At 41.6% G+C, this 72,089-nt stretch overlaps 1 protein-coding gene across 1 annotated transcript; it reads right to left on the bottom strand.

The window, feature by feature from the left end:
- Window positions 1-17,103: 17,103 nt before the first annotated feature.
- Ssk (Snakeskin) lies at window positions 17,104-70,980 on the bottom strand. The gene is made up of 3 exons (XM_067151225.2): window positions 70,827-70,980; window positions 22,238-22,444; window positions 17,104-17,708 (listed from the first exon to the last, which is right to left on the bottom strand). The coding sequence occupies exons 1-3, from the start codon at window positions 70,878-70,880 to the stop codon at window positions 17,493-17,495; spliced, it is 477 nt and encodes a 158-aa protein (XP_067007326.1). The 5' UTR covers window positions 70,881-70,980; the 3' UTR covers window positions 17,104-17,492.
- Between the last annotated feature and the right edge of the window lie 1,109 nt (window positions 70,981-72,089).

Genomic DNA, 72,089 nt, shown 5'->3' with positions numbered 1-72,089 from the left:
GTGCATGTTCTAGGATTTAATCAGTATCGATGATTTAAAGTTTTATTCATATATTGAACTGAAAAGTGAATCTTTTAACTTGCATTTCAGTGCATTCTTTAATTCCTCTCATCTGTATATGACTTCGTGAATGAATTGGCCTCTTATCAGACCGAAATCTATGTCAAAATAAATAGCACCGAAAATATGCACAAAGGAAATATTTCTTTTTTAAAAAAAAAAATAATAATTTCTGAACTAAATATATAATTTCCTTTGGCTATTGGTAACTTAGTGCAGCCCTTGTAAGGCAGATCCTGCCGTGTTTAGGGACCTGCGTGTGTGTTAATATTGTGGAGGATACTGTTGTGGGTGGTGTATGAGCTGTAGATTTGTTGGGGATTATTCAAATACCCAGTCCTCGAGCGAAGGGAATGAACCGTTTACGATTAAAATTCCTCCAACCGGCTGGGAATCGAATGCGGGGCCTCAAGGACCGAACGTCAAGACGCTGACCATCCAGCCACAAGGCCAGACGTAAGAACTAATTCAGTTCCTATGAGCAAGGCCTAATTGATCGCTTCTCATTTGTTTAAAAAAATGCAATTATTTTTCAAAGTAAATGGAAAGAAAGCAACAGAAAACAAAGACGGGCAGATAGGTGGATAAAACTATAGATGGAACAATTAGTACTAGGTATTGTATAGACAATTTTCATTTTTATGATACTGAAGTGCAGTGAAACGGAAGGTGTAATTAAAAAGTATTCGTGAAAAAAAATCCAACATGTGTCTTCAATGCAATATTTATGTTTGGGACTCTTCTTTTCCTAGCGCAATTTACACAAGAAGCCTAATTTTCTGCTTTTCTTCAGTGCAATTTACTACTGCGCCCAAATTTCTGCAACATTCAGACAATATTCACTACGGATAACCTTTAGCCGTGAAATGATTAAGAGGAACCACGGCTTCCAAAACCGGATTCACATTGTATGTGAATGCCAAGAACGAGAAAATGTGCGGCACAAATACAATGAACGTATCATGAACATGAAAGGTGGAAACAATATTTAATTCGTGATGCTAATTGCCTCTTATGGTCATCCTCTTGTCGATAGATTTACCGGCCTGTAAAGGAATTCCTGTGGGTTAAATCTTGAGCACTATGGTGTCTCCGAAAACAACAGAAGTAATATTAGGCTATTAAGACGTAAAGCCATTAGAGTGTAACCTCAATAAACCAAACCTTTATTACTCGAATTTTGGACTACTCGAAGTAAATTTTACTTTCCGAATGAACTTGCTGTATTTAATAATAACTCGAAATTTTCAGTGTATTGGAGATTAAACTATGTCGCCAGTTATTGAATTTATTCTATAACTCGTTTGTTTAATTTTAAACAAAGCAATGTAATTTACGGGTTAATAATCCCATTCATTTCAGTCCCGCTAGCACAGGGGTTCTCAGTCTGGATGCGTGGATGGTCTTCGGAAGGAGGGAAGGGGGAGGAATGCGGGTTCGTGAAAGTTGTACTTCCTCTTAAAACAATAATCACTACCACCATCACCACCACGACCACCGTGAAAATCAATTAAAATTTAAACATTTATAGTCACTACAGTGTTAACGTAAACAGAAGAATGGTATCTGACACATTTTATTTTTTGCAATGCATAGTAATAATTATAAAACATCACAGTTAAACTACATTTTCCACTACATATCTTCGTGACGGACGCGGGAGTTCAACTGTTGTTTCTAAACAAGAAGTTGAAATCGATTGGATGTCAAAGATGACATGTTGTTATCCTGTCAAATACAGTTCCACAATTACGTCTACTTACTCATGCCAAACAATAAAAACACACTCATTGAAAGCGACTTTAAAATTGAATTATAGATATGTTTTGTTTCGTTCACTTTTCACTTGTGTAGGCTATATTTCGTTTTAGTATGGAGTGATCATTAATTTCTGTAAGAAAAGACTGAAAAAAACATAATTTTTGCTTAAGTTTCATTGTGATCATACATTGTTTGCCAGATATGAGGTTATTAGTTTTCAGTAAAGAAATCATTACCTGCAAAGTATTTATATGCTTATGTTCATTGTTATAGATGGGGTCCATACGTTACAAATTTTCAAAGGGGTCCTTGAAAAAAGTGTTCGGTTACCCTTGCACTAGCACAGTCACCACAGTGCCATCGGTAACATTACTCTGACTGAAATTGCAGAATGTTTGCTAGAAGTTGAAGCCCAATGTAAAGAAATTGGTGTAGGAAGGAAACTCTAATTATTCGTGCCGGTATTGTTGCGTTGTTCAGTCAATAGTTCCTATTCTTTGTTACGCCGTAAAGCAAATTGAAATAAAAGATAAATAAATGAAAATTAAAATTCGACATTTTAAATGTGAATTAAATGAATTCCTGGATATTAGTTGACTAATTCACCGACAAAAACAACCAGGTCATATATATTCTCATTTTTTGTTTCTTTTATGATGTAACAACCAGTAAACTCGTTTCTATGCTTCTAAGCAAGCACTTGCTTTTATTATTATCTTTCTTGTTGGTTTCAATGTCTAAGAATGAGTATCATTACATATTGTAAAATTATCTACAAGTGGTGTCAGTTTTCTAGCAAACGTTTAATTGAATTTGTGGCCAGTAGCGGGTGACTGCTGCCATTCGCCCATTCAATCTTTCGACCAGAATCTGGATGACCCTCTGGTAGATGCTGTCCCATTCTTCACTTACATCATTTCGGAGCTTAGAGGAGGTAGACTACGTCCAGTTGTTGTTTTTTTTTTTCTTTCCGCTACTAGTGCTGGTTATTACATCCTAATCAGTCAAACGTCTTGAAGGCATTCATGAGCCTTGCAGCATGAGGACAGGCATTGCCATGCATTAACAGGAAATCTTCACCAATGAATGAGACATATGGTACTATATGCTCAATTAGAATCTCGTCGATATATTGTATTGGAGCAGTCAAAGAACTTCCGTCGATAAAAAAAACTAGTTTCTGTACGAACTTCGTACAGAAACTCCATCCCACACCATTGCTAATTTAACTCCGCAAAAATAAGAGAACTGAAAGTTAACTGAGAAAAACTTTCTTCTTTTCCTCTCCACTCTCTTTCACGTTCATTTGGGGACCGTAGAGCAAATACCTCCGATGAGCATAGGCATCCGTTTTCACCTTGGGTCCACGGAGTAGATCTAATCGTATACAAAATGGTGAAAAGAAAACAAAACAAACTTTTATGGACCTGTGGACAGCATTCGTCGCGATTCTTCCAGCTTCGAGTTATCGAGGTTGTTAGTAAAACGTAATCGTTAAACACGATGATGTTGTTGAAGCAATTCTGGACATTTAGCTGCTCTTCTGGATTTCTGTCCAGATTCTTCCAGACAGCTCTCTCACTCACGTTAACTTGTTTAATTTCCTGTAGAGAAGTAGCGCCGACTTTGGGGGCAGAGTGCCATTTTGCCCCTCAAAAATTCTCCCCCTAGTGTTAAGTCCCTTTAAAACGCGGAGTTCGGTAGTACCGTGATTTAAAAAGAAATTCCCAAGTCTAGTTCTCTCAGATCTGCTGCGGGATGGGTTGAGCTGCGCTGATGAGGTTATACCCACAGAGTCCGGTATAATAATAATTTCGTGTGGCTATTTCTAGTCGAGTGCAGCCCTTGTAAGGCAGACCCTCCGGTGAGGGTAGGCGGCATCTGCCATGTGTAGGTAACTGCGTGTTATTGTGGTGGAGGACAGTGTTATGTGTGGTGTGTGAGTTGCAGGGATGTTGGGGACAGCACAACCACCCAGCCCCCGGGCCATTGGAATTAACCAATGAAGGTTAAAATCCCCGACCCGGCCGGGAATCGAACCCGGGACCCTCTGAACCGAAGGCCAGTACGCTAACCATTCAGCCAACGAGTCGGACGCCGAGTCCGGTGAGCTATTGCTAATGTATTTGGGGCGGGAGAGGGATTACTTCCCTTGAAACGTTGGTTGAGACATGAGTTGACGGGTGAATCGAGTTGACTGACAGCTTGTGATCGTACATATATCACATCCTCGCACTGTATTCAGAAGCAAGAGATATTATTATTGTTGGAATTCGATTTTTATTATTATCATCATAATTTCAGTTGTATATTTTGTTCTTAATATTTTAAGCTACAAAGTCTCCATATGTGACATGAGTATTTTTTTTTTTTACAAAAGGATAGGAAAACAGTGCTATTTCCAACTCGGGAACTTTGTATGGGTCATGTGAATAGCCCAGAGTCTGATGACGTGGCGTGGTTGTTATTGTCATGGGATCTTCTACTCGTGATTGGATGGCTAGGATAAATCTAGACGTATCATGTGAGAGGAAGGGGGAAGCTGAGGTCTATATAGGCAGTTGATCAAACGGCGATAAGAGAGGGAGTTAAAACTTTGGTGGAGAGGACTTGACTTAAAACTTCGACAGAAGATGTAACTTGGGTGGAACGTGGTCTCATTATGTTTGTGAAGTGTGGTAATAACCTACAACTGTGGAGTGCTTAGGCACTTGGTATTGTATCACTTGTGGCGTCTTGGTATTCTATGTTGGTGAAAGCTATGGGGTATTGTATATCATACTTTCCAGAATTTTTGTTTTAGAACGACAAACGTGTGTTGCTCATGTGAACGTATCTTTAAACCAAGTGAACTTTCATCGGCTGGCTGCAAATGGTAGCTTAGTTCTCGCTTTTAGTTTCCCACTGTTTTTGCTGTTGTTGTAAATATAGAGTCTTCCAGGGGTATTTTGTGAGTGTATTTTATGTATTTGGTATATTGAGGTGCTCATGCATGAATATTGTTCAGAATATAGTTAATTATTTTAGAATCAGTGGAGTTATTGATGAACCTAGGTGCAGTTCCTACCTATTTAGTCGTTTTCAGAAGGTTAGGTAAGGCCTGAAGCAAATGTACCAGTACGCAGCTATATGTACACGCCCTGGGAAAGAAAGAATTATCATGCTCTATCAAAATTCGAGGGATCCATTCTGGTGAACTCTGATGCTCACACTACGGACATTTCGAATAATTATGAATTTATTTTATTTTAATTACCGGTATGTTAGTAATTTATTCAGTTATTTATGTATATATTTTGAATTAGATTACAATTTACGCACAAGCGTGAGACGATTAAGTATTTTCTTTTATTCATATTTGTATTTGATTATTTTAATCATATTGCAATGGTTGTGAATTTTTTTTGATTCGTTGTGCCCAACTGTGGAGCGCGTTTGAACTTATTTTGCACAATGTTTCTTCTTCTTTATTATTGTTATTATTATTATTATTATTATTATTATTATTATTATTATTATTATTATTATTATTATTATTATTATTGATATTATTTACAAATATTACAAGTTACGACAGCTGCCCGGACTCCCTGGACTCCCTGAAGTTCCCGTAGAAGTAATCAGTGCAATTAACATGTTATTCATGTACAGTCAAAAGAGGTGCAGAGTTGAGAGTGGTAGGAAAACAAGTTTCGTAAGTATGAGTTAACAAAATGCGTTCAGAAGTGGAGGTGTCCGAGCAAGACATGTTCAATGGTAGTACCTTTTTGTATTGTCGGTCTCACATCACAAACCCTGCCGCACGATCAATCGAGAAGTAATTTCGAACAGTGCAAAAAGAAAAGTGCGCGACGAGATATGTGAACAGCCATTGAAATTGCAGAAGTCCATTCACTCACTCTGCCTAGAAGGAGAAAAATTCTCAAACGGTATGACGATTCTGAAGATAATTCAGCAGAGCAGTTTGATTCAGTTGAACAAAGGTACAGGTGTCCATTCTTTGCGATCCTAGGCAATTATTAATTGTTTGGCTCGCCGTTTTGACACATCATCTTGCAAATTCTTACTTGAATTCGAGCAGTTTCTACTTAGGTGTAATGCAAACAAAGACAAAATTTACAACTCCATGAAGATGATACTCTGATTGTCTTTTGCTTCACAGAGGAGCCAAGCTGAGTGGCTCAGACGGTTGAGTCGCTGGCCTTCTGATCCCAGCTTGATAGGTTGGATCCTGGCTCAGTCCGGTGGTATCTGATGGTGCTCAAATACGTCAGCCTCGTGTCGGTAGGTTTACTGGCACGTAAAAGAACCCCTGCGGGACTAAATTCTAGCACCTCGGCGTCTCCGAAAACCGTAAAAGTAGCTAGTGGACATAACAGCATTGCTTATTACTTTACAGAGGAATGTTTCATGAGTCGTTGCTGAATGAAAAAGAATTGATAACTTAGAGGACATTACCATTCACTTCAAGAAAGACATTTTAAGGATGTCCACCCCAATGGCTAAATGGTTAGCGTTCTGGCCTTTGGTTCGGAGAGTCTCGGGTTCGATTCTCAACCTTAATTTGGTTAATTCATCTGGCTCAGGGACTGGGTGTTCGTGCCGTCTTCATCATAGAGCTTACCACAGACATGCAAGTCGCCTATAGGCCGTCCTCTAGAAAGATCTGCACCAGGCCTCTATGGAGGCCATACACCATTATTTTTATCTAAATTATTTGTTTTCAGAACTGTTGAAATTTTAAAAAAAATAGTGGTGACAATTCCCGGTACAACTTCAACAGCTGGGATTGCGGGAAACGAACTTGCGGATGGAGCTGCAAAGGAAGCGGTACTTTTACCTCCAAGACCTGTCAATGTACCTGCTAAGGGTATTTTTTCTCAGCTACGTCGAACCATCTTGGCGTCCTGGGAATCGGAGTGGCTAGCTGTCCGAACTCCCAACAAGCTGAGATTAATTAAGAAGACAACTACCGTGTGGCGTTGGCATCAGATTGCTCCCGATTATTTTCTTGCGTACGTTCCTCGTTGGCATATTCACATTTGACCCATTTATAAAGAGCATTGACCGGGGGAGTTGGCCGTGCGGTTAGAAGCGCATGTCTGTGAGCTTGTATCCGGGAGATAGTGGGTTCGAATCCCACTGTCGGTAGCCCTGAAGGTGGTTTTCCGTGGTTTCCCATTTTCACACCTGGCATAGGCTGAGGCTGTACCTTAATTAAAGCTACGGCCGCTTCCTTCCAACTGCTGGGCCTTTCCTATCCCATCGTCGCCATAAGACCTATCTGTGCCGGTGCGACGTAAAGCCACTAGCAAAAAAAAAGCATTGATCTGGTTGTCCGCCTCTGTGGTGTAGTAGATAGTGTGATTAGCTGCCACCACCCAGAGGTTCGGGTTCGATTTCCGGCTCTGCCAACCCCCTGTGGGTGGGGGCGGTAGAATAACATCCACGGTATCCCCTGCCTGTCGTAAGAAGCGACTGAAAGTGGCCCCAGGGGCTCTGAACTTGGGAGCGTGGGTTGGCGACCACGTGGTCCTTAGCTGAGTCCTGGCATTGCTTCCACTTACTTGTGCCAGGCTCCTCACTTTCTTCTATCATATCCGACCTTCCTTGGTCAACTCTGGTTCTTTTCCGACTCCGACGGCTAGGGAGTCTTTCATTTTCACGCTCATCGTGGCCCTTGTCTTTCATTGGCCGATGCCTTCATTTTTCGAAGAGTCGGATCCCTTCCATTTTTCTCTCTGATTAGTGTTGTGTAGAGGATGGTTGCCTAGTTGTACTTCCTCTTAAAACAGTAATCACCACCACCACTCCGGCTCTGCCACAAAATTTGAAAAGTGGTACGAGGGCTGGAACGAGGTCCGCTCAGTCTCGGGAGGTCAACTGAGTTTAGGGGGTTCCATTTCCACCTCAGCCATCCTCGAAGTGGTTTTTTCCATGGTTTCCCACTTCGCCTCCAGGCAAATGCCGGGATAGGACCTATCTTAAGGCCACGGCCGCTTCCCTCCTTCCTCCTTGTCTATCCCTTCCAATATTCCCAGCCCGTTGTGTCCTCCCGATTCAAAGTCTCACGCTCCTGGACACTGCCCTGTAGGTGGTAGAGGTGGGATCCCTCGCTGAGTCCTAGGGAAAAGCCAACCCTGGAGGGTAAACGGATTAAGAAAGAAAGAAAGAAAGAAAGAGAGAAAGAAAGAGAATTGATCTGGTTACTTATTGGGAGTACTGTATTTAAAACTATATTCAATAAAAGTAGATAAAATGTTTGACCCGTTTGCTGTTCTCATTAAAATTATGGTGAATATACATCCACGGACCTCATGAAACCCAACTGCGGTCCGCCAAGGAGTGCTTGGACCCCTGGTTAACAACCCCTCTTGCCTAGTTGTATATTCCCTTAAAGCAATAATCACCATATCCCCTTTTTTCGCATGTTCGGACTACTTCTTCGTTCCGCTATGATTATCTCATTGTACTTTTCCTCCTCCTCCTCATCATCATCATCATCATTACTGTTTATCCCGTTCAACCTACTGCGGAAAGTAATGCAAACATTGCTGAAACTATTAATGCATAGGCATATTTGCGATCTCATTCTTTCTTATTATGCATAGTCCTATATGGACGATTCAAGAGTGTTTTTAAATATGTTCCATATCTTACGTGTTGGGTTACAACAGGCATTATTATACAAAAACGCAAAGTGTACATATTATAGTGTTCTAGAGTTGAGGTTATACAGGACAATGCTTAATGTTAATAAATATGATAAGATGTTGTATCTTGAGATTTGGGTGAGGTAGATTTTGATGTAAATACGCTGACGAAGGGAGTTAAGGCTCCCGAAACATGTACGTATAAATTATTCAAACATTAATAATATATTGATAGGGCGGACCAAACAAGCACCCGTTGTACACGATTGTTATAGTCCTATATTCTAAACACCCGAGCGAGATATCATGTGTCTATTAGTTATGATAGCTATTAATTTCCATATAATGTATCTGGCACAATATATAGCATTTGGGTTTGTGGGACATTCCGTGCATTTCAAACAAGTATAGGATATTGCTTTTATAATAAGTACATATTCTTAACTCTAGAAGAAACATATTTAGAGGTTTTTACCAACATACACGATGTTTCTCATCTCTCTTAACTTAAAATATGTGTGGGAAGAGAGTCTTAATGATCTTACTAATTCAATGATTTTGAATATACATGTTAATAACGAAACACATTGGGTTAAACGCAGCACCATATTCTTCTCTTTCAGAACCCTCTGGATACGATGATACAGGAACTAAGGAAACACGATGCATTGTTGTCTCCATTTGACAGAGCCAGGAACAATAACTTGCTATGCAATAACCATATTTCAGTGTCATTAACACGTATTTAGCGTTATCCTGTTCCGAAATTTAAAACAACAGGGGAGTATTCCACACATCTTTTATAACTGGCATTTATTCGTCCTACACTTCCCAGATTCCTGTACTGACATATTACGTTTACGTTTTGAGAAAATATATCTCATGTCTTCGACCGAGCGGAGTGGCGGCGAGCCCCACCGTCGGCTGACCTGAGAATGGTTTTCTGTGTTTTGCCATTTTCACTTTCAGGCAAATGCCGGGACAGTTCCTATTCATAGGCTACAGCTATTTTTTTCTCCGTCCTTGCCCAGTTTCATTCATTAACATTAGTAGTAGGAGCAATGTATGTTCTGAAACAATGGGTGCTGAATCGGCATTTTCCCATGCCGAGTCAGCACTTTTTTCTTGTAATAGGGCTATGAGGGTTCTAACCCATTGGTTCTAGTAGTATAACTATGAGACTTCTGGCCCGGTTCAGTGACCTCTAAGTGAGATTATGACGTGAAATAATGACATAACATAATCTTAGGTACGGGTGCAGCCCTAACCTCACATGCTCCATTGGTGATGCCCAATCGGTCGGGGCAATGACCTGGGGATTTTTGACCCCTAGGTGAGTTTAAGACATCATAACCGTACGTAAATGGGCAATCCTAACCTCACGGTCCCCCTTAGAGGAGGCGAATCAGTTAGATGACCTGTAAGTGCGGTTAAGACGTCATCCATTACTTCGCAGAAGCTGTCGCCATGGCCGAAGCCCTCAAATGCAAATTCAGATGCAGGAATTGATAATTTGACTGTCAATCCTCAAATAAATATATAAAAACACCCGGATGTTACAAACTGTTCATATTCACATTATTAATATCTTCAAACTGACTGCTGATTTAGTGAGACTTGGGACATATCAACATATTTTGTATGGATCCTTTATCATCACGTCATCTAGCACACTGAGTACGTGGATCAACTTGCGCAGAAAGCTGCGCAGCGTAATCGAACGGAGAACATGGCGCTGCATCTCACCGATTTAGTTCCACGAATAAAGCAACTGACACACACACGGTGGAATCGAGAAAGTACGTCATAGAATACTCTAGGCCACAATTACTCGACAATACAATCATACCTCCAGATAAACCATGGATTTCAAGATGGAATAAAACCAGAATATCTATTATCAGGATGCATTTCAATCATGGTAGACTTCGAAGCCATCTCTATCGCATAAATGTAGTGAACTCTCCCTTTTGTGCATCTGACGGGAATATTATTGGAGTTATTAATCATTTGTTCTTTGCCTGCAGTAGATTTTAGAAAACAACAGGATACTAGATAAACACTGACAGCACTTTTTGACATCCATGTACACACTCACAGCTTCACAAGACAGAAATATTTACCTGGCAATAATTCAGTACCTCAGAGGGAACTTTTTGCGTTGCATCTCATTGGTTGCCTTGAAACTTAGTTGGATGATCGGCGAAGACATCACAGACTTGAATGGGAATGGTCTTTCTGCTTTAAAATCATATTTACATAGGGTTACTTAACTAGTAGTAATTTGTTCCTGTAGTTTTAAATGGAACGTGGTGTGAGGGCGTCAATTGCAATGAAATTTGCTAGGATGATCAGTTAAGACACATGCCATTGTTCCATAGGTTGTATACGGTATAACAAAATAAGTAATTCTGCACGGGAATGCGGCAGTTCCCTCGTTTATGTTAGTAAAATATTGCTGTACGAGGGTCGAGTCATAAGTCATGGCAACTATTTTTTTCTCGCGAACAGGAGACAACACGGGAAATCTAAGATATGCATTTGGAAATATAGGGCATGTACTTATGCATAGTGCCTGAAGAAAAATTCTGACTTCAGGAGATTCTCTTTGGAAAGTGACAGAACACAGGCCATTGGTAAACATTCTTGTATTATGGTATAGACAGCAAATACACAAGACTAACGCACAAAGGACAGGTCTGGTTACAGAACTTAGAAATAATCACCCAAGGTTTCCACTGTGCGTTGCCAGCGGTGGGGCAGGCGCTGAATACCATTCGCTGCATGCGTATCGCTAACGTGAGACACCTCTCTTCGAAATGCTGTTACGATGTCCTCTTTGTTAGCAAACCGTTGTCCACGTAATGGCTTCTTGACTTTGGGGATTAGATCATAGTCACACGCCTAACGCTTCCCACAGCTCTGCATGGCATTGGCGTGCATTTCTGCCGCGGAGAACTGTTATTTTAATATACAATCGATGACTTGTTGACTTCCATTTTGTGACGCTCTCACTCACACACTGAACTCAGACCCACACTGTTGTTTACATACACCATCTAGTGGCATCATACGCAAGTACATACCGTACGTTTCCAAATGTATATCCTAGATTTTCCGTGTTGTCTCCTGTTCGCGAGAAAAAAATAGTTGTCATGACTAATGACTCGACCTCCGTATTAATAACATTCATGTTTGTGTAGAGATGACCACGATTTCATACTACTGTACATAATGTTTTAGCTTCCATTATAAACGGTACAGGAGCATTAAATCTCTAGTATTTTATTATATTCGTGTACTGTACAGAGTGTATCAGAACTATACCGACAAGAACATCAGAGATGCTCTTCGTGTTATGTTGGGAATGATGGTGCAATCGGGTTGGCGGAGAAAATGAGGTTACCTTGTTACTTGCGGGCGCGCGGTTCAAATTGACGAACTTACCGTAATTGCTAAGCCAGAGAGCCAGCCGCTGCCTGTTGCTGTGCGTCACAGGAGGGGAGGGAGACAGAGTTAATGCTCGGTGCGAATGCACAAGTTTCTCATTCGTTTCGTATAGCCACTTCCCAGCCCCAATAGGCAGTGCACAGTTTGTTCTGCACAAATGTTCTACTATCCGAACCCCGTAGAAAGAGAAGATGAACTTATGCGTGACACACCACACATTCTGAACAGAATCCGAAGGTCACTAATACACCGTTGTGAACTGTGCATCGAAGTAGGAGAAGGACATATTGAACATCCACTGTAATCAAACCATTGGGCGTACTATTTCCTTCCTTCAGTACTTCATTTCATTTAGAATGCTGTGAGTGAAGGAATGCACAATCGTGGGGTGGCAGCGATTCATTTTCGAACATGTTAAATAATAAATAACGTTACTGCAACCAACAGACGAGAGGAGAAACGGTCTGGTGCATTCCTTGACGGACAAGTGTGTCTTAATTGCAGTGTGTTCTTGTACTGTGTGTGCAGTTACTCTGGTTTAATAAACGAACTGTGGATATTGCCTGTAGGGGACAAGGACAGTATTGTGCGAGTCGAACAAGGAAAATTGTGAATATGCGCGTGAATACTCTGTCTCCATCATATACCCCACTTCCCCTACCGCCCCTTCTCTTCCCTGAAGCACGGCAGAGGCTTGTGCTCTGGCAAAGTAAATAAAGCGAGTTCGTGAATTTGAATCGCGTGCCGTTGTTTTCATTCACATGTTTTAAAAGCAAATACCATTGTTACTCACCAAAATTGATTCCTGATCATCTTATTTCCAGCTGTGTGGTTGAGGTGCTGGGTTTTCCGTCTTCTGGTAATCCTTCCTCGTGCCAATTCGCTTGAGAATGTTTTCTGGTAGAACATAATCATGACGGCATGATTTCACACGCCATACTCCTACACGCACACTCAAAACTGAGTTCACTATTTCAGTTTTCAATCTGTTTCTGAAGGACGTTTTCTCAGAATGTAATGCGATGAAACTCTCCCAACATCTGCATCCGGTAGAATCAGAAGCACCATGGCAAAATATGACAGAACTTGGAATGGGTTTTGAAGAATAGCATCTTTATATGTTGCCACCCCTTTTCAAAATTCCGTCATGTTAATTTTAACCAGTGGAACGTCAATTTTCGTTATTATATTTTCATTTAATCCCGTCTCTGTAGTTAATGGTTTTATACTTTCTTTCATCACCTGTAGGAATTGTTATGATGCAATCAAGAACACTTTCAGCAGAATATGGATATTGTGTGGCAGTAGACACTGCAATTGATCTGCTAGACACTACGGAAATGTTTCTTCGTCATCTGGACCCATTTTACCCTCTCTTTCCGTAGAAATGCGTTGTCAATTACAATGACATCCGCTAAAAGTCTGCTATCCGTTAAACTGATGCGTTTTCCCGCTGAGGAAGTTCAGCAGCGTTTACACCTGTGTTGCCAACATTTGCTCACAACATTTCGAAAAACGCTCGTGAATTTGTTATGAATATCTCATGTTACAGGATGTTTCCCGTGTTGCCAACAGAAACTTTACCATCCATAAGCATTTAGTAAAGATCAAAGAATATTAGCAACATGTTTAAGCTGCGTTTGCACCTAATGTTACCAACATACCTCTCACGAAATTATGCTCGCATACTCACTGGCGTGCGGTGAAGTGATCGGGCAATGAGTGGCGGTGGGCAGGAGGTTGAGTGGTGGTGGTGGTTGGGGGTGTTGCTGACATCGAAAGTAGAAGTCTCACTGGTGTTTTGTTCCCAACAAGTGTTGCTAATAAAAAAGTTAAATATTTATTGGTAAAATTCGGAAATTTCGCTAAGTTAGTGACACTGCGGCGTCGAAATGGTATAATTTAAGCTTTCCTTCATCTTTTCCAGTTTATTTCTAGGGCCACTGGAGCCACCCTAGCGAAGTTTTGGGTTTGGGCTGGGGTGTTTAAGGCCGGATACCTTTCTAAAGCCATGTGATATTTCAGGTGATTTTTTTGCCCTAGGATTCACCAGTATTCGAACCTCGAATGTCTGAGTGGAAAGCAGCAGCCAGTCCGTCACACTATTCACACCTAACTTCACTGTTACTGTCTAAAAATTAATTATTAACAGTGGAATCATATGTTTACTTAGTGTGCCTGTAAACATTGTCTAGGTAAGATATACTTCCCTCTGTGGGTAGAGGCATAGAATATATCCACAGTATTCCCTGCCCGCCGTTAGAGGCGACTGAAGGTGGTAACCCACGGGGTCTCCGGCTGTGTCTGGTATTGTCTCTACTTGTCAGGCTCTTCACTCTCTTCTTTCTTGTTACCTCCTTTGGTCAACTCTTGTTCTCTTTCGACTTCTACGGTATTAGATTTGCAAGACCTATGGAGTTTTACATTTTCACACCCTTCGCGACCCTTCTCTTTTTCTTCACGATTCCTTCATTCTTCGAAGAGTCCAATTTCTTCCTTTTCCTCCTCTGATTCGTGATAAGAGGGGGTAGTGTCTATAGTCTGTGTCAAATGGGAAGCTGTTTCCGTTGCAATAGTTTTTAAGAAGCAAAATTATTTCGGCGTGGTGCAAGTGATATTTAACGTAGTGAAAATGTCTGCGTAGCTCAGTGCCGTGAATGGGTGGGATGACACAACAAAATAGCCACTTGGTTGATCAGTTCTGAGGAGCCTCTCGAGGACTAAACGCAACCCATTTGACACAGACTGTAGTTATAAATCTTCTTAAAACAATAATCTTCATCACTGAGACGCAATTCGCAAAAAGTTACATCATGCTTGTCCTGAATACGTTATATTTTTATTTTGTTTGTATGTTTTTTTAAATAAACTGCTGAGTCGTCATGTTGTTAAATCCGTATTCTTCGCAAGTTATATGGTGAATACTCGGTTTGATATTTTGATCAATTTGAACCAGTAAATGAAGAACGTACGTTATTTTATTAGTCTTCTTGTACAGTGCAGTGTTTTATTGCATAAGAAAACATTTAACTACTAGTAGTTGACCAAATGAAGCATGTAAGGTACCGTACCGTATAAGCTGGTGACTTCGTAATGCAGTGTGATTTTGGTCAAGTAGGGGCAGTTTTGTGGCGTCATGGTAGGTCGATGTCACGTAGCACATTATGGTTAATATTATTACTCGATAGAGAATGAAGATGATGAGGTTCGGTTCATAATGATTTATTGATTGATTGATTGATTGATTGATTGATTGATTGATTGATTGATTGATTGATTGATTGATTGATTGATTGATTGATTGATAATATATATATCGGCAAACAGCACTAAGTGATGCTATGAGGCATAGGTAAACATTCTGAGACTTGCGATGACGATCACAGTTTTTCTGCTATTGGCTTCACGTCGCACCGACACAGATATGTCTTATGGCGACGATGGGACAGGAAGGAGCTAGGACTGGGAAGGAAGCGGCCGTGGCCTTACTTAAGGTACAGCCCCAGCATTTGCCTTGTGTGAAAATGGGAAACCACGGAAAACCATCTTCAGGGCTGCCGACAGTGTGGTTCGAACCTACTATCTCGTAGCTACACGACCCTAACCGCATGGCCAACTCCCTCGGTTGTATGGGGTTTATTTGTTTGTCTTCGCATTAAAGCATTACTGTATTGTATAGTTTCAAGTAGAATAATATGTACTATTAATTCATGTAGACAGGGAGATTGATTTCGCCTTTGATATAAATTAATTTTTCTTCAAAGAAGTGTCATTCCATAGCTGAGATCTAACTTCGGTTATTTTGGTACAATATTAAACATATTTTTGGGATATGAAATCTCATCGTAAGTCAGCTGCTTATACGGTATGAAACATATTTATTGTACGATCCATTATTGTACAAAAATGTAATAATATAAATAATAAGGACATGAAAGAGAAATTATTGTAAGAATAAGAGTTTCTCTTCCATACAGCTTCCTTTGTCTTCATTAATTCATGTAGAACTTATGGTACGATAACGACGTTACACAGGAAAATACTGTGAATTTTAAAAAAACTAAACAATAGCATTCATATCTTGTAAATTATTCCCCTGAAATATTTTAAATATGGTTATACAAAATTAATAGCTTTGTGTGCTTTTCTATGGCTATTTAATATGAAATGGACAAAAGAAATGATTATAAATTATTTTAAAATGTCTCATTTGTACTATTCTGCAAACATATTTCTTTTTTCTTTCTTCTGACAACTGTGCGCACTTGTAGAATAATACAAATAGTTTTAATAATTTCTAATGTGGTTACAACTAAGAACGTTAAGCACTATATACAATATAGAAAAGTGAATAAACATTAAGAGATAACATGTATGTTTATTAAGAAATGACGTTGATCTGTGTAGAGAGCTTGGCAGGTAGAAAATAACTCAAGATAATGTCCAACAAACTAAATTTTTGATTACTGAGCATAATTTTGTGAATCTGTCTGCTGACAGCTATGCCGAAACAGTCTTAAGAAGAAAGTCAATTCTGAGAGCAAATAAGATATTATAATGCTCATCTCTATTTGAAGCTTTCTTATTCCACTTGCGAGCTTGAGGAATTGTGTCCAACGTGATACTTTGGATTTTCAGTCATTATGCTGCCTTAATCAAGACGATGTAGAAATAGATATTGTATTTTTATATCCCTCCGGACAGCACGACATCTTCCTTGTTCCCTTTATCACTAACTGTCTAATTTCAGAAAAAAGACATACTAAAGGAATAAGTTAAAATTTTTACTTAAAGGGAACTAACAATGAACTCATATCGAAACTTACCTTGAAATTTTGCTAAAAGCATCTCGGTTGAATAGGAAGCCCACTTACCAAAAAGTATTTGCGAGTTTTAACAGGAAGTTCTGAAGTCGAACCTGGAATATATTGTACATGTGCAGCAAGTGATCCACAGTTGGACATCCCTGAACAGTTCCAGATGCTCGAGCGAGTCGTGGGGGCGCGCTCTTGACCGCAGCATGAGCGTGTGTCCACTAGCCATCAGGGTTGCCCAGTCCCCAAACGTAACTCTTAACATCTCGTGTGGTTATAGTACTATGCTTCCGGTTTCAACTTCGGAACCTTTTAGTCGAAACTCGCAGCTAATTTTTGGTAAGTGTGCTTGCTGTTGGACGTAGATAATTTTAGAAAAATTTGAAGATAGGTTTCAATATGAGCTCATCGTTAGTTCCTTTGTTAGGCACGCGATGAATGTGTCGTAATATAGAAAAATATGCAGTCCAGATATACACCATTTAATGTATATTGGTATAGTAACAGTAAGCCTTGGATTGTTGATGGGACATTATCCAAAAAAAAAACCTACGATAATTAACCCTATCCAAAAGTGATCCATCATCATGGAACTGTCTATTTTGAATGACGTGTGCTGCATGATGGGATAGAGAAGACGTGGTTGTGTTTTCCTAGTATTTAATTTTTGAAGAGAATCTATTCCGAACAGATTGATATCATGAAGTTGGATTTTTTGTCTGGAAACACAGGTTGGCTTACTAGTGCTAGTGTGTTACAGGCCCTGCGAGTAATGGATGAAGGCGAGGATGGTATCCAGTAGGTACACTGCTCCTGAGAGAACACACAAACTCCCCACGGCAAGCCCAACTTGCCGTTCTTCGCTCACGTGGGTGTACTTATGTTCGCTCTGGTAACCGTGCCAGTAGTGAAGAGCTGTACCTCCCACTGCGATAAACATGAAGGTTCCCACAAAGTTCATGATGATCTCCTGAAACACAAAGAACCATTCATAATATGTAGCGTAAAGTACCCACAGAGTTCAGGATGATCTCCTGAAACACAAAGAACCATTCATGGTATACAGGTTGTCTCAGGAGGAATGGTAAATATTTGAGGAGGCTATTTCAAGTAGTAGAATGGAATAGAATACTCCCATCCCCTAGTTCCGGACTACCTGGAACTGAGAAGAGAGTAATAATTTATTGCAATACATATTATTCTGATACATCCACATTAGAATGATCTTTCCTTATCTGCTGGAGTTCCGTAGATGTAGCCTGAGGGCATTCATTCTTGGTGCATCCATTCATTCATACATTCATCCAGTAAATTCAGCTCAGTCATTTATTCACTAATGCACTCATTCATCCATCCACCGACACTGGAGTGTTGTCACATTATTTGCTGGGGCTCCGTAGATGTAAGCTGAGAGCATTCAGTTCATCCAGTCACTCATTTAAGTATTTAAGTAAAGATGCTCACTCACCAATTGGTGGCTTTACGTGATTGGCAGAGAGGAGTATTCATTCATTCATTCATTCATTCATTCATTCATTCATTCATTTCATTCATGCATGCATAAGCAGCTCATCCAGGCACGCTGTCATCCATCCAGTCATTCAGTTAATTCACAATGTCTATTGTAAGCTAAGGAGAAACATGTTCGGACTCGTAATAAAACAAATACTCCCGCCATTTAATAATAATAGTAAGATTCATGTTGTCCTAGACAATAAAAGTTAAAGTCTAGGACAAAAGTAATTATTTAAAAACAACTACAATTTAGAGTTTAGGTGGAAATAGTCATTAGGTTGTAACTGTTCGCTCTCCTAGGCTTCACACTTGGGGAGACGAAAGTTAATAGCTCGGGACACATGCATATAAATATAAACTATATGTGGCTCAACCGCAAATTGCCACGCAATTAGAATCAATTATCACTCCATGGTTTCTCATTTCTCTATGTAATGTTTGGGCGCCAGCTTTACAGTTTTAAACAAAACTGTACAGCAGAATTTATATTTACTAGCATAGAGACTTATACTTAAATCACAGGGGTAGGATTTTAAATAATTAACCATTAAGTATCGCTTTGAAAAAGAAAATTGACGCAATATCTGGTCAAATGAATTTATTAAACAAAAAAATGAGATGAGTCGGAAAAGTACTTTTTAGCTTGGAGGGAATTAAGAATTTAAAACGTTACTGTAATTTACTGTTGCTTGCATTGTCTAATTGAGGCTCACCAATTTGTAGCTTCCGTCGAGGTCATCTGTATTCCGTGGTTACTCGTTCCCCTCTTCTCGTTGCAGACTGGCTCCATGGACATCCTTCCTTCCTTCCTTCCTTCCTTCCTTCCTTCCTTCTTCGATATGGTTTGGGCTATCTGGACTAGCACTCCCTAATTGCCTAGTCTTTAATTTAGACATTGGCCCTATGCTTGTGAAAATTGATCATCGTTGATCGTAGGAGGAGAAAATTCAGAGTTATGAATTTTTCCATGTTATCAGAAATCTCAATCCAACTTAGCTATTATCCTGATATAATACAGACTTGTACCAAGCACTGTGAACTTGAACTAACGTAGTTCTTTGTCCAGAATAATTATAGAATATATCACAAGCCGTATGCTTGTTTCGTCTCACTCTGATCCGACATCACAGCAGCTACGTACTGTGTCTTGAAGCGACAACTCACTGTCCCGAAAATAATTGTGTCTCGAAGCGACCACTCACTGTCTCAAAATAATAAAGTAGTTGTGTGTTGAGGATTGCTCCGCGCCAGATAATATACAGGAGCTCTCCCCACTCTTGGTAACAGCTCTATACCCAGTCTCGATACAACGAAGCATCTGATTCGTTGATCTCATATCATATCTTCCCTCTCTTCATTTTTCACAAGCAACCAGTAGGCGTGGCGATGATGTAGTCTCCTAGCTTGCTAGCCTTGCACGGGGGTCGCTGTATAGTACAGTACTCATGAGTTAAACCCAAGTGAGTCATCCGAAATTTCCAGCGTCAAGAATAACTTTTCCGCATACAGAAGTATGAGATGAAATGACACAAACTCTGTCTCAACATATTGCCCATATTTACAGTACATAATGAATTCCTATCTTATAATTTAAATAATAAATGATGTTTTAATATATCCAGAATGATTCCAAAAGCCTTATTTACAATTGATTGTTGGAGTTAAATTAATATGTGTTAATGAATAATTTCCGATGACGGATAATCTTGATATCGAGTGATATCACGTAATGGGACTGTACAATAACAATTAATATGGCTGGAAGCCTGGACGGTTACAAGGTGTAAGTAATAATTTGCCTAGTAGTAGTAGTAGATAAATTTAAAATGTAATTTCAAGTAGTAAATGTCATATAAGCATGTGTTCAGCTAGCAGTGTGTGTGAAGTTGCAGCTGTTTGTATGATACGCATTTTTAGAAAACTTAAAACATGAGGAAAGACGCGCAGATGACTTGTTGATGCATAAACCAACGTCATTTCTCCGTTAACTTTTGTCTCTGGGTATAGATGAAAAGCGAATTCTACAGAGAAAAATTAAACACAAGAGGCGAATTGGTCGCTCGCTTTCTACGTAGTTCTGCCCTTATAAAAGAATACGAAGATGACCTCCGACGAGTTACACATTCTATTGTCAAGAGAGTTGAGAAGTACGTCGAGTTCGGTGGTGGGATTTTTGAACATGTACTTTGAACTGTTCCAAAGGACGTAGGTTTGTGCATCAATGAATGTACCGATATGTCATTTGTGGTGAACTGTTGCACATTATTAGAGCTAGGAATTTTAGGTGCAAAATTTTGGTTTAAAATGTCCACAAATGTTCACAAAAGGTGCAAAAAAAAGGTGAAATTTTTAAATGTACATATTCATACAAACATCACCAAAACCAATTTTACATCATATGAAAGGACACAAAATCACCTTTATTATCATGTATTAAAAATCTGCCTGAAACAAGTCCCAGAACACAAAGTTATTAAAATGTCCAGCAAAACTGTCAAAACAGATAACATTTAACATTTCAATGTTATTTTCAGTGAGATTGCATCTGCGGTTACTAAGTAAATACTTATGTATAGAAAAGGAATGTTCAACATCAACAGACACAAGTGGTGCCTATTTTGTTTGCAGTTGATACCTGTATTAAATGCCTATGTGTTACAACATCCTTAACATCCTTTTTGGCTAAGCTCTGTTCTAGTATCTGCTTTGCAATACGGCCTACCATCCAATGCTCCCTTCACATCCACCACAACAGCTCATTTTAGAAATTTCGTATAGCCTCGTTATTCTTCACATGTTTTGTCCCGCCTATATACTGCATAAGATGATTACGTTGGTTTTTTTTTATCAGTTGCTATTGATATATCACAAACATTGCACCTCAGAACTGACCCGCTGCTCTGAATACCATCAGCACTATCAACTATACAGTACTATCACATTTTTTTTCTTGGCGTTCATTTTCTGTCTCAGCATACTTTAAACTGATACTACAGTAATAGCAAATAGCATAATATTAAGCCATTTCTAATAGGACAATGGCAGACACCACATACAGTAAAAGCTTATTCTGAACCGTCACCTACGTGATGCTAACAAGGCCGGCAGATAAGCAGCTGATGAAGGGCAGCAAGCTAATACTTCAACAATCACCAAGCTCGTACCTAAATTCCCAATTAGTGCAGTATAGGAAGCCTATGATTCTAGCGATGAATTGAGGAACTACACAGAACCAAGCTCTACAGACGAAAGGTTCGGCTTTTCTTGTTTAATTTCTTTAAGAATAAAATGCGGCAAAGGAGCCTAAACGGTGTTAAACAAGTGGAAAAAATGCTGACATTCAGAAAAGGTGCAAAAAGATGCAACTAAAGTACAGTTAGGGGTGTTCTTTATGGGTTTTTGTTTGCAAGACAAGCTAATTTGGTTATTTTAACAGCGGAAATGAAATAAGATGCAACGCCTAAAATTCCTAGCCCTACGTATTATATAGAGTTTTTGCTTCAATAAATGCATCAATAAGTCGTCTGTGCGTCTCCAAATAATGGCTGTAAGGTTGTACTTATGCATACCATACAAACGGCTATAATTCCACACACTCTGACGCTTGGACACATGTTTATATGGCCCTTTTTACTTGAAGTGTTCCATACTACTGTCTCCCGAAATACAGTACTGTATTTACTATTTCTCTCGAAGCACCCTATATAATGTAATGTACCTACAAAGTTCATGATGATGCCTTCAAACTGAATTTGCACCAAGCCAATTACATGAAGCAGTAGCATCTGCAATGACGTTTCAATTTCTCATATACTCTCTGATTGGTTTTGAACCTCTGCTTGCAGATTACGAGAATATTCTTTTACATAGAAATATTATGTCGAGTAGGCCTACCATATTTGTAACATATGTGTATGAATAAGAGCAATGCTCAGACGAGGGTTTAGTTTTTTTTTTTTTTTTTTTTGTTTCATGATTACTTACCACCAAAGTCTTTTTCTGCTCCGTTGTACCGAAGCAGTAGGAGATCAAGACAACAAGTGTGTAGATGAAGAATCCCACCAGCACTCCTGATGCCACGATTTCAGCGTCTGGATTCTTCTCTTCGTTGAGGTTCCAGGTTCCGCCCACTCCCAGAAAGCGTCCGTCGTAGCCCACACGATAGAGGACCAAGATGATTAGGTTCATAATCTGTATACATATCGACAAACAACATTAAGTGACATCATAGGCATCGGAAATTATTAACACAGTTTAAGTCCTCACAGCAAATGACAAAACCTGCTAGCTCTGCTAACTTACACATTGCACAAATATTACAGATCTCAATGTCAATTTTGAGTTCAGCCGTGGAAAGTGATCCAAGTATTGTAGTTCCGAATTGTACCTAGCCTTGTATCCACTTACACACTTATTTGTGCAAAACATTGATAGAGCCCTAAGTCACCATCTAATTGATATTTTACTCTTTTTTTAACAATAATGTCGTGTTTATGGACAATATATTATTTTCGCTTTGCTATGCTGAGACTTCATCATTTTCTGTCAATCAAATTGTATGTTTAAAAGCATGCAGCGGTTTGTTGCATCCTGTTCAAAGTTCCATGCTTAGCTCTTCGACCACGAAGGTTTGCAAACGTTGCGACGTCTTCAGTTTGTACATCTCTTGTAGCAATTTTCTAGCCCCTACCGAAGTTCGTCGCCTTTGGGATTTTATTAAAACATTTGTTTGTAGGGAACTCTGATCTTTGTTGCTTCCTCCCGAAATCCACAACTGTCATAGTAACAGCATGATGTCTTGGAGGAGTGTAAAATAAGCTAAATTTTGGAGCGCGAATGCTTGAACGGTCCGCCTCTGTGGTGTAGTGGTTAGTGTGATTAGCTGCCACCCCCGGAGGCCCGGGTTCGATTCCCGGTTCTGCCACAAAATTTGAAAATTGGTACGAGGGCTGGAACGGGGTCCACTCAGCCTCGGGAGGTCAACTGACTAGAGGAGGGTTCAATTCCCACCTCAGCCATCCTGAAAATGGTTTTCCGTGGTTTCCCACTTCTCCTCCAGGCAAAGGCCGGGATGGTACCTAACTTAAGGCCCCGGCCGCTTCCTTCCCTCTTCCTTGTCTATCCCTTCCAATCTTCCCATCCCCTCGCTAGGCCCCTGTTGAGCATAGCAGGTGAGGCTGCCTGGGCGAGGTACTGGTCATCCTCCCCAGTTGTATCCCCGACCCAGAGTCTGAAGCTCCAGGCTGAGGCGGTAGAGGTGGGATCCCTCGCTCAGTCCGGAGGAAAAACCGACCCTGGAGGGTAAACAGATTAAGAAGAAGAAGATGCTTGAACAACTCTCGTCATTAAGTTCATAAACTAATACAGGTAACAGAAATCGTCTCACAATGGGTAATCTTTCAGGTTTAAAAAGGGCGAAGGAAAATTAAGACTACACCTTTTCTATTTCAAATTGAAAACAAACACATTCAGTTTGAGAGTAAACAAATTTAAAGTAGAATAATATTGACATTCAATACGATCGCTGGTTAGATATTGTTAATTTTAGTTTCTTGAGCCGGGCTGAGTAACGCGGGTGGTGGAGCGTTGGCCTTCTGAACCCAAGTTCGCTGGTTCGGTTCTGGCCCAGTGCGGTGGTATTTGAAGGTGCTCAAATAAGTCAGCCTAGTGCCGGTATACTTACTGGCACGTAAAAATTTCCAAGCCGGCCCCGTGGTGTAGGGGCAGCGTGCCTATCTCTTATTCGCACGCCCCGGGTTCGATTACCGACCAGGTCAGGGATTTTTACATGGACCTGAAGGCTGGTTCGAGGTCCACTCAGCCTACGTGATTAGAATTGAGGAGCTATGTGACGGTGAGATAGCGTCCCCGGTCTAGAAAGCCAAGAATAACGGGCGAGAGGGTTCGTCGTGCTGACCACACAATACCTCGTAATCTGAGCAGTGGTCGCTTGGTAGGCCAAGGCCCTTCAAGGGCTGTAGTGCCATGGGTTTTTATAAAAAGAACTTCCGCAGGACAAAATCACAGCACCTCGGCGGCTCCGAAAACATAAAATGTAGTTAGTTGGACGTAAACCAAAGAACAGTATTATTCATTTCTCGATTATAATTTATTTAATATCGTTCTGAAAGTGGTTCATCTCAATTTGAAATTGTTTGGTCCCGATTTGAAACGTTTTATCACGATTTTCAATTTTTGTTATCAGTTTGGATGTTGGAAAGGTATAGTACGAATACGGTAGTGAACAGAAACCTGTGTAGACAATGAGAGACGAAAGAGAATCATTGATATGGCCAGAGGAAGACGATTACAATAATGTTTTTTACAGGCTGCTTTACGTCGCACCGACACAGATAGGTATTATGGCGACGATTGTGGGAAGAAATCGGTCGTGGCCTTAATTGATGTATATAAAGTAAGAAAAATATGCAAGAACTCCTCCTCCGAAGAAGGAAAGAAACGTTACCACCTCCATAAAGATCAGTTCAGCTTGAAATGGAAGTAAAAATCGTTATCAACCTAACCTAACCTAACCTTGTCTTGTCACGACTTTGGTATGGTTTGCAGACTTAGCCTTTGCGTATTCCTATTGACTTACGGCATATGCACACGCAGTTTATTTGCTCGTGTGTATTATTACAGCGTGGTTTCACGTAAGTCTGACAAGTAATAACAAATATATATAAAGGCACAAGGGAACTAGACGATAAGCTTTTGCAGTTAGTCTATAAGTTACACAATTTTAGTAGTTGTGGAATTTAACATAAATTAAACAGTGTATTATGGTTGGGCATAATAGCAGGCTATATGGCCTGAACCACGTCATAGAAAACAAGACGATAATGAGTAAACTTGCGAAAATTACGGAACAGTTCGTGTTGAGAACTTCCTGTTCTACGTGGAATCAGAACCACAGGAACGTGGCTTTTCATTTCAAAAATATCAGATGCATGGGCCGGGATTAGAACTACTTGGTGAGAAGGCAATGACTATGTCACTCGGCTGCCATACCCATCTTTCCTAATCATATTATGTGTACTTCCAGTTAAAAAGTCCTGCCTGCACTACGAGACCGAATAGCCGAAGAGAATGTATGAAATGAGTGTAGTCTTCAATATTCAGTAACAATCAATCAATCAATCAATCAATCAATCAATCAATCAATCAATCAATCAATCATCGTTGGTCTGGCAGATTCCGTACCATTTGTGTACCTAGCCTTTTCTTAAACGTTTTCAAAGAATTTGGAAATTTATCGAAAACTTCGCTTGATAAATTATTCTAATCCCTTGTCCGGCTCCTTGGCTAAATGGTTAGCGTGCTGCCCTTTGGTCATACGGGTCCCAGATTCGATTCCCGGCAGGTTCTGGAATTTTAACCATCATTGGTTAATTCCGCTGGCGCGGGGGCTGGGTATATGTGTCGTCTTTATAATCATTTAATCCTCATCACGACGCGCAGGTCGCCTACGGGTGTCAAATCAAAAGACCTGCACCTGGGGAGCCGAACATATCCTCGGATACTCCCGGCAGTAAAAGCCATACGCCTTTCATTTTTCTAATCCCTTATTCTTCGTCATATAAATTAATATTTGCCCCAATTTCTCTTCTTGAATTTGAACTTTATCTTCATATTATGATCCTTTCCAATTTGGTAATTTGAAAAGCTCCACTCAAGGTTATTTGTCTACTAATGTCATTGCACGCCATTTCTCCAGTGTCAGCTCGGAACATACCGCTTAGTGGAGAAGCAGGTCTCCTTACTCCGAGGCCCTCCCCGCCCAAAATTTGCAACATTTTCGTAACACTGATCTTTTGTCGGAAATCACCAACAACAAATTGTGCTGTTTTCCTTTGGATCTTTTCCATATCTCGTATCAAACAATCGTGGTGTGTGTCCCGTACACTGGAACCCTACGGTACTCTAATTGGGAGACTAATTGGGAGACTTATACGCCCTCTTCTTTACATCCTTACTACAACCCTTAAACACCCTCCTAACCATGTGAAGAAAACTGTATCCTTTCTTTACAGCCTCGCTAATATGATTACAACATCCACAATTAAACCTTTATTCTGAACACAGCGTTGTCCTCCTAACTTCTTCCATTCTTCTGGAAATACAAGAATGAAGGAAGTGATTAATTAATTCCCTGGTTGCATTCAGCGAGCTGTTGGCGCAAGCGTTTCCTCGCGTGCATGCTGTGCGAGCTTTTTAACGTAACTCCGAGAATAAGTCGGAAGCATTCATCCGTACCACAACAATGGAGAACCTTGGGTCTGTCGCAATATGTCTTAAGTACCTTCTCCTGTTCTCCTAGCATCTGGCTGATAACACGTATTATGTTAAGAACCTTGGTCAGTAAGCATCACATGACTTCCTCCGAGAATTATTATTCACCGATACGGGCTCTGAAGACAATTCTTCACCAGTGGCGTAGCTAGGTTTTCTGAGATCCCGGTACCCGGTACAGAAGGTCTAAATGGGGTCCCTAACTGCGACTGCTTCACGTGAATTCAGGAGTTATCTGATTTATACGGTTACACATTATATTCTAAGTTATACACTGACTGACAGAGCAAATGCAACACCAAGAAGGAGTGGTTCGAAAGGGATGAAAGTTGGGGAAAAAACAGAGACGGCACGGACGAATAATTGATGTTTATTTCAAACCGATATGCAGGTTACACAATTCGCACGGCATCGACTCAGTAGGATGTAGGACCACCGCGAGCGGCGATGCACGCAGAAACACGTCGAGGTACAGAGTCAATAAGAGTGCGGATGGTGTCCTGAGGGATGGTTCTCCATTCTCTGTCAACCATTTGCCACAGTTGGTCGTCCGTACGAGGCTGGGGCAGAGTTTGCAAACGGCATACAATGAGATCCCACACGTGTTCGATTGGTGAGAGATCCGGAGAGTACGCTGGCCACGGAAGCATCTGTACACCTCGTAGAGCCTGTTGGGAGATGCGAGCAGTGTGTGGGCGGGCATTATCCTGCTGAAACAGAGCATTGGGCAGCCCCTGAAGGTACGGGAGTGCCACCGGCCGCAGCACATGCTGCACGTAGCGGTGGGCATTTAACGTGCCTTGAATACGCACTAGAGGTGACGTGGAATCATACGCAATAGCGCCCCAAACCATGATACCGCGTTGTCTAGCGGTAGGGTGCTCCACAGTTACTGCCGGATTTGACCTTTCTCCACGCCGACGCCACACTCGTCTGCGGTGACTATCACTGACAGAACAGAAGCGTGACTCATCGGAGAACACGACGTTCCACCATTCCCTCATCCAAGTCGCTCTAGCCCGGCACCATGCCAGGCGTGCACGTCTATGCTGTGGAGTCAATGGTAGTCTTCTGAGCGGACGCCGGGAGTGCAGGCCTCCTTCAACCAATCGACGGGAAATTGTTCTGGTCGATAATGGAACAGCCAGGGTGTCTTGCACATGCGGAAGAATGGCGGTTGACGTGGCGTGCGGGGCTGCCACCGCTTGGCGGCGGATGCGCCGATCCTCGCGTGCTGACGTCACTCGGGCTGCGCCTGGAACCCTCGCACGTGCCACATGTCCCTGCGCCAACCATCTTCGCCACAGGCGCTGCACCGTGGACACATCCCTATGGGTATCGGCTGCGATTTGACGAAGCGACCAACCTGCCCTTCTCAGCCCGATCACCATACCCCTCGTAAAGTCGTCTGTCTGCTGGAAATGCCTCCGTTGACGGCGGCCTGGCATTCTTAGCTATACACGTGTCCTGTGGCACACGACAACAGGTTTTACAATGACTGTCGGCTGAGAAATCACGGTACGAAGTGTGCCTTTCGCCAACGCCGTGTCCCATTTATCGTTCGCTACGTGCGCAGCACAGCGGCGCATTTCACATCATGAGCATACCTCAGTGACGTCAGTCTACCCTGCAATTGGCATAAAGTTTTGACCACTCCTTCGTGGTGTTGCATTTGCTCTGTCAGTCAGTGTATTTAACCATAGGTAAGGTAAGGGTGTATTCTGCCCGAAGGCAGGTCCGAACCTCCGCAGAGGTGTGCCTGAGCCGGAGTTTACGTACGGCAGAGTGGCCAGTTCCTTTCCGCTCCTCCATTCCCTTAGCCCCCCACCAACAGCGCGTGGCAACCCATCCAAACCTTAACCACGCCCAATGTTGCTTAACTTCGGAGATCTCACGGGATCCGATGTTTCAACACGGCTACGGCCGTTGGCTATTTAACCATAAATAAATAATTATTCATACGTAATACTTTGTTTTACACAGATGAAAAACAACGGTACAGATATGAAATTGGTAGATGTTAATAATTTGATTTCGCTTTATACATTTGTCTGAAATGTTAGGCACTTATTTATCGTTACAATTAAATCAGCAGGACCAGAGCAGGTGTTATTTCAGACTTACGGCGTCTTTCATTCTTAGTCCGTTTACCCTCCAGGGTTGGTTTTTCCCTCGGACTCGGCGAGCACCTCTGCCGCCTCAAGGGCAGTGTCCTGGAGCGTGAGACTTTGGGTTGGGGGATACAACTATGGAAGAGGACCAGTACCTCGGCTAGGCTGCCTCACCTGCTATGCTGAACAAGGGCATTTTGGGAGGATGTGGAGATTGGAAGGGATAGACAAGGAAGAGGTAAAGAAGAGGCCGTGGCATTTGCCTGGATAAGAAGTGGGAAACCATGGGAAACCACTTGGAGGATGGCTGAGGTGGAAATCGAACGCCTCTCTACTCAGTTGACCTCCGGAGGCTGAGCGGACCCCGTTCCAGCCCTTGTACCACTTTTCAAATTTCGTGGCATAACCGGGAATCGAACTTTACAAATAAAAATTTCTTAGTTTTCCATGGATCAATTAATTGAATTTCAAAATGATACCTAAATAAATATTATTGAACTACGTTGCTAGTAGGCATTAAGTAGTAAACGTGAAACAAGTTTAAAAGAACAATTTAAAGGATTAAAAACAATAATTATTATTTAATAAAGCTTAAAGACCAAATTTTCTTAATATCAGGAAAATAAATGTATTCAATAGTACAAAAGTTGATTAAACGTGAAATGTGAATATTTTCTTTCTTGATTTCATATCGGCAAAAATAACGACTGTATCAACATTAATCTGTTGTGCCCTTTCATTTTCTGTTGACAAAATAGAGCCAAACCACTTAGGCGTTCTTGAGTCATAGACTTCTAAGACATGTTTTGATCAGCTCTAATTTAGAAAATTATCTTTCAGCTTTGGTCAGTGTAAGACGTGCAGTCAAGTACATATAGGCTATCAAGCAGTACATTCATCAGGATAGCTACAAGTCAAAGAACTATGTTCAATGGATAGTAGATTACCTTCAAAATATATTTGAACAAGAAATCCACGTTTATTGGGGGTCCTCATTCGGGGCCCCTGACTTCGGTGTGTGTGTGTGTGTGTGTTGGGGGGGTGCCGGTTACACCAGCGTAGCTGTGACCCTGTTATTCACTAACTTTAGATCAGTTGTTGTGCCAGTCGTTGACGGGAAGGTCACTTCGCATATTCGGTATATGATTACAATTTCATCCACCATTTACAGGGAGACAAACTTCCACCTCAGGGGCTCTTAACTTGGGAGCGTGGGTTGACGACCACGGGACCTTTAGCCGAACCCTGGCATTGCGTCAGGTTCCTCACTTTCATCTATCTTATGCGACCTCCCTTGGTCATCTTTTGCTCTTTTGCCGACCCCGACGGTATTAGAGCATTCGAGGTCTTTCATTTTCATACCCTTCGTGGCCTCCTCCTTTCTTTGGTCGATACCATTTTCGAAGTGTCGGACGAACGTTTTGCCCAGCGCTTAGACTTGTATGAGAAAATGTACTGTTGATAGCTGATAAGAAATAACTATTATCATAGATAACACAATCAGAGGTTATTTGGTTATAAGAAAACCACGAAAAACAAAGGTAGCGCCATAATGAGGTATACTTGGCATCAATCACTACCGATCTGCATTTAGGGCAGTCACCCAGGTGGCAGATTCCCTTTCTGTTGTTTACCTAGCCTTTTCTTAAATTATTTGAGGTGTGAGATAATTTTCCATTGGAGTCTTTACTGGGCCAGAAATTGCTATTAAAGCACGACTGACCCAAAGCATCCGGGCGCGCTAGTCATGCTATGGATGCAGTTACTGAGGACTTTCCATACAGTTGCAACCATAAATTAGCTGAGACTTCGGTGGCGTCGCGTACTTAAAATCTTTGGGTGTGCACTCAGAGCAGATACTAGATTTAAAAAAAAAATTGTATAAGTTGCTCCTCAGTCGGTTAACACGTTAACGGCAGCCCACTTAGTTTATATTGTGTTGTAAATAATATTACAGAATAAACGAGCACGAATACAAATGTGGACCGAGCTCGATAGCTGCAGTCGCTTAAGTGCGGCCAGTATCCAGTATTCGGGAGATAGTAGGTTCGAACCCCACTCTCGGCAGCCCTGAAAATGGTTTTCCGTGGGTTTCCCCATTAAGGCCACGGCCGCTTTCTTCCCACTCCTGGCCCTTCCCTGTCCCATCGTCGCCATAAGACCTATCTGTGTCGGTGCAACGTAAAGCAACTAGAATACAAATGTGAAGTTGAAAATGAAAACCTAAAACCTGTTTTCCAGTCTTTGACCGGGTCAGGGATGTAATGAATGAACCAGATATAGGCTATTATTACAATGAGGTCGCCACTCCCAAGGTGATACTAATGACTGATAAATTGTTTATAGCTTAGACTGTAGTTTCTTATTCTCCGTCTCTATATACTGATTTTCATTAAATTCTGTTAACCCATTTCCTCGTGGCTCGGCGTTGATATGGACTTAGCAAGAAAAATACAAATTCATGAATATCTGTGTTATCATAGCCGGTACGGTAAAATGTATAAGACATAAATGGGCGGAAATTTAATTCTATATAACTTTGGTTATGTAGTATTTGTCGATATGACCATTAATATTATCAATAGGTATTCGAGAATTAAATTTTAGGCCTTCCCCTAAACATTCAGCGTGAATAAAATTATGTATAGCCTAGATTGTAGTGGCTCATTCTCCGACTTTATATAACAGTTTTCAATGAGATAGGACACTAATGACGTAAATATTTAAATATTAGAATTTAGGCCTTCCCCTAAACTACCATTTCACTCAGCGAGAATAAAATTACTTACAGTCTAGATTGTAGCGACTTATTCACTGACTTCGAATACCAATTTTTATTAAGATAGGACCTCTAATATTATAAATATTTGAAAATTAAATTTTAGGCCTTCCCCTAAACTACCATTTCTATCAGCGTGAATAAAATTATTTATGGCTTAGATTGTAGCGACTTATTTCCCGACTTTGCATACCGATTTTCATTAAATTCCCTTTTGCCGGTTTCTAGTGATGCGTGTACATACATACATACAGCCAGCCAGCCAGACAGACAGACAGACAGACAGACAGACAGACAGACAGACAGACAGACAGACAGACATTACGGAAAAGAAAAAAAGTGCATTTTCTTGTTACTGTGGACATGACCGATACAGAAATACCATTCTTTTCAAATTCTGAGCAATGTACAGACAAAACTCTTATTTTATATATATAGATTGTTTGGTTATTCAGTCTGCCGAAACTAATTTTGAGCAGTAAATTTATAAACTACCCGAAAAAGAAAACATATGGTAACAGATTTACAACTGAAAAAGAAACAACTTAATTAAAACAGAATGACATTTTCGTTCTTGAAATAACTCAAATATATAAATGTATATTTATGTTTATTTCTCTTTAAATACGTAGGAACTTGAAATCTGGAACTTATCTTAATAAAGACCTCCTTTGCCTCCACTCTAGGACAGAATGCGAGATGTTCCTCTGTCATCGGCGTGAGTCCTACTGGCTTAGCCAGTCCATTGACCTTCCGCCACGCCACACAGTTGTTTAAACACCGATTCTAACCGGCAAAAGATCGATAAAATGAAAGTCAAGAAATCGCTGAAAAAAGTTTGGGAACTCATTCTAGACACCCCAGGTACCTCATATCTGCCCTAGATAATTTGCTTGGAGTGTGTAAGTGGCGGGGAATAAAGCAGAAACATGACAATTTTAAAAACTTGGAACAAATTAAACATTTATATCTTATTGGGACCAACCAGAATATTAAAGATCCCCTTCTTGGAGGGTATTTGTTGAGTAAATTCACAAGGATAAGTCCTTCTGCATACGCTTAAAAGACCGTATCCACCAGTTAACTTCTCCATATTGTAACTTTTTTTGATGATAATAATAAATAAAGTCATGAATAACAATATATATAAATAAAATTACTCAAAAACTTAATAAAATTAATAAGCATAATTAACCGAAATGTCCGTAGTATGGGCGCCAGAGTTCACCAGAATGGATCCCTCGAATTTAGATAAGAGCATGATAAACTTTATATCCCAGGGCGTGTACATAATGCTGCGTACTGGTACATCTGCTGCAGGCCTTACCTAACCTCCTGAAAACGACTAATTAGGTAGGAACTGCACCTAGGTTCATCAATAACACTGATTCTAACATAGCTACCTATATTCTTAACAAATTCCGTGCATGAGCACCTCATCAACATACAACATTATACATATAATACACACATAAAATATTGCTGGAAGACTCCATATTTACAACAACAATAATAATAATGAAAACAGTGGGAAAACAAACGTGAGAACTAAGCTACCATTTGTAGATGGTCCGATGAACAATGTACATGTATGAAGATAAACACCCTTCACTGTCTCTATATCAATTCGATTTACCGATTCTCATAATCGGCAGTTATCACATCACACAGATACTGTACCTTGTACTACTGTGTTCAGATATTTTAACACTTGTTGTAAAGATATATACACACGTCTGTCGATCCTCAACATATAAATTTATGGAAAGTCTGACATAGCTTTCACCAACATATAATGCTAGGCCGCCACAAGTGCTACAATACTTAATGCGCAAGCACTTTCCACAAACATAACAAGACTACGCTCCACGAACGTTTGAAGTCCAGTCCATTGCTGCCGTGTCACTCCAGTACCGTGTATCAGCACCACTTCCTTCCAGTACAGTGCCTCAGTTGTAGTAGTAGTTATCTTCCTTCTCGTTCCTTTACAATCACCTCTACAATCACCTTTACAATGTCCCTTACAATGTCTCTCATAATGTCTTGGTTGCCGCCGTATGATCAACCTTTATAGACATCAACATCCCCCTCCTCTCAGATGATACGTCTGGATTGGTGCTTGCCAGCCAATCATGAGTAAACCTCTTCTTTCTCCCAAGTTATAAACAAACACTCGGGAGCTTTACATGAATCATCAAATTTCCCTGGTACAACAACAAGCTCATCTCATCAGGCTGGGATATATACATGACTAATGGAATTTCCTGACACAAGTACATCACAACAGACACTGGGGTAGCCACATGACTCATTCAAATTACCAGAGTTATTACAGCAATGTTTTCCCACTCGTGCAAAACAAATTAGTCATACCTACATATGTGGATATCTTCCAGCTTACCAATATAAATGGCAAAGTATACAAATGAAATAATAATAATAATAATAATAATAATAATAATAATAATAATAATAATAATAAAAATAGAATACTGACAATAATATCTCTAACTTCTACATATAATTCTGGGGTGTGATATATGTACTATCACAATATTATAGACTTCACTGTACTCCGATTTTACGGCGTTTTCAGGGCCGGAAAGCGAAGTTATAGGTAGTTATGTGTTACTGATTGATTTCATCGATATTATACATTATACTAAAGATTTTACACCAAAAATCAACTGCCGCTTCTTGCAACTGTTTGTTGCTGGCAGTATTTGCTTATAAGCAACCCGAAAACATTTCACCGTACTACTTTTTCTTATCAGTATCATTCCCCCCTCCCACCCTCTACCCGCAACGCAACAACCACTGTGACTCATGGCCTACCGCTCCCCGAGCCTTTCTATACCATGGATCTGACTGTATTTCCTTACATTGAAATTTGTTGTTAAAAGGTAGTTTACGAAACACCACGGATGAACAAAAGCAAGATGTCAAATATCGAAAATCCTCTATTCAGGAGGCTTTGTGTAAAGAGCTGGGCCAGAAAGTTGACAGGGTTTTTCAAGGGACTGGGACCTCGAACACCGGCAACATCTCAAGAAGTTTCTATCGCAATCCGAAAAAGACAGCTTAAGCAACCGGAGTCAGCGAAGAATTAATCCTCAGATTTGCTGTTATATTGCAGGTACAACAACAAAACACAATTCAACTATATTTGGACTTAGTTCCGTCGCTTCACGATATTTATACTCTTCTCTGGGTTTTAGGTTTTGTCCAGTGGTCATCAGGTGAACGATGAGGCTTTCAGCGCGTACGCTGTAGACACTGCAAAATTGTACGTGTCCTTATATAATTGGTATCCTATGCCTCCGACCGTCCACAAAGTCTTAATTCATGGTGCTCAGGCGATCAGATACGTCCTACTGCCAATTGGAAAGCTGTCTGAGGAGGCCCAAGAATCCCGAAACAAGGATTACAGGTTCTTCCGGGAGCAACAAACCCGGAAGACCTCCAGAAAGGACACAACAACTGATCCTAATACACAGTCTCATGTTTTCGACGGACCCAGTAGTTACAAGGCACTTCACCAAAGGCGAAATTCACTGGAATGAACTGCCCTCCGAAGTACACGCTTTGCTCGTGTTCGATGAGGACACAGATGAAGAGGAGGCTTCGGATGAAGAGACCTCGGAAGAAGAGACTTCCAAAGCAGAAGAAGAGGACGTTGAAATGTCAAATACAGATAGTGAACCCAAGGCATGACTCGTAAGTGGCGCTAACAACTGAAACATTTCAAATATAACGTAATATATTCTTATTCGTTTTCAGGTCACCTTCCTCGCCAAACTGGCCTAATTTTTACAATCGTTGATATGTTTTACATCATGGTTTTAGATGACCGATTCTTATGAAAATCATGACATTTGTCAAGTATTCCATGTTTTTCTTTCTAAACCCTGTTCATAATTTCATTAAAGAGTTAACGGGAGCATAGCGCGCCATTTACCATGAATCCATTAGCGGAATAATAAATTTTGTCCGGCTACCTTAAGTTTTCCGAGTTAGCGGACGCGTAGTGGATCCGCTACTCCGTTAATCGAAAATCTGTTAACGGATTCGTAATCAGCGACCTCGAAAATCCCCGAGTATGAATTTTCGTCGGCTTTTGTGAATCCGGAAAGATGGTACGATTTATTGCCGTCTAGAATAGGTGCTTAGACCACTGTGCGTCACGTCCCTCGCCCTGGATAAGTCAATGGCACGTTGTATTTTACTTTTAGGTGTTTTATTTTCAGTTCTCCACTTAGTATTACCGCTGTTGTTTTTGTTGTTGTTGTTCTTTTTCTTCTTATTATTATCGTATTACAGTTATTTTGTAAACTATGTAAGAGTTCATAATGAGCATTTAATGGGCTGCCTATTATACCGATAAATGAAAACCTACAACCTGTTTTCCAGTCTTTGACCGAGTCAGGGATATGATGAATGAACCATATATAGGCCATTAATACGGTGGGGTCGCCACTCCCAAAGTGATATATATTAATGAGTGACAGATGCTATGAAATGAGAATGGAGTGTGTTGCTGGAATTAAAGATGACAGGGAAAACCGGAGTACCCGGAGAAAAACCTGTCCCACCTCCGCTTTGTCCAGCACAAATCTCACATGGAATGACCGGGATTTGAACCACGGTATCCAGCGGTGAGAGGCCGACGCGCTGCCGTCTGAGCGACGGAAGCTTTTTATTATACCGATAATTTTCCGTTATTTTATTTTCACTTACTTCAATTCTTTTGGACCAGTACGTGCAGTTTATTAATTTTTCCTTTCCTTTAGCCGATTTATCATAGGCTAATGTTGTAACAAACAAAAATTGAACTGAACCCGACATTAGCCATTGCTTGCTCTGTCTGATATAAAATCGAGTATCAGGTTAATATTTAAAATGAACCACAAACAAATCCGATTATATTGATGCATGTACAGGGTTATTCTAAATGATTGTCGGGGTTACAAAAATTCATAACTCACAGTGCAATTGACGTAGGAATATGAATCTTGTTTGATTGTGTACTGTAACTCATAAAGTTATTTTGACATACTGTACATTACAAGTACTCGATATGTGCGCCTTGTGTCACTCTACACACATCTATTCGATAGTCCACCTCTTTCCGAACACACGAGTCAACATGGCAGCGGTGATGCTATCGAAGGCGGCTTGGATGCGCTGCTTCACTTCCTGAATATCCACCGGTAGAGGAGGAACAAATACCCGATCTTTAACATATCCTCACAGGAAGAAATCACATGGTGTAAGATGTGGTGAACGTGGTGGGAAGTGTAAGAGCATCAGATCACCTTCCGTTTCGCATCTCATCCATCGTTGTGGAAGTTTTTGGTATAAAAATGCTCTAACCTTCCTGTGGAAATGAGGTGATGCACCATCTTGTTGCAGCACGTAATCATCCCTGGCGTCACTCAGCTGGGTTAACAGCCATTCTGTGAGCATGTCCAGGTAAGTCAGCCCTGTTACTGTCTGTTCATTCAAGAAGAACGGGCCATAGACCTTCGTATTTGAAACGGCACAGAACAAATTCACCTTAGGAGAGTCTCGCACATGTTCCACATAACAATGGGGGCTCGTTGCACCCCAAATGCGAACGTTTTGTTTGTTTACCTTTCCACTTACAAGAAAATTAGCTTCCTCACTGAAAACTACTCTGTTAAGAAAACCATCATCTTCTTCAATCCGTTCCTGCAGTGCCATGCAAAAGTTGAAACGTAGGGCTTTGTCATTAGCTGTTAGAGCTATTGTAGGCGATATGGCTTTACCTTTAGGCGCCTTCGTAACACACGCCATACTGTGGTTTGAGGAACTTGCAGTTCCGTGCTACATCTCGTAGTTAATTTCTTAGGACTCCAGAGATAAACGCCCCTAATCTGATTCACATCCGCTACTGACACAGCGGGACGCCCACTGCTTTTTCCTTTGCACAAACAACCTGTATCCACAAATTGTGCATACCATCTGCGAATAGAGTTGTCGGAAGGAGGCTCCTTCCCCTATTTTGTCCGAAAATGGCGCTGGACTCTGGTAACGGATCGGTGTTGATGAAATTCAAGAGTACAAAAAGCTTTCTCCTTATCGCTAACCGCCATTTTGTTAAACACTGCTATTACTGCCATCTGGTGGTAACTTATGTACTACAGTCGATACAGAACAAAACTTTGAGAATTTGTCTAACCGTTACTGCAACAATAAAAATGGGACTTTTCCCACGTTTTCAAAAAAAAAAAAAAAAAAAAAAGATCACGAAACCCCGACAATCATTTAGAATAACCCTGTATATTGACTAATGTGATCCAGAGGTTACCAGAGGTTAATTTAGTAGCTCCCCGTCTGCTTGGTCCAGATTCAATTCCCAACCACGAATTTAAGTCTGGTTTGTAACACAGTGACGTACGCCCAGCTTCAGGGGCATAACTGGAAAGGGAGCTAAAATGAAGTCATTTTCTTGTCCATCTTGCAATGTTTTTCATTAGCTTTCCCATTTAACACCAGGAGAATGCTGGCATGGAACCTAGTGTATAATCATATTTCAGTCGTAACCCGATGACCTCTGTGATGCAGTCAGTTAATTGTCCCTCAGTTCCCAACATAGGGAGTTCGATCGTGGCTGAGGTTAGTGGCATTTCACGAAATTTAAATGCAACATTTCTTTTCGTTGGCTTTAAGCGCGTTAAAGCTTTCTTGTAGCACACAATTCTAACAAACTGGCTTTTTGTAAACATCGCAACTCAAGTTATTATTATTATTATTATTATTATTATTATTATTATTATTATTATTATTATTATTTCTTTCTTGCGAACCGGCCAAACTTAGGACCACGCCAATACAATTTCACTTCTTATTATCCCTTCTTCCTTCCTCTTTCTCCACAGTGCCTTCATTCTTTCAGAATGTTGTGCTCTTCCCCCTCTGCGCTCTTTCTTTTCTTTCACAAGAACTTTTATGTTGGAAAGTCTTTTCTTGAATTGGTCTCCATCACGACATTCTTCATCTGCAATTCCTAACCTCTTGAGTTCTTCCTTCATCTGCTTAGTTCTTCAAGTAGTATATTTTATTAAAAATTTGTTTATTTAACCTTCCTGGATCCATTCTGACCCTGTGTCCATAGAATCGCAGGTGTCTTTTCCTTGATGTTGTTTCCAGGTCTTCTGTTCTTTTGTATATCTACTGATTTGATCGTAATCTGTAGTTTCCCTCTACCACCCTTGGGCCGTAAATCCTCCTTAATATTCTTCTTCTTCTTCTTCTTCTTCTTCTTCTTCGTATTAATTTTGTCCAGCTCATTGGCTGAATGGTCAGCGTTGAGACCTTCGGTTCAGAGGGTACTGGGTTTGATTCCCGGCCGGGTCGGGGATTTTAACCCCGTGTGATTAATTCTTCTGGCTCGGGAACTGGGTGTTAGTGTTTATCCGAACACTCTCCTCTTCATATTCAGACAACATACCACACTACCAACCACCACAGTAATACTCAATAGTAATTACACGCCTTCCCGTACTGTTGGCGTCAGGAAAGGCATCCAGTCATAAAACAGGACCATATCCCCATGTACGACGCAGTTCGCACCCGCGACTCCACAGGTGTGGGGAAAACGCGGTAGAAAAAAAGAAGAGTCTTATTTTTATTATACCGCCTTGTGGCCATGATCGTTAAGGTGTCAAGTTTATATGGCCTGACACTTTGGTTAGCCTGTTGGTCGAGGTAAGGTAAGGCTGTATTCTGCCTGAAGGCAGGTCCGAACCTCCGCAGAGGTGTGCCTGAGCCGGAGTTTACGTACGGTAGGGTGGCCAGTTACTTTCCGCTCCTCCGTTCCCTTACCTCTACCAACAGCAACACATCCAAATCTCGACCACGCCCAATGTTACTTAACTTCGGAGATCTCACGGGATCCGGTGTTGGTCGAAAAAAGTCACAATCAGAATGTTGGCTGGCAGGGTAGAAGAGGTAGTGGTATACTACTGTATTTCTAATTCCTAGTTTGATGCCAAAAGCCTGGATGCAGCTCCAAACCTGTCCGTTGGATTTTTTTGGTTGTTATTTTGCTATTTTGCTTTACGTCGCACCGACACAGACAGGTCTTATGGCGACGATAGGACGGGAAAGGCCTAGGAATGGGAAGGAAACGGCCGTGGCCTTAATTAAGGTACAGCCCCTGCAGTTGCCTGGTGTGAAAATGGGAAACCACGGAAAACCATCTTCAGGAGTGCCGACAGTGGGATTCGAATACTGAATGCATGATTCGAAGCAGTGTATCGATTCATTCAAGTGTCCGAGTGAATCGATTCACAGGAACGGCGAGCTCACGGCACACGATTCAGCTTACTCCCAGTGGACAGTGCTGAGTGGCGCACTCACTGGACGTTGACGGGGAGCCGAGCTTCCGCTGCGGCGAGACAGTGAATCATGGCATATCGAAAGGGCACATCGAAAGAATTGTGAACGAGCGCGGCTCAGTGAGACACAAGATACACACGGCTCCTTATCGGCTCACTGGACACTGGCAGAGAGCCGAGCTTCCGCTGCAGCGAGACTAACAGTGAGCCATGGTACACTGAAAGAATCGGATGCTATAATGGACTCTCGAGCTCAGCTCATTTGAAAATAATACCCATTTGCATTCACTGTCCTCTTCTTACAGGGAGGTTTAAATAATAGATGGATTTATTTGCAGTGTTAAAAAGGTAGTCAAAACATAATTCTGAAGTAGCTAGTAAGTAGGTAGGCTATTAGGTTCTACTATTTATTAGTTTAATGAATCTTGGTATTATGACATTTGACAATTAAATTCGACTCTAGCCTGCCCTATGACTATGAGTCATGCTCATGACCACTCAAAAGTACCGGTTTTATAATGGGAAGAACGGCTCAGTATTCTCTCAGTTCTTATGTCACATCGTTGCACAAGACTTCAATCATATGTGGACAGACGCAATAACTTAACCAACAGTATGTTGAATCAGAAAACCAGCGAGCAACTGTACATCTCGGGTAGCCTATACAAAATATGACGATTTAAAAAAATCCTCAGCTGATAGAAAAATACATATTTTAAAAAATGACTGAGCGAGTTGTCGTGCGGTTAGTATCGCGCAGCTATGCGTTCGTATTCGGGGGATGGTGGGTTCGAATCCCACCTTCGGCAGCCGTTAAATTGGTTTTCCGTAGTTTCCTCATTTTCACACCAGGAAATGCTGGGACTGTACATTCATTCAGGCCGTGGCTGCTACCTTCCTAATACTAACCTTTCCCACCCTGCGTCGCAGGAAACCTTCGATATAGTAGAGTGACTAGCATTTTTTCTAAGAAAGGAGTTCATAGTATGAAGACCAGATGGCAGCTGCGAGCACTGAATGCTGTTGCTGCTGTCTTACCATCCCATACTACACAGATGCAGTAGGAGCGGTGACTAATGTGCCGTGAATCGGACCACTGTATCGATTCAGTAACTTGAACGGAATTAAATGAATCGATTCAGTAAAATGAATCGAATGTCCCATCACTACCGGAGAGGCCTGAGGATGGGGTCCCACCTCAGATGATTTCTAACGATGAAGGCGGCACAGGCATCCGGCCCCCGAGCCAGACGAATTAAGCAATTCAAGTTAAAATCCCCGACACGGCCGGGAATGGAACCTGGGACCCTCTGGACCAAAGGCCAGAACGCTAATGATTTAGCCATGGAGCCGAACATCGCGTCATTCATTTCATCTCATTTAATCCTTTGAGGAGGTTGATGTCGGGAAGGGCACCCGGTCGTAAAAACTCGCTCCGAAGATTCATTTCACTTCATTCCCGATCCCGTAGAGAAACGGGGCAATGGTTGGACATATTATTATTATTATTATTATTATTATTATTATTATTATTATTATTATTATTATTATTATTATTAATCGCAGCGTCGAACATACACATCAAATCCCCACTGGTTTATAGACGGATTTCTCTCACATAACGCCAGCGGCCGAAATTTCTTAAGCTGTTCTTGAAGGTACCGAGGTGTCTGACTATTCGTTAAATTCGCGGGCCTTTCCTGATCTTGAAACTGGTATTGAAGTCTATATTTATTTTGAGAGAACCAACTGTAGTGGCCTATCTGAACACTAATCAAAGGATAAAGTCGAAGTCCGATCCCGCAAGGAATGGGGCTAGACCTATCAGTAAAAGGAAGTGTAAAGCCACGAAGAGAATTCATTTAGGGTTACCGCGTTCTGAAATCCCAAAATTAGGACACTCTCAACGGGATTGATCAACACGCTCTTAGAACTGCCGAATCCCGAATGAAACATGATTAGTTGAATTTTATCTTGTCAAATAGCTATATTTACATAAGAAACAAAAATAAATAATATTACACACATCGCACATCCACTTTACATCCGATTTCCTATGCGTATTTCCCACTGGACTGAATCTTTCTTAACAGTTCCTTTTGTTGACACAACTATTTAAAATAGTTTATTCAATTCACATGTCTAAAATTAAATTTTACCATTGCAATACCTTTTACAGAATCAACTGTCAGTCTTTTTCTCTCCTGTGTCTACTGTGCCTGTATTAAGGAGAACAACCTCTCAACACAAGCTGGCACTGACAGGAAGAACTGCGCAATTTTAAGTCATTCACTAAATTGTTCTCCACTATTAAACGCCTATCTCAGCTATCTCTTAGCTAGCCAAGAAGATCGATACATCGAGTGTAAGTATAAATAACAAACGGTATAATTCAATCTTCCTCTTTTTTATCTGTTTATCCTCCAGGGTCGGTTTTTCCCTCGGACTCAGCGAGGGATCCCACCTCTACCGCCTCAAGGGCAGTGTTCTGGAGCCTCAGACTCTGGGTCGGGGGATACAACTGGGGAGGTTGACCAGTACCTCGTCCAGGTGGTCTCACCTGCTATGCTGAACAAGGGCCTTGCGGGAGGATGGGAAGATTGGAAGGGATAGAAAAGGAAGAGGGAAGGAAGCGGCCGTGGCCTTAAGTTAGGTACCATCCCGTTATTTGCCTGGAGGAAAAATGGGAAACCACGGAAAACTACTTCCAGGATGGCTGAGGTGAGAATCGAACCCACCTCTACTCAGTTGACCTCCCGAGTTTACTGCAATCTGAATATCAACATAATTTACTTGTATAGTATCCGTATAAGAGCCTCCGTTGCTCAGGTGGCAGCGCGCCGGCCTCTCACCGCTGGGTTCCGTGGTTCAAATCCCGGTCACTCCATGCGAGATTTGTGCTGGGCAAAGCGGAGGCGGGACGGGTTTTTCTCCGGGTACTCCGGTTTTCCCTGTCATCATTCATTCCAGCAACTCTCTCCAGTATAATTTCATTTGTCAGTCAATAATAGTTGTTCCAGAGGAGTGCGACAGGCTTCGGCAGCCGGCACAATTCCTGTCGTAGCCGCTAGATGGGGGCTTCATTAATTCCATTGTTGACCCGGTCGAATGACTGGAAACACGTTGTGGATTTTCATTTTTCATTGTCCGTATAATGGCACTCATACACGCGCGCAGGCACCTTCCTTGTGTTCTATCATCATTTTGTAACTAAAACACCCCCCCCCCCCCCGCCACTATCGTTCGATCCTGGCTCCGCTACTGATCAGAAGAGAAAAAGGTGACCAGACTATTTTATATTGTGTTGCAGGCTACAATATGTGTCGGACAGCCAGGGTTCCTCTGTATTTCTGCTCTGAGAGTAATAGTGTCGTTTCTATATAACTCGACTTCCTGATGGGAAAACGAAGCACATTCTCCTGGGTAAACCGAGCACATCTATAGAGAACTGCTATGATTTCGTGTGGCTATTTCTAGCCGGGTGCGGCTCTTGTAAGGCAGACCCTCTGATGTGAGTGGGCGGCATCTGCCAAGTGTAAGTAACTGCGTGTTATTGTGGTGGAGGATAGTGTTGTGTGTGGTGTGTGATTTGCAGGGATGTTGCGACCAGCACAAAGACCCAGCCCCCGAGCCATTGGAATTAACCAATGAAGGTTAAAATCCCCGACCCGACCGGGACCCTCTGAGTCGAAGGCCATTACGCTGACCATTCAGCCAACGAGTCGGACGAGAGAAATACTGGAGGATCTGTATTAAATAGTTATATTCTTCGCTTGGAAACCTCGACCTTTGCACCACGCGTAGAGTATAGATTTCTTTGTTCACTTCTTTTATCTCTTGTAGCACGTCATCGCCCTTATCATTCTTCGTTCTTCCTGGAATGAATTGCTGGAACATATTAGGGAGTATAATCTCTATCACTGTCCGGTTCCATGACTAAATGGTTAGCGTGCTGTCCTTTGGTCACAGGGGTCCCGGGTTCGAGGTAATCATAATTGGTTAAATCCTTTGGCACGGGGACTGGGTGTACGTGTTGTCATCACCATTTCATCCGGATTGCGACGCGCAGGTCGCTTACGGGAAACAAATCAAAAGACCTCTCCGGAGCTAGATGGGGACTTATTTAATTCCATTGCTGACCCGGTCGAATGACTGGAAACACGTTGTGGATTTTCATTTTTCAGTATCTTTATAATGACACTCATACATGCGCGCACCACAAGCGCACAAGCACCTTCATTGTGTTCTATCATAATTTTGTAACTATAACACCCCCCCCCCCCACTATCGCACTATTTATTTATCTCTATCACTGAAGTAACGTTCGAAGTAAATCAGATATACTCTACCGGCTTCGCTACTATGTTGAAGTAAACTATTTGGAAGAGTAATAGAATAAACATTTATTCTTTCCTAACTGGGTCAAAATTTTTTGAAAATCTCTTGTATAATGAAATTAACGAAGCGTTTCTGAGAGATTCATGTGTCTGATCACAGTTCCGCCTAGTTTGAAGCGATTTCCAAACTTCTGGCCTATGACACTCTTGAATCACATACCGTATGTTTCTTAACTGGTAATGCTGGGGTTGTAAAGAATATAACATGCACAGTGAGTCAAAAAGGTCGTTTAGGAGGTGGTGTGGAACAAACCCACATACATACTGTACATATAAACAGTGATTTTTATTTATATTAAAATTAAGATGCCCGATATAAGAATAATGGAATGGAGTGATTTTGGATGGGAATGTTTTCCTGTGCGTTAACTTATTACAGCGGAGTGTCAGATACTGAGCGACAGCCTTAGATAAGTCCACTCTCTTATCAGTCACCGTCCAAACATTGGCTCACTATCGCGGAGAAGTCAGGTGCTGTAAGTGCGACATACAGATGATTGTTTCAAGCGGAGGAAGGCGAGATTCCGCTCTACTGTACCATCTCTCTCTCTGATAATTCAGTTGTTTTGCCCCTTAAAAGAAAACAGCAATCATCACATCAACTGTATGGTTTTTTTTTTTTTTTTTTTTTTTTTTTTTTTTTTTTTTTTTTTGGCTTTCGTTTGTATCAATAATAATGTTATTGGTCGCACTGTACGAATCGGTTAGTTGCGTCGAATGACATTTTGTGCGTATTTAGCGCTAAGTAATTTTTTGTTGCTATTTTGCTTTACGTCGCGCCGACACAGATAGGTCTTATGGCGACGATGGGATAGGAAAGATCTAGGAGTGGGAATGAAGCGGTCGTGGCCTTAATTAAGGTACAGTCCCAGCATTTGCCTGGTGTGAAAATTGGAAACCATGGAAAACCATCTTCTGGGCTGCCGACAGTGGGGTTCGAACCCATTATCTCCCGCATGGTAGCTCACAGTTGCGCGCTCCTAATCGCACGGCCAATTCGCCCGCTAAGTAATATTTAAAGAAATTACAGGAAATAATTAGGTGATAGACAACAGGGTTTGCATAAATGTGTTTTTATATAATCCCTAGGTTTAGGTGGCTAAAATGTATTTTTTTAAATCCACAAAGTGGGGAGGCAACTGCACCCCTTCACCCCCACGCCTTAATCGCCGCTATTGAGTTGGTTTAGGATTATATCTTACGTTTCATGGATAATGGCCTCAGGTGAATTATACTCCACATTGAGATAGTGTTGATTTGATAATGTTCGGTGCATTTCACAAGTAACTATGGCAGCAGTGATCGGTCTTGTTTATGTCTACCATATTTGCTTTTAGGGACTTTTTTTTTGCTTTACGTCGCACCGACACAGATATGTCTTACGGCGACGATGGGATAGGAAAGACCTAGGAATTGGAAGGAATCGACCGTGGCCTTAATTAAGGTACAGCCCCGGGATTTGCCTGGTGTGAAAATGGGAAACCACGGAAAACCATCTTCAGGGCTGCCGACAGTGGGCTCGAACCCACTATCTCCCGATTACTCGATACTGGCCGCACTTAAAGCGACTGCAGCTATCGAGCTCGGTCTTTTAGGGACTAATTTTACATGATTTCAACTATAGTACTACCGCTTTCAGTGGATACAGTACGCCACCATTACGTGAAAAAAACAAAAAACAAAAACAATCTGGTACACGCGTTTTCAGAACATGTGGAAAGCATTCTCGTCCATACGGATCTGATCCCCGTTCAGTCTTACACTCGTTACGGCGTCGTGAGGCCGATACTCCATTTGCAGCCAGCGGATATTAACCGTATAGTCTGCATGCAGTCCATTTAATAATCCCACAGGTAAAAGTTGCTCGTTGATAAGTCAGGCGATGTAACCTTTTTCATTAATTACCACCACACAACGGGGCACAAGGTAGACCTGTAGACTGCGAACTTACATGGATTTAGAGTTGATCGGAGTGATACGAACTGAAGGTGATAGAAGATACACGCATTTACTATATTTATTTTAGAAGTTCTAGCCAGTCTTCAGGAGCTACCTGGCCGATGCGCTAAAGGCGTGCTCGTTTCGCCCAGAAGGACGTGGGTTCGAATCCCCGTCAGGAAGAAACGTGATTTCCACTTCCGGAGGGGCACATGGCTCTGAGGTTCACTCAGCCTACACCAAAGATGAGTACCAGGTTAATTTCTGGGGGCAAAGGCGGCTGGGCGTAGAGCTAACCACTGTACCCCATCAAGTGCCGAGGTTACGGATAGTGGAAGCCTTTACCTACCACCCCTCCAAGGGCCTTCATGGCCTGTACGGAGATGGCTTTGCTTTACTTTAGCCAGTCTTCTGTTGTTTCAAGGGAACACTGCTTGGAGGAGCTAGTGCTCATCCTCAGTCCCCAGGCATTTTCTCTCGACTTTAGCAAGCCCATCAATTTTTTTATTCCTAATTTTATAAAGTCCATTGTGCGGGCTAATCTGTAGAGCTACCAACCAGATTTTGATGCAGTTTTCAGCCTTGCAATAAGCGTTTGCCGAGAAAGGTTTCGGTGTATGAAACGCTAATCTACAACAAACGGGAGCAGAACAATGGCGATTTTAGTAAAGAAAGTAAGGGCCAACCGAGCGCTTACTTGGCTCACGCTGTCTAAATCGTCATCTATAGATCCGAAGTATGTGTGAAAGAACTGTTGAATACAGGCTGCTTATCGCTGTGCTCATTTCACATCGTTCCCTTTCCTCTCTTGAGTTATCCGATTATCTCTGCCGGGTTTTTACCGGCGATCTTGGGATTCGTAGATCGCCTTTCTACCACTAGTCCACAGAGGAAATTCTACCACGGTGCAAATAATCCCATTTTCAGATTTCCCAGGACACAGGCTTCCGGGCATTCACTAAATTCTTTCTCCATGCAAGTGTTACCGTCTAAAATACTCCCTACGTCAGATTTCCCTGGTGGCTATGATCAGGATATCAGCAGCCACGTAAACCTTCAGAATTTCTCAGGACACTGAGGCTTTCAGGGGTCTGTCATCACTTTTTTACAACTTGCTTTACGTCGCACCGACACATTTATGGGTCTTATACCGACGATAGGATAGGAAAGGGCTAAGATTTGGAAGGAAGCGTCCGTGGTCTTCATTAAGGTACAATCCCAGCATTTGCCTGGTGCGAAAACGGTAAACCACGAAAACAATCTTCAGGGCTGCCGACAGTGAGGTTCGAACCCATTATCTCCCAAGTGCAAGCTGATAGTTACGTGACCCAAACCGCGCGGCCACTTGGCCGGTGAACTGTCATTAAATTCTGCCTCTGTGCAAGTGTCACTATAACTTAGGCGAGCATATTAGTATCCAAGAAAAGACAGCAAGCAAACAAGGCCGGCGACACGCACAACTGATTCCGCCTACCAGGCTAGCGGCTGTTTCGCCGTTCTATACTACTACTACTACTACTACTACAGTTAACGATTATCTCTGTTAACATAGAAGGCATTACACCAGCCAAAGAAGAACTGCTACAAGAACTATGCAGGAAGCACCAGTGCCACATACTGTGCATACAGGAGACACATAGAGGTTGTGATATTCGCAGGCCAAAAATAGATGGAATGCGTCTCGCCATTGAAAGACCTCATGATAAATATGGAAGTGCTATTTTTGTTCATCCAGATTTCCAGATTTCATCCACAGCATTCACAGAGGAAAACAACATTGAAATTCTTACTGTAGAAACAGCTAATTGCACCATTTCATCCCTTTATAAACCACCTGGTGCTCAATTCACTGTAAACCTACCATCCAATTTCGGAAACAAGCATGTGCAAATTGTGATCGGTGATTTCAACAGCCATAGTCCTCTCTGGGGCTATGACCATGAAGATGAGAATGGGACAGCAGTACAAGAATGGGCAGAAATAAGCCAGCTGACTTTAATCCATGATGCAAAACTACCTGGATCCTTTAACAGTGGCAGGTGGAGAAGAGCTTACAATCCTGACCTCATATTTGGCAGCAGCAATATCAACCAACAATGTGTAAAATCTGTCTGTTCCCCAATACCCAATACACAGCATAGACCAATAATGTGCCAAGTATTTGCTGCTATAAGACCTCAGATGGTATCCTTTCGGAGGAGGTTTAATTTTAAGAAGGCAGACTGGTCAAGATTTGCGGAATTACTGGACGCTGAAATATCTGCTATAGAACCAGTACCCAGTTACTATGACACCTTCACCACAGCTGTAAAGAGATGCTCAAGGATGTCTATCCCCCGTGGCTGTCGAACATCTTATATCCCCGGGCTTACTTCAGATCAAGCCACACTACTTGCAGAATACAAAAACTTATTTGAAGAAAATCCTTTCAATGAAGTAACTGTGGAAGCAGGGAACAAGCTTATTTCCTCTATTAGAGAGACCAAAAGGGATCAGTGGATACAAACTATTGAAAACTTGGACCTGAAAAGAGACAGTCATAAAGCTTGGAGACTTCTGAGACGTCTAAGCAATGATCCAACCAAGACCACCGCACATCATAATATCACTGCTAACCAAATAGCACATCAGTTACTGCTGAACGGGAAGGCAAACCACAAATCACAAAAACCGAAACTGCAAAGAGAAGAGCATGAAGAGAGCGACGACCTAACATCATCACTCAGCATGGAAGAATTAGAGAAGGCTATCAAACAGAGTAAAAATGGAAAATCAGCTGGCTTGGATGATATACGAACTGAGCAAATTAAACACTTTGGCTTAATGACAAAGAAATGGATTCTCCAACTCTTCAATAACTGTTTGAGCAGAAACCAAATTCCAAAGATATGGCGGAAGAGCCGAGTGATTGCCTTGCTGAAACCTGGTAAAGAAGGGAATGATCCAAAGAATTTTAGACCAATTGCGCTACTATGTCACCTTTACAAACTGCTGGAAAGATTGATCTTAAATCGCCTATTACCTGTAATTGACCCATTACTTATACCTCAGCAATCTGGATTTCGTCCTGGTAAAAGCTGTACTGGACAGTTATTAAACCTTACACAGTTTATAGAAGATGGGTTTGAGGCTCGTAAGGTGACAGGAGTGGTATTTGTTGACTTATCAGCAGCGTATGACACTGTCAACCACCAGCTACTATTAGTGAAGGTCTACAATCTAACCAAGGACTTTAACCTAACAAGACTCATCGCCACTCTTTTGCAGAATCGCAGGTTCTTTGTTGATTTCCAAGAACAGCGTAGTCGATGGAGACTACAGAAAAACGGTCTTCCGCAAGGAAGTGTGCTGGCTCCAATTCTGTTCAATATATACACAAACGACCAACCCATAGCCCCCAATTGCAGTAGCTTCTTGTATGCTGATGACCTCGCCCTAGCCACTCAGAGAAGAGATTTTGAAACAGTGGAGATCACCCTCACGGATGCCCTTAATGATCTTTCTAGATATTACAGCACAAACCAGCTTAAACCGAACCCCTCAAAGACACAAGTGTGTGCTTTTCATCTGAGAAACAGGGAAGCCACTCGCAAGTTAAAGATAGTATGGTCAGGAGTCGAACTGGAACACTGCGAGTCTCCAAAATATCTAGGAGTGACACTTGATAGATCTCTTACTTTCAAGAAGCACTGCATGAACTGCAAATCAAAAGTCTCCACCAGGAACAATCTTTTACGGAAACTGGCCGGATCACAGTGGGGTAGCCAACCTGAAACCATCCGAACTTCTGCAATGGCACTATGCTATTCTGCAGCAGAGTATGCGTGTCCTGTCTGGTATAATTCAACATATGCCAAACAGGTGGATATAGCTCTCAATGAAACTTGCAGAATTATAACAGGTTGTTTGAAATCCACTCCAGTTGAATGGCTCTACCACCTTGCAGGAATAGCACCTCCTTCTGTTCGAAGAGAAATAGCTGCGAACAAGGAAAGAAAGACAGTGGAACAGGAAAGGACCCACCCTCTATATGGGCATGCACCGCATCTGCAACGTTTAAAGTCAAGGAAGAGTTTTCTCAGAACTTCAAAGGAACTTAGAACCACTACTGAAAAAGCCAGGTTGCAATTATGGAGGGCTACATCCTACCTTCCTCCTGGCTGGATAAGATTTTCTGAAACTCTACCTCCTGGCTACAATGAAGAATGGATGACCTGGAAGTCCCTGAATAGACTGAGATCTGGAGTTGGCAGATCCAAAGTTAATTTGGCAAGATGGGGCTATATAGATCAAGAAAAAATCCAATGTGACTGCGGAGAAGACCAGACAGTCCAACATATGCTCCAGTGTCGTCTATGTCCAGCCTCCTGCACAGAAGATGAACTATATCAAGCATCAAAAAATGCTTTGGAAGTGGCCAAGTTTTGGGCAAATGTAATATAGTAATTATAACTGTGTACAACATGTATGTTTCTGATACGAGAATAATAATAATAATAATAATACTACTACTACTACTACTACACAGCATTATATACTCTTTATACAGGATGATTTTATAAATGATGGCCATAGCTCAACTTTTGGAATAAAAAACTTTCAATTTCGTCGCTACTCAAAACGGTTACGGCGCAGCAACAACTGGAATAACAAGACCTTAGAAAAACAAATTATACAGCGGTCTGGCCTACCCACCCTTTTCTAGGAAAACCTAATGTGTGCATGTGTACACAAAATAAGGCGTAATTAACAATATCTTACTATTATTAGACGGCCACTAGTAACGTAAGTCCAAACAGCATTGCAGAACAAAATAATGTATTATAAAAATGACATAATTCATCATTAGTACATGACATCATTTTTGCTTAAGGTTGCAATATCGGCAAAGTGAAAAAAAAAAAATACATTTTTCAGTGAACCATGGGAACGTAACCAGAGGGTGCTTCTATCATCAACAATGAGAAGAAAAATAAATCCTAATTAAAATCATCATTCATATAAACTGTATACTTTCTAGTAATAATTTTGCTTTCAAAATACAACTAATTTTGAAGAACTTCTAATGTTATGACACAGCTCTTTGTCTCTCAAACAATCTTTATTGACCTGCATACAGTTTGAGTCTCTAAAATTACCTGAGTCAGCAGTAAGTTTTTCACTAAATCCGTTGTGCACTTCACTCTTAATAATTGTTCTGAATTGATAATGCTTCACTGAACTCTTTAATATTCTTTTCTCTCAGGATTTTTCAAATAACTCTTTTCTCCTGCATAATTGAATTGTCTCAATATTTAAATGAATTGATTAGTAGCCAATGAGATGAGCTGTATAAGAATGACTCGCTGTTAGTAACTACGCTATTTACTAGAAATGTTTTGATTAACTAACGTCCTTACTTCAGCTCCGCTGTATATTCCTTTAATTTTTGTTTGTTTGTTAATAAACTTTGTGTAAGAAAAAGCCCTCTACTGAAGAAAGAAAAGGACGGAGAGTAGAAGAGTAGACACTCATGAAAAAGAGTACGTCTGATAACTTTCTCTATGCTAGCTTAGCATCAGATAAAATGTAAGAGTAGGTCTACATAGGAATAGTGAACAAGAAATACTCACCCAGAGGTAAATGCAACAGACATGTCTTAAGGAAGGACATTTACTGAACATGTTAAGAGTTTCAGAGTACAGAGAGCAAATGCTCATGTGGCTTCCTTCCATTTCTGCACATGCTTCACTTCGTTTTGGTGCTGTCACTTGGAATTTCTCCAAAAATACCCTCCCGCACAAGTATTTCTCAATGCGTTGTTTAAGTTTCTCAGCAGCCGACTCAGTGCCTCTGTCGTACGCAAGAGCTTCAACGTACACGCAAGTTCCTACAGGAAGAAATCCCACGGGTCTGAGGACCTCGGTTGCCAATTCCGTAACCCCCTCTTTCTGCCGTATTACACATCGAACTCGCCTATCTAGTGAAATGCGCTGGAGTGCGTTTTTGCATGAACCACATAATGGATTTCGTTCTTAACTATATTTCTTCCAACAGACAGGGAAGCCCATATTCGAGGGATCTACTACAGCTGTATCAGTTCAAATAATTTGGCAGCTAGCACGGGCCATTTGAGAAGCTTCCAACAGTTCCACACCATACATTTAGCGAAAATTGTTACTGATATCCAGCTTCCAGTACGGAATGGGAAATTTCTTCGGACAGTGGTGCGGACAATACACATTATTCATGTTTATCACGTCACGAGAGAAGCAAGCTTCGTCTGTGAAAATAATCGTTCTAGAGAAGTTCGGATGTTTAGCATTTAGGTACAGGACCTATATCGTGTGCTCCAGCGTTTTTCGATAATCGGGAGGTAACAGATCCTGAACGCGTTGTGGATGAAATGGATGCGATTTGACACGTACTGGGAACCGGATTGTCACTCACCATTTCCACGATTTCTTTTTCTAGAGCTGGATCGGTGGTGGGCTACCTGTTTCTCTCAGATGTCGATCGATGGTTTCAAAGGTTCTCCAGTCTGTTGGGAAGGCATTCTTTCTGATTATATTAGACATGTTTGTGAAATTAATAACTGGTTCGATAGAAGGCAGTTCGGTTTTAGGAAAGGTTAGTCCACTGAAGCTCAACTTGTAGGATTCCAGCAAGATATAGCAGATATTTTGGATTCTGGAGGTCAAATGGACTATATCGCGATTGACCTGTCTAAAGCATTTGATAGGGTGGATCATGGGAGACTACTGGCAAAAATGAGTGCAATTGGACTAGACAAAAGAGTGACTGAATGGGTTGCTATATTTCTAGAAAATATATCTCAGAGAATTAGAGCAGGTGAAGCTTTATCTGACCCTGTAATAATTAAGAGGGGAATTCCCCAAGGCAGTATTATCGGACCTTTATGTTTTCTTATATATATAATTGTATGAGTAAAGGAGTGGAATCGGAGGTAAGGCTTTTTGCGGATGATGTTATTCTCTATAGAGTGATAAATAAGTTACAAGATTGTGAGCAACTGCAACATGACCTCGAAAATGTTGTGAGATGGACAGCAGGCAATGGTATGTTGATAAACGGGGTTAAAAGTCAGGTTGTGAGTTTCACAAATAGGAAAAGTCCTCTCAGTTTTAATTACTGCGTTGATGGGGTGAAAGTTCCTTTCGGGGATCATTGTAAGTATCTAGGTGTTAATATAAGGAAAGATCTTCATTGGGGTAATCACATAAATGGGATTGTAAATAAAGGGTACAGATCTCTGCACATGGTTATGAGGGTGTTTAGGGGTTGTAGTAAGGATGTAAAGGAGAGTGCCTATAAGTCTCTGGTAAGACCCCAACTAGAGTATGGTTCCAGTGTATGGGACCCTCACCAGGCTTACCTGATTCAAGAATTGGAAAAATCCAAAGAAAAGCAGCTCGATTTGTTCTGGGTGATTTCCGACAAAAGAGTAGCGTTACAAAAATGTTGCAAAGTTTGGGTTGGGAAGAATTGAGAGAAAGAAGAAGAGCTGCTCGACTAAGTGGTATGTTCCGAGCTGTCAGCGGAGAGATGGCGTGGAATGACATTAATAGACGAATAGGTTTTTTTTGCTAGGGGCTTTACGTCGCACCGACACAGATAGGTCTTATGGCGACGATGGGATAGGAAAGGCCTAGGAGTTGGAAGGAAGCGGTCGTGGCCTTAATTAAGGTACAGCCCCAGCATTTGCCTGGTGTGAAAATGGGAAACCACGGAAAACCATTTTCAGGGCTGCCGATAGTGGGATTCGAACCTACTATCTCCCGGATGCAAGCTCACAGCCGCGCCCCTCTACACGCACGGCCAACTCGCCCGGTACGAATAGGTTTGAGTGGCGTTTATAAAAGTAAGAAAGATCACAATATGAAGATAAAGTTGGAATTCAAGAGGACAAACTGGGGCAAATATTCATTTATATGAAGGGGAGTTAGGGACTGGAATAACTTAGCAAGGGAGACGTTCAATAAATTTCCAATTTCTTTGAAATAATTTAGGTAAAGGCTAGGAAAGCAACAGATAGGGAATCTGCCACCTGGGCGACTGCCCTAAATGCAGATCAGTATTCATTCATTCATTCATTCATTCATTCATTCATTCATTCAAACTGTCTCATTGGGTATCTTTCTCGATAAACGCGGCATGCATGACGGCTATTTTCGTTTGCCAGTCCGTATACTAAGCGTACTTGTATATCCGTGAACTCTCCGTAAGTGAACGACATGATAACAAACGCGAAGTAAATAATACAAAGGCCTCAGAGCACAGACTGACAAGTCCGGTCAAACCGATCTCTATTCATACATGACATTTGCTTCGTCACTGCCCATGTTAAGTGGCTGTTCTTCATCGGGAGTGGATACGGTAGCAGCGTGTTCCTAAAGTCTTACTTCGTTTGATCTCTAGAACACGTATTTTCGTCTTGTCTGTTTCAGTGGCCGATTGTATGGTAGGTGTATCAACACTTAGAATATAGTGAAGTTCGTGAATAACACAAGGGAATTGTGATTACAAATAAGTTATTAACTGTGCCTGCAGATGACGTATGTAAACGAAATAAGATTTTAGTTTATCATGGTCTATCAACAATTTAGCTTTGTCAATTGACCATAGAATCTCCCTGATCTCAGTTGTCTTTTTTTTTTTTTGAGAGTATGTTAATGGCATTTTTCTCCAATTCTTATTTCATCCTGGGGCTTGATAGCTGAGTGGCGTAGTTATTGGTTTCTCACGTACGCGGCCGCAGTTCGAATCCCGTCATATGGGAATCAGAAAATGGAATAATGTCCTATGGGCATGGTCATGATATCAGCAGTCATATAAAACTGCAAGCCTGCTTGATTTCGACCACAGCCTCTGAAGGAGCGATTCCTTAATGTTCAACAGGGCAAGATATCACAGTCCCTCGGATTTACACTTTACATCTCGCTTTTAAGTCACTCATCTTGTCATAACTTTCCTTCATGCAAGGCAACAACGTATGTTTTCTTATATTGTGAAGAACATTTTGCTCTCGAAGAATTGGTTGATCTGTTTTTATGTTATTTACTTAAGCCAATGATTTAAGCATAATGATTACTTTTTATTGTTCGATCGTGGTTTAACCAATCTGAAATACCGTATATACCGTTTGTGTTGTGTAAGTGCAATATTATGCCTTTGCTGGCAGGACCTAGTGTTTACAGTGCACTATGTCTTCTGGTATAGGCTAGAGCAATTTTGTTACTTTCATAGATCTGTCTCTGTCTCATCCTTGGCTTTGACAATATGAAAGTGACTGAGGTATGAGCGATGCTAGTAATGCCAATCCTTATGCAGCCAGTTCCTGCTATGAATTGTGTGAAAATGTTGCTCATAAGGTCGGCTGGTGTATGCATTTCAGTGGGCTTGGCAGACTGATACGGAATAGCAACTCTGGCTCGGCGAGGAAAGCAACGGGAAACCACCTCGCTCCTCATTTCCCTAGTACGCCTCTTCAGTGATGCCTAGGCCATCTATGACAGCTGATGGCAGAGCTGTTGAGGATCCAACCAGCCTTCGGGCTGAGGACTAAACATACATACATACATACATACATACATACATACATACATACATACATACATACATACAAGTGCTATATTGTAGGTCGTAGCAGTGATATCAGTATTATGATATTAAAGGGAAATACAACGAGATTTTTTTTGCTTTACGTCGCACCGACACAGATAGGTCTTAGGCGACGATGGGATAGGAAAGGCCTAGGACTTGGAAGGAAGCGGCCGTGGCCTTAATTAAGGTACAGCCCCAGCATTTGCCTGGTGTGAAAATGGGAAATCACGGAAAACCATCTTCAGGGCTGTCGATAGTGGGATTCGAACCCACTAACTCCCGGATGCAAGCTCACAGCTGCGTGCCCATAACCGCACGGCCAACTCGCCCGGTTTCCTCTTTAATAAGGAGGAAAACTGTGAAATGTCAATTCTGTATCCATGCAATTACATACTAGCCATCTTGGAAAAATTTCAATCCACGTAATTCACAGGGAAATTGGAATTTTAATTATACACCTTGATGTGATTTAAGGTAGTTGAAGTTTTTTCGTATGAAATGGAATCTCTTGTAAAAGCCCTATCAGGGTATAACGCCGTTATAAGCTGAAAGCGAATACGAGATAAATTATTTATACTCATTTAATTTGTCTTGTGTTCCGAAACTGAATTACCATGTAAGCTATATTAACATATTCTTTTCAAAATAAAATACGAGGATTGGGGCAAAAGTCATGACAACTATTTTTTTTCCATGTAGATATGTAAACAGATCACAAGCGTATGTGTCGTGTGGAAGTTCTGCAGGCATAGTGTGTATGCAGAACAGATGGCTCTGTGATAGTTGGTAGTAGCGCACTGAGGGCTGTGAAATCAGTCAGTTGGTGAGTGTCGTGCGAGATAGAAGTAACCCGTGTTGAGCAGTGCGCTTACATCAAAATACCCGTTCTCCGAGGGAGAAATGCGATGGAATGTCACAGTGAATTACTGGAAGCCCTTGGGAATAATGCCCTACCATACCGTACAGTAGCACGGTGGGTAGGATAGTTTCAGCAAGGACGTGCGTCAACCAGTGATGAGCACGTTCTGGATGGCCTGTCAGTGTGCGGACCGACGTGGCACGTGCTGTCAACGAGCAGCTCCTGGATGAAGACAGACAATGGACGCTACCGGAGTTAGAGAGGGCAAATGGCATCAAGAATCTCACCGTCCACAGGATATTGCGTAATGAGATGCAACTGCACAAAATCGCATCGCGGTGGGTACCGCATGCACTGACGGAAGTTCAAAGGTGGGTGCGCTATGCAATATGCTCCGACCACCTCGCACGCTGGCAACAGGACGGCGATCGATTCTTGTCACGAATAATCGCCATCGATGAATTTTGGGCCAGGGGATACGAACCAGAACTGAAACGTCAGTCTGCGGAGTGGTGACATGCTGGATCACCAAGGAGGGAGAAGGTCCGTCAGAATCCTTCCCCAGTCAAATTGATGGTGACCGTCGCGTATGACGTCAGGGGTGTCATTTATTGCCACTTTGTTCCACATGGCAGAACAGTGACCGCACAGTACTACAGGGACTTCATGGTGCGATAGGTACGACGTGGCGTTCGGGAGAAACGTCCGGATCTTGTGGACAGTGCAATAATCCTGCACGACAATGCAAAACCACATAAAGCAGTGTGTGTAGGGCAGCTACTGCGACGATGGGGATGGGAAGAATTGGAGCACCCACCGTACTCTCCCGACATTTCGCCCTGTGACTTTGATCTCCTTCGAAAGATTAAGGAACCACTACGTGGTAGGCGGTTTGCAACACGAGAGGACATTGCTAATGCTGTGCCCCAACAGGTGACCCGATTCACACATGGTGCGGCAAATACTGAGGCAGATGGTATTCAGCGCTTCCCACATCGTTGGCAGCGTGTGGTGTCAGTAGCAGGGGACTACTTTGAGGGTCTTTAGGCCCAGGTTTGTCATGCCAACTTTATGTGTAAAGTGTTGTCATTCTTTTGCACCGGGAAGGCCATATTGCCCTGTATACTGCCGTAATAAATTAGTGTGTTCGATATTTCAGTGCTATTCATTGTCCACACATATAGTTAACACCTTGTCCTTTCGGCTGTATATGTCTCTTTTTCCAGCCGGACGGGTATATTCAAGAAAAAAAAAAGTTGCTATGACTTTTGCCCCAACCCTCGTACATATTTCAGAAGATTCCCTTAAAGAGAAGTATTTTTTAGTTATGTTCTACCACATATAGCTGTGACTTTTCCCACTACTATTGGGGAAAGCAGCGTCAGTTAGTTGTGTTTCGTGCTGGGTCTCTTTGAGATAACCTTATCATATTAGATTCTAAAGTTATCTCTAAACAGGTATCATCCTGCCTTACTGATAACACTGATATGATACCAAACGCGTGTTATATATTCCTTGACCCCTTAGTTTTGAAACGAAATCTATAACCTTTTGAAAATTAGCTTAGTTTAGCCCAGACTATATTCACTAATTAAGAAATAGATTTCCAAGTCCCTAGGACCGTTTTAATGGGCGCGCTGCCGTACCGTTTTTACAGACAGTCCGGCCAACATTTGTGCTAATTACATAATATTAATACATATTTGAGTCATTCGATGCTCCAAATTAAATTGTAAATACTGTAAAACTGTTTATTTAAATGATAAATCTTTATTATTGTCAGCATAATTGCATTAATTACAGCTTGACTGTCACGTAGCGTCGTGTGTGAGTGATGTCTGGATTAGTGCCGAAGTCACATACCCGTATGGCACTCCACAGCAACCGTGTAATAAGCCCCGGTGCTACATGATTATGAACGGGCTCTAGAACACGAGAAGTTCAAAACACTCCGTTATATCTCGTTCGTGATAACCCTAAAACAGTTCAGTTTTGCAGTTATTATTGTTATTATTGTTAATACCCCGAGGAGAATAAATTGAAATCACTCATTCCTGCAACCCGGCTGACGAAAATTTCTGGGGAGAACACTGCGAAGTAATTAAATTTAAAATTAAAATATCATATTTGCGCTTTATAAGGAGGTGGTTATGGGTTTCTTTTGAACTTGTTTCATAAAATGCATAGGTACGGAATACACTGTTTCTCATCGATACCGGTATATTCACGGTCAGGGATAAACAAAATACGAACCCGCACAATTGTGCGTACTCGGTCTGAAAGGGTTATGAACACACATTCCTGTAACAATTGGGGGAGAGTTGAATAGTCGACTAAGCAGGACCGATCATTCTCATAAAATAAAACGTAGACCGCAGAAACCAAACTATGGAAACTGTTCTTATATTCGTCATGGTAATTATTCGTTTGTAAATAGGGGAATTGATAGCAATTGATAGAACATTTTCTGTTTCTCAATAAGTTGCTTCAAGAAAAGACTCCGATATCGTGTAAATTCTGTATAAATTAGGAATATATCATTCTTTTTCTATAGCTCTTCCCACACCTGTGGGATCGCCGGTGCGAAATGTATCATACATGTGGATTTCGCCGTTTTACGGCCGGATGCCCTTCCTGATGCCAGCCCTACTTGGAGGGTTGTAATCACTATTGCGTACTTCTGTGTTGGTTGGTAGTGTAGTGTGTTGTCTGAATATTAAGAGGAGAATGTTGGGACAAAACAAACGCCCAGTCCCCGAGCTTAAAGAATTAATCAAACGAGATTCAAATGTTCGACCCGGCCTTGAATTGAACCCAGGACCCTCTGACTCGAAGGCCTCAACGCTGACCATTCAGCCAATGAATCGGACTCAGTATAAATTGATATGTTTGGTGTTATATTTACAATGTTCAGCTAGTGATGTCACTGTTCCCTTCGATTTACTGTAAGTTAAATCATAGTGTTACGGTACAGGGAATATTCAAGTTATCGTTGTAATTATTTATTTGTTTTTTGCTGGGATCTAACGTCGCGAAACGTCAGACGATTCCAGTGTCGAAGGTCGTTCCTTCATTCTGATGTTTCGCCAAGCTGAGTGGCTCAGTCGGTTGAGGCGTTAGTCTTCTGACCCCGACTTGTCATGTTCGATCCTGGCTCAGTCCGGTGGTATACGAAGGTGCTCAAATACGTCAGCCTCGTATCGGTACAGGGACGTAGCCAAGTGTGGGGGGGATTACTGCAGGTGAAAATGAAATGGCGTATGGCTTTTAGTGCCGGGAGTGTCCGAGGACATGTTCGGCTTGCCATATGCAGGTCTTTTGATTTGACTCCCGTGGGCGACCTGCGCGTCGTGAGGAGGTTGAAATGATGATGAAGACGACACATACACCCAGCCCCCGTGCCAGCGAAATTAACCAATGATGGTTAAAATTCCCGACCCTGTTGGGAATCGAACCTGGGACCCCTGTGACCAAAGGCCAGCACGATAACCATTTAGCCATGGAGCCGGACATTACTGCAGGTTAGAACTCCCCATGGAACTTTAATAAAATAAAGAGAAACTGACAATAAACAAATGAAAGTCGATTCAATGGGTTGACTCTAGAGAGCATTCACAGAGACATAATATTGTAAAACCAACGGATTTCTTGAATCTGTTTTCTAAGAAGTCTTGAATGTTGGATTTTAGATTGTAATCTGCACGGAATCCGCCTTTGTGGTGTAGTGGTTAGTGTGATATTCTGCTACCTCCGGAGGCCCCGGATTCGATTCCCGGCTCTGCCAATTTGGAAAGTGCTATGAGGGCTGGAACGGGGTCCACTCAGTCTCTGGCGGTCAACTGAGTAGAGGGTGGTTCGATTCCCACCTCAGCCATCCTGGAAGTGGTTTTCCGTGGTTTTCCACTTCTCCAAACAAATGCCAGGATGGTACCTAACTTAAAGCCACGGCCGCTTCCTTCCCTCTTCCTTGTCTATCCCTACTGATCTTATCCCCCCACAAGCTCCCTGTTCAACATAACAGGTGAGGCCGCCTGGGCGAGGTACTGGCCCCTTCCCAGTTGTATCCCCCGACCCAAAGTCTCATACTCTAGGTCACAGCCCTTGTGGTGGTAGAGGTGGGGTCCTTCGCTGAGACCGAGTTGTAAGAAAAAAGATAATCCGCTAAGTCTCAAGGCAGATGACTTATCTGACCGACAAAAATGTTAATGTTACTGGAAAGTGCCCGAGACAAATTAGTAAAACGAAAACAAAACAACTAACTTCCCATTTTGTGTGTTGCGTTATTTGTTCATACGACGACGATGGTAGAATTTTCTAGACATTAACATTTGTTTGCAAATATGAGGAGGTGCGTTAAGGGAAGGTCTAGAGATGATTTCACGATACTCTTCCTTCCTGTAACCGATACCTTAATTCTTCAAACGCTTGGGTCTCTTTTTCTTTCTAGGGTTGAGAAGATGTTTTTTTCTTTATCTTGTCCCCTTGCAACAACAATCACCACACTCCATATTAATTCCTTTGTCATTGCTCCAGACGTATGTGACATACATTGTCAGATGGGGGCGAAATACCTTGGTGCTAGATGACATTTTGCAAATTGACCTGGCGTTAGACTGGAATCAGGCAAAGTAGATTATACATGTTTGTTTAAATGATAGCATTGTCAATTTCTGTACGAAAAGTTTCCCTAACGTTAAAATAACCGTAGTTGAATAATATATTTCAGTACCGGGAAGGTTGTTTTACAAAAAAATAAACTGTTGTATGGCCTCTGGAAAGGCCTGGTGCAGTTCTTTCGAGTGAGTTAGGCGACCGGCGTATCTGTGAGGATGGGGCCCAGAGCCGCAAATACAAATTTAAAATTTATATATAATGGACCCATCAAAGAAATTGTATAAAAACCTATCAATAACACATACAATATACATTTAACTACAGCAGATTCTTTAATGCATTCTCCATCCATTTAAAGGATCTTACTATAACAGTAGAAGAAAATGAATTTATTAATAGATTTTATTATGGAAGTTAAGTATTTTGTAGGTAGTTCTTTATTAGTTTGTTTCGAAAATGATGGTTATGTTGAAACAATAGTGAGAGGGATAATTAGGTCTGAAATATGATATTTTGGTACCAATTCTCATTATTTCCTTAATAATAATAAAAAAGAAAATTGAAAACTCTCAGATACTAATGCGAAAAATGATACTTTTTAAGGATCATCTTCTCTGAATGACCTCTCAATAGATTAACCAAACAACTCTTTGACTTCTTCCGTAACCGCAAAACAAAACCCAACTGGTTTAGAGAAACTGAAAAAGTCCTAGTAGAATTAAAAATTACCAGAAGATTCACTATTCGATCGAACAGCTGAAGTTTTAATTAATTTCGTGTGGCTATATCTAGCCGAGTGCAGCCCTTGTAAGGCAGACCCTCCGATGAGGGTGGGCGGCATCTGCCATGTGTAGGTAACTGCGTGTTATTGTGGTGGAGGATAGTGTTATGTGTGGTGCGTGAGTTGCAGGAATGTTGGGGACAGCACAAACACCCAGCCCCCGGGCCATTGGAATTAACCAATGAAGGTTAAAATCCCCGACCCGGCCGGGAATCGAACCCAGGACCCTCTGAACCGAAGGCCAGTACGCTGACCATTCAGCCAACGAGTCGGACACAGCTGAAGTAATAACTAAAGATGAAAATATAAGGTTCCAAGACAAATCTACATTAAACGCCAAACCTATTATCTCGGAAGATGAGAGGAAACGAAGATCAGAAATAATTTAGAAATTCTGGGCACTAAGAAAAGAACAACGCGCTGAGAAATGGCTGATTCAACTTACCCTAAATAGTGTGAAACGAAAAATGAAAGATACTTGTGAGAGAGCGTGCCGCTCGTATTATGAGAAACAGCTCTCTTGTACTCAACATCCGTAATAAAAAAAATTTGCAGGCAGATGCATCCGTTTGACAATTATTATTATACATACGCACTGTAAAAAAAAAAAAAAAAAAAAAAAAAAACTTTTCGGCCTATTCTACAAACACATCATGATGTCACCTTTCCCGCGCAGAGTGGCATTTGGGGAAAGTTAGTTATTCATTTACTGTACTTTTCTGGGGAAGTCTGCGGGCCCATAAGGCCCTTGCATGCCTTAACTTTACGCCACTGATGGAACCCTACCGAGGATGATTTCTAATGCTTAAGGCAACATACCCACCCTGCCCCCGAGCCATTGGAATTAACTAATGAAGGTTAAAATTCCCGATCTTGCCTGGAATCGAATTCGGGCGGGAACCCTGGAACCAAAGGCTAACCCTTTAGCCATGGAGCCGCACGGTTGTTTTTATAAAGCTGCGACACCGTTATTCTATTGCGGGATAGTAAGACAGGGCATTCTTTTGGCTTAGAGATAGCCTTATCGGAACATGACTCCTCTTTATCACCCGCTACGTCACTACATCGTGAAGCATTTTTCCAAGGAGTGGAAGTTTGAGTAACGACCAGGTCGTATCATCTATTACGTATAAATAGAACGACTTTCTTAAGAATGAAAGTGAGCTCTTTGCTTTCGTCTCCTAAGTCTTCTGAAGAGCCCTATAGTCGTGTTATAAGGTATTGTGAAACAATATACAACCCGATATCTTGCCGACTGTTACAGTTAACTGCTTCCGAGCAGCTGTTAGAGATACCATCCGTCCAGCACATGCCGTGCATTTTAGAATTTTGTCTGTTTGTCCGGCAGACATTTACATTTCTTTTCTTAATTGTTCGGCATTAAATATTAATACACGTGGCATTGTGTGTTTGAGTTAAAAATTGAATTCCAGGAAGGACATTCCAGGAATCATAAATGGCCACGGAAAGTGTAGAGGTATGTGATAATTTACAATGGGCAAAAGTGTTTAGTCTGCAGTATGTTAAGATAGTTGGACATACGTATAATGTCCGGGTAGAACAGTTGACTGAAAGAAAAGTACTGACATTTAAAGATATTTACAAAAATATACAAAAGTTAAAATCCACAAAATCACCTGGAATTTATAAGATTCCAGGTGATATTTCTTTTTTCTTTCTTTCCTTCTTTCTTAATCCGTTTACCTTCCAGGGTTGGTTTTCCCCTCGGACTCAGCGAGGGATCCCACCTTTACCGCCTCAAGGGCAGTATCCTGGAGCGCGAGACTTTTGGGTCGGAGAGATACTACTGGGTAGGAGGACCAGTACCTCGCCCAGGTGGCCTCACCTACTATGCTAAACAGGGATTTTGTTGAGGGATGAGATCAGAAGGGATCAAGGAAGAGGGAAGGAAGTGGCCGTGGCATTAAGTTAGGTAACATCCCGGCATTTGCCTGGGGGAGAAGTGCGAAACCACATAAAACCACTTCGAGGATTGCTGAAGTGGGAATCGTATACGCCCCCCCCCCCCTCTCCCTTCTACTCAGTTAACCTCACGAAGCTGAGTGGACCCGTTCCAGCCTTCGTACCACTTTCAGATGTCGTGGCAGAGCCGAGAATCGAACCCGAGCCTCCAGGGATGCCAGCTAATCACATTAACCACTACACCATAGAGGCGGACTTCGGGTGATACACGAAAGGCAATGGTTTGACATATGGTATATCTGAAGTACTTATTTGATTACTGTTTACATTGCAGGAGCTATACCGTTATCAAATGAATGGAGAGTAGCTATAGTAGGCGCAGTGTACAAAGGAAAGTTTGATAAATATAAAGCGGATTTTATTACAGGCCAGTCACCTTGGCATGTGTTGCATGTAAAAGTCTAGGAAAGCATTTTCTGTATTAGACATGTTTGCGAAATTACTATCTGATGTGATAGAAGGTAGTTCTGGTTTTATTCCAGTGTAACTCCAGTGTACAGATCTGTGCACATGGTTATGAGGATATTTAGGGGTTGTAGTAAGGATGTAAAGGAGAGGGCATATACGTCTCTGGTAAGACCCCAACTAAAGTATGGTTCCAGTGTATGGGACCCTCACCAGGATTACTTGATTCAAGAACTGAAAAAAAAAAAAAAATCCAAAGAAAAGCAGCTCGATTTGTTCTGGGTGATTTCCGACAAAAGAGTAGCGTTACAAAAATGTTGCAAAGTTTGGGCTGGGAAGACTTGTGAGAAAGGAGACGAGCTGCTCGATTAAGTGGTATGTTCCGAGCTGTCAGTGGAGATGGCGTGGAATGACATCGGTAGACGAATATGTTTGAGTGATGTCTTTAAAAGTAGGAAATATCACAATATGAAGATAAAGTTGGAATTCAAGAGGACAAATTGGGGCAAATATTCGTTTATAGGAAGGGGAGTTAGGGATTGGAATAACTTACCAAGGGAGATGTTCAATAAATTTCCAATTTCTTTGCGATCATTTAAGAAAAGGTTAGGAAAACAACAGATAGGGAATCTACCACCTGGGCGACTGCCCTAAATGCAGATCAGTATTGACTGATTGAACTTGCAGAATTCCAGCAAGATATAGCAGATAGTTTAGATTCAGGAGGACAAATGGACTGTGTCGTTATTGACCTATTCAGTGCTTCTGACAGGGTAGGTCATGCGAGACTACTGACGAAAATAAGGGCTATTGGACTATACAAAAGAGTGATTGAAGAGTGGCTAAGTTTCTAAAAAATGGAACTCGGAGAATGAGAGTAGGCGGAGCATTATCTGATCCTGTAATGATTAAGAGCGCGTTCCGCAAGGCAGTTCTTATTGGACCGTTGTTTTCTTATAATCGTATATATATAAATGATATGTGATTATGAAGATAAAGTTGGAATTCTAAAGGACAAATTGGGGCAAATATTCGTTTATAGGAAGAGGAATTAGAAATTGGAATAATTTAGCCTACCTAGGGAGAAATTGGAAGAAGCGTGGCCCTTAGAAGTTGAAGATATCATCAGGAGGAAGGGACTGTGCAAACGTGAGAATGAAGACATAGGCCTACTTCTTCGTCTAGTGCCTTGTCCGTTCCGGATATTGTCTGTCATCATGGCGATTTCAGGCTTGGTCGTTGCGTTTGGGAAAGACATTCCTTACCATTCTTCCAGGTTCCTTAAATAGGAGATCCTCTCTCTCTCTTTCGAATATATTCCCTTGCGTGACGAGCTGGAATGTTCGGTAATTTCCTCCATTGTTCATGATATGCCCGAATTATTCTAGCTTCCTGTACTTGAAAGTATTGACTAGTTCATTTTCTTTATTTAATACGGTTATGTAACATGGCTTGGTATTCGAAGTAGCTGTCCGCTAAACCACATTTCAAAAGCTTTGATCTTCTTCTTGCATTTCTTCTTTGCACTTTTTGTTGAGAAACAATATATTTGTTCTTCTAAATAGGTTACTGTTGTTTATCGCTCTGTTGTTAACCGGATGTTCAGTATTTTGAGCCATATGCCTTGGGTATTTTAGCTTCCGAACAGATTTAATATCGACTTCGATATTTAGCCTACTCTACTCATGTTCCTACTTACTGTATAATACTGAATGCCGCTGCATATCGATTATTACAGCAGACAAGTGTGTGACGCCCTGAATGTAATCTCGCAGGGCATCGCGGGTCGCAGCTGCGATCTGTGGAAAATATGTGGACCTGCCCAGTTTTACGACCGGAAATGTTGTGTTTAAGTGTAAGAGAGGGCCTTCAGCCCTAACTTCGCCACGAATAAAGCCGACTTGCTTGCTTACTTACTTACTTGCTTACTTACTTACTTACTTACTTACTTACTTCCTGACGTGGAAGGATGTAGACTCTTATACTATTATTCGCTGCTGTGGTGGTTGGCAGTATGGTGTAAATCCTCTTCACGAATTAACCTGACAGCTAAAATTCTCAGTCCATCTTGGAATCGAATTCGGGAACCTCTGAATCGATTACCACTATGGTAACCATTCAGCCAGAGAGCCGGTCAAGAATAGATGTCCTACTAATTTAGTTGTTAGCCTAGATTCATTTTTGGTGAGACGGTGTTTACAATGCACTATTATTTTATTTATTTATTTATTTATTTATTTATTTATTTATTTATTTATTTATTTATTTATTTATGACACATGTCTGTAACAGAGTTGCACTCCAATTACAACAGACATTACAAAATATAGTACAATAATATATACTATGTCATCTGGTATGGATTAGAACAAATCTGTTACTCCGTCTGTCTCATTTATGACATTCGCCGCCAGTGTCAATCGCTCCCAGTCCATTAGCTGTTTACACCTACTCGTGACTCACTGTTCGGCTCCCTCTCCTGAGACAAAGACCGCTCGAACAACCACGGGAATTCCACAGGATTATTCTTTCACTACAAAAATTGCACTTACCTGCTAGCCACACTTCCTCTCATTTTCGCTCTGAGTGTCATAGTGTTCCGGTCATAATTATTTAGTGCATTCTTAGTTGTGCTTGATATGGAAGTTTCAACGAACATTATCGGGAAGCGCTAACCTAACCTAACCTGAACACATCTGATGGACGTGCAGAGTCAGTGCAACACTTTCCCAGTACGTGGCTGGCCTGCCGAACCCCTTCTGGGGGTGATAGTCACTCATTTTAAGCTGGGAGTGATTGGCACTAGTGGCGATTGACAGGACACCGTCTCAGTCTCATCCTTAGCTTTGACAACATGAACATTATTGAAATATGGTATGATCAATTCTAGTAATGCCACTCCTTATGCAGCCAGTTCCTGTTGTGAATGGCGTGAAGGTGTAGCTCTTAGGGTCGGTAGTAGGCCTAGTGTACGCATTTCACTGAGCTTGGCAGACTTATGAAGTGAAATGGCGCATGACTTTTAGTGCTGGGAGTGTCCGAAGAAAAGTTCGGCTCGCCAGGTGCAGGTCTTTTGATTTGCCTCCCGTAGGCAACCTGCGCTTCGTAATGAGGATTAAATGATGATGAAGACGACACATACACCCAGCCCCCGGACCAGCGAAATTAACCAATTATGGTTAAAATTCCCGACCTTGCCGGGAATCGAACCCGGGACCCCTGTGACCAAAGGCCAGCACGCTAACCATTTAGCCATGGAGCCGGACGGCAGACTGATAATTATGCATTAACACATTCTGGGTCGGCGAGGAAAGCAACGAGAAACTACCTCACTCCCCATTTCCTTAGTATTACTCTAGTAAAACGTAGGCTATGAAGCCGAATATGGAGCTGTTGGGGATACAATCAACCTTCGGGCTGGGTACTCAGCATACAACTTAATTGTAATAATAATAATAATAATAATAATAATAATAATAATAATACGTGTTAACGTATTTTCAATTTTTCTGGCTCGTTGGCTGAATGGTCGGCGTACTAGCCTTTGACTCAGAGGGCCCCGGTTCGATTACCGGCGGGATCGGGTATTTCAACTGTGTCTGGTTAATTCTTCTAGCTCGGGGACTTTGGTTTGTGGACATCTTAATACATATCTTCATTTACATAAATCGCAACGCACTACTAACCATCACAGGAACACGCAATCATCTTGGTATACTGTAGGTCTGGTCTCAGAAAAGACATCCGGCTGCAAAACTAGGCTAAATCTATACCAAATGCCGACCCCGGGAAGTTGAGAGAAGTCAAATAATAATAAGAGGAAGAAGAGTAAGTACGCTTCCTCATTTTATGTAGGAGTGGCAGAAATTTTCTCTAGCAGGGAGCTGTTTAACGTGGCAGTCAATCAACACACGTCTCTCGCATTTAAGAAAACTTCAATGAAAATAGACTGCGCCTAGATTCGACTCTTTAACGTTGCTATTTGCTTTACGTCGCACCGACACAGATAGGTCTTATGCCTTAACGTTGAGCACTAATTTCATTTAAGGTACCACTTAAGGAGCGAGTATACTAGTGGCGAAAAATTTGGATTAACGGTAGCCTACAGAGGGGAAGAGAGGGTGAAAACTACTTAAGTTTTATTTTCAAACTGCTTTACATATCATCGAAACAGATAGGTCTTATGGCGACGATGGGATAGGAAAGGTCTAGGAGAGGGAAGGAAGCGTCCGTGGCCGTAGTGAAGGTACAGCCTCCACTATTTGCCTGGTATCAAAATGGGAAAACGGAAAATCATCTCCAGGGCTGCCGACAGTGGGGTTCGTACCCACTATCTCCCGGATGCAAGCTTACAGCTCTGCTACCCTAACCGCACGTCCACCTGCTCGGTTCTTGTAACATCAGTAGAAATACTCGTTCCCTATTTGGCTGCTACGAAACCTATAAGGTTATAAGTGATCTTAATAATGTCGTGATGTCTGAAAGTGCTCGTAGTTTTACACTCTGTTATTGTCCTTCTTTTTCTACCGCTTTTCCCACACCTGTGGGGGTCGTGGGTGTGAACTGTGTCATACATAATGTGGATTTAGCCCTGTTTTACCGCCGGATGCCCTTCCTGATGCCAACCCTATATAGAGGGATGTACGAGTATCACTATTGCGTGTTTCTGTAGTGGTTGGTACTGCAGTGTGTAGTCTGAATCTGAAGAGGAAAGTGTTGGGACATACACAAACACCCAATCCCCGGGCCAGAAGAATTAATCAGAGGCGATTAAAATCCCCGACCCGGCCGGGAATCGAAACCGGGACCCTATGAACCGAAGAACTCAACGTTCACCATTCAGCCAATGAGTTGGACAGACTTACTCTCTAAAACTGAATTTCATTTCGTGAGATTCATAACTCGGATGTACAGCCTTGCAGGCTCGAACAGAAATCCCCAGCAGTTATGTTTCGTAGTATTAATTTACAAAGAACACATTGATTAAACATTGTATGAATTGTTAACGCTCAAAGTAGTTTGACTCAAACAGATAGTGGTGATTATTGTTTTGAAGTACAACTGGACAAACATCCTTAGGCACAGAAAGAACTTAGAATATAGCTTTCCGTCCGCTTGGCCTGGGATCGATTGTAGGCATCCTAACGAATTCTAAACCGTAGTGCACTCAATCAGAGTAGGCCATGCACTATTGATAAGGAAAATGGACTAGTAACTCTGTAATAATAATAATAATAATAATAATAATAATAATAATAATAATAATAATAATAATAATAATAATAATAATAATAATAATCTAGCAATTGGGAGAGGGTGGGTTCGAACTCCACTGTCAGACTTGAAGATGGTTTTTCATTTTTCCATTTTCACACCAGACAAATGCAAGCCTACGGTCGCTTCCTGCTTAGTCGTGGCTCTTTCCCATCTCACTGTCGCCGAAATCCGTAAAACCTGTAGGCCTGTATATTAGTACCTTAGTCTCAGTGCGACGTTAACCCACCAGCAAAAAAAAAAAAAAAAAAAAAAAAAAAAGTGTTTTAACATCCATTCCGCTGCTACAGATGTTGCGCCGACGAGCTTTTTTTAACACTTCGGAAGGAAACGACACCGATTTTGTCACTTTTAAATACCTTTAGGTATCAACCTGAATCGGTCCCGTTATTTGGGGAACAGAGGAGCAACCACTAACCAACTACGCTACTGAAAACTCTCCCTGCGATTTAGAAAAAAGTCAGGGTCCAATATCTCCTGAATTAACTTCAGATGTACACTAGTGCAGTGACATACAGATTTTATGAGACTCGCACTAAGTATATGATCACAAATAAATAAATAAATGAAATGGCGTATGGTTTTTAGTGCCGGGAGTGTCCGAGGACAAGTTGGGCTCGCCAAATGCAGATCTTTTGATTCGTCTCCCGTAGGCGACCTGCGTGTCGTGATGAGTGTGAAATGATGATGAAGACAACACATATACCCAGCCCCCGTGCCAGCGAAATTAACCAATTAAGGTTAAAATTCCTGACCCCGCCGGGAATCGAACCCGGACCCCTGTGACCAGAGGCCAGCACGCTAACCATTTAGCCATGGAGCAGGACATGACCACAAAGAACTGAAGCTTTCAAATTGAGTAACATCAAATATACTTCATAAAGATAAACATCATGTAAGATACGTGCATTGGAAGTAGCAGAACATTACCCAGAACTTTTGAGATAAATAATTTAATTTCGTCGTTTTGAAAATGGCTATTCTGACATTGTTTCTAGGCGTCCTAATTACCATCATTTTCTATAGTTTTGTTTTACTCTTCTAAGTTACCACAAACATCGTATACCTATGCAGTTCTTCGGGGCGGGCAAATTTCCTCAGAACAAAAGTGTCGAGTCTTATCTCTAACCTAAGCCCATAATTCTGTTGAAGCAAAACAGTTAGTTTGTCTTACCAGTTTCAGTACTTTGATGAAAATAGATGCTATTAATGCTGGATTGGCAGTCATCCTGTTGACTAATTTGTGAATTCACAGCACTTATTTCACAGCGTAACACACACAGACCCGATCTTCACGATGATACAAAACTCTATGTGAAATATAGATAACGTAGCTATTACGATAACATTAGGGCGTATACTTTTTGGTTCAAAAGCCTCTTTATCAGGTAATGGCGCAAGCGCACACGACATTCTCTTTCCATTACCTGCCTGCGTTATCGTATTTAATTCCATAGGATGGACCATGTGTCGTAACTCTGTGAATCAGCCAAGATTAACGCGCGAATTCCATGCGGCGACTCGTAACATTTTTACCTTAAGTAGTATGCTGCTAGTTCTATAGGTGACAGAATTAGAGGCGTGCTTTGATCAGTGCCTACTTTGAAACAAACAAACGAACAGACAAATAAACAAACAAACAAACACCATGGCACAACAGCCCCGGAGGGCCATGGCCTACCAAGCGACCGCTGCTTCGCCCTGAGGCCTGCAGATTACAAGATGTTGTGTGATCAGCACGTCGAATCCTCTTGGCCGTTATTCTTGGCTTTCTAGACCGGGACCGCTATCTCACCGTCAGATAGTTCCTCAGTTGTGATTACGTAGGTTGAGTGATCCTTGAACCAGCCGTCAGATCCAGGTAAGAATCCTTGATCTGACCAGAAATCGAACCCGGGGCCTCGAATGAGAGGCAGGTGCGCTATCCCTAGACGGCGAACCTACTTTCAACAAATGCTTAATTTGTTCAAATTTTCATTGCAGGAAGAAATGTTTAGAAATTGAAGATTTTTTCACAGAACATTCATTAACTGTTACGGTATGCGTTTCAACGTTCAGTCTGGAGCCTTTGTGAATGAACTAAGAACTTCACAATCCTCTATTTGCAGCTAGCTTTGTGGCATCCTTCAGTTCCATACCTCTATCATTAACTCGTTAAAAATTGAATCTAACCATCCTCGTCATAGTGTCCCTCTTCTCTTACCATCCATGGCTATTCGTCTCCCATGACCCCACCACCGAAGCTTCGTCCATTGAGTTTATTCCTAACTTAGCCTATCTCTTCATTTCGAGTACCCTTCTGCCATTGTTACGACCTGTTTGGACCAGCAATCACTCACTACTTTCGTGTCAGTTACGTCCAACTTATCCCGAACCTACAACGTTGGCGTAGCAGGGGGAGAGGTGATACTCCCACGTGGCGCGTCCCATATGGCGG

This window comes from Anabrus simplex, chromosome 7 (assembly GCF_040414725.1).
Source record: "Anabrus simplex isolate iqAnaSimp1 chromosome 7, ASM4041472v1, whole genome shotgun sequence".
Taxonomy (NCBI): Eukaryota; Metazoa; Arthropoda; class Insecta; order Orthoptera; family Tettigoniidae; genus Anabrus; species Anabrus simplex.
This window is presented reverse-complemented; position numbering and strand designations above follow the sequence as displayed.

Coding starts and splice junctions, on each gene's coding strand:
- Ssk (XM_067151225.2), bottom strand. CDS start 70,880: ATGACTGCCAATCCAGCATTAATAGCATCTATTTTCATCAAAGTACTG. Junction 22,445..70,826: donor TCATCAAAGTACTGAAACTG/GTAAGACAAACT, acceptor ATATGTATACAG/ATTATGAACCTAATCATCTT. Junction 17,709..22,237: donor AGCAGAAAAAGACTTTGGTG/GTAAGTAATCAT, acceptor TTTGTGTTTCAG/GAGATCATCATGAACTTTGT.